This window comes from Ylistrum balloti, unplaced genomic scaffold (assembly GCF_031769215.1).
Source record: "Ylistrum balloti isolate Yb309-2 unplaced genomic scaffold, AGI_CSIRO_Ybal_v1 Utg369596, whole genome shotgun sequence".
Classification (NCBI taxonomy): Eukaryota; Metazoa; Mollusca; class Bivalvia; order Pectinida; family Pectinidae; genus Ylistrum; species Ylistrum balloti.
Genome location: NW_026781879.1, coordinates 259,677 through 331,765, shown reverse-complemented (window position 1 = coordinate 331,765; position 72,089 = coordinate 259,677). Strand labels below are relative to the sequence as shown.

The 72,089-nt window shown below is 37.1% G+C and overlaps 3 protein-coding genes across 5 annotated transcripts; 1 reads left to right on the top strand and 2 right to left on the bottom strand.

Annotated features, from left to right (window-relative positions):
* Positions 1-3,083: 3,083 nt before the first annotated feature.
* On the top strand, positions 3,084-9,489 carry LOC132545432 (chromatin modification-related protein MEAF6-like). Its single transcript, XM_060209121.1, has 7 exons — positions 3,084-3,170; positions 5,937-6,052; positions 6,478-6,565; positions 7,077-7,113; positions 7,595-7,781; positions 8,319-8,349; positions 8,545-9,489. Exons 1-7 carry the CDS (start codon positions 3,090-3,092, stop codon positions 8,557-8,559), a joined length of 555 nt encoding a protein of 184 aa, XP_060065104.1. The 5' UTR covers positions 3,084-3,089; the 3' UTR covers positions 8,560-9,489.
* A 2,841-nt stretch (positions 9,490-12,330) lies between these two features.
* LOC132545386 (localization factor PodJL-like) lies at positions 12,331-14,292 on the bottom strand. Its single transcript, XM_060209072.1, has 2 exons — positions 13,723-14,292; positions 12,331-12,336 (listed from the first exon to the last, which is right to left on the bottom strand). Exons 1-2 carry the CDS (start codon positions 14,290-14,292, stop codon positions 12,331-12,333), a joined length of 576 nt encoding a protein of 191 aa, XP_060065055.1.
* A 570-nt stretch (positions 14,293-14,862) lies between these two features.
* On the bottom strand, positions 14,863-47,359 carry LOC132545516 (glutamate receptor ionotropic, NMDA 1-like). Of its 3 annotated transcripts, none has more exons than XM_060209202.1 (18): positions 47,261-47,359; positions 42,997-43,444; positions 42,485-42,661; positions 41,100-41,200; positions 39,497-39,609; positions 39,217-39,403; positions 38,671-38,821; positions 35,424-35,525; positions 34,920-35,031; positions 32,089-32,213; positions 31,767-31,931; positions 30,030-30,264; positions 29,093-29,241; positions 28,338-28,495; positions 27,449-27,621; positions 27,043-27,153; positions 24,781-24,926; positions 14,863-15,150 (listed from the first exon to the last, which is right to left on the bottom strand). In XM_060209202.1, the coding sequence occupies exons 2-18, from the start codon at positions 43,390-43,392 to the stop codon at positions 14,878-14,880; spliced, it is 2,874 nt and encodes a 957-aa protein (XP_060065185.1). In that variant the 5' UTR covers positions 43,393-43,444; positions 47,261-47,359; the 3' UTR covers positions 14,863-14,877. The 3 variants fall into 3 exon arrangements, with proteins under 3 accessions (XP_060065185.1, XP_060065192.1, XP_060065200.1); XM_060209209.1 differs by lacking the exon at positions 47,261-47,359 and adding an exon at positions 47,155-47,242; XM_060209217.1 differs by lacking the exon at positions 14,863-15,150 and adding an exon at positions 17,492-19,871.
* Between the last annotated feature and the right edge of the window lie 24,730 nt (positions 47,360-72,089).

Below are 72,089 nucleotides of genomic sequence, written 5' to 3'. Positions count from 1 at the left end.
ATTGCACGGATCGCCGGACTGAAAACACGACTGAAAACACGTCTTCAAGCACGGATCGCTGGACTGAAAACATGTCTTTAAGCACGGATCGCCGGACTGAAAACACGTCTTCAAGCACGGATCGCCGGACTGAAAACACGTCTTCAAGCACGTCCTTAGAGAAAAGCTGTTGTGAAACAGACATCACCGATCACATGGAAAGTAGTTCAGTCGATTATAGTGATTCATACTGGACCGGAGATGAAGAGTTCAGTTATGATACAGATGCGTCCATTTCAGGTTACCTCAATGATGATGAAGACTACGTCATGGTCAATATATCGGATACTTTTCACAGCATTAGTTGTACGTCAAACAGCTCGGAACAGTTCACCGACCCACATATAACCCAGTCAAGTCGCTGGGAGAACAGACGTGAATCAGGGTCCGCCTGCTCGTTGGAATACTCGCCACGTCAACAAGGTGACTGTACAAGTAAGAGTCCCCCGTTGTGCTGCAAAAGCGCCAAGTTTTATGGTCACAATCCTTCAGACACATATATAGATTCATTATTAAACAGGAGAACGTCGACTGATAAATCTTGTAATGGAAAACACTCACCAGGTGATAATGCATCAGATTTTGCTCTGTCGGATCATATTCTTGGTTCAGTAGACACACCACTGCGAATCAACGATAGAACTTCGGCGTCAGTTTTTGACACTAGAAACGAGTCTGCTTCTGGTGAAACTCGGGATGAGAGTCTATCGTGCGCACATAGTTCACCTGCAGAGATACAAGAACCTGGTTCACATAGTTCAAAGGATGATGAACGACCCGTCAAATTACGGTTCCAACAAGCACGGGGACTTTGTGATGTGGGTGACCACATAACGTCATTAGACGATGTCAGACGTCGTCGAGAATCGAGGCGCCAGAGGGGCATGCTTCAGTACCAATGGAATGGAATGCACACGCTTGCTTACATGTATGTGAACGCGGTAGGTCCGGTGAGGCGCCGTCAAACACAGCAGTTCCGGGCGTGGCTGGATCGGCGTCGGAGGAGATTACAAAGGAATAATTAAATTGTCAATGTTAATTCCCATATAATTTGTCTAAACCAGTGAATAAAAAAGGATAACAGTGTTTGCACTTAACTTATCATTATGTTGATAATGCGTGATTTTGCGCGATAAACTTGTACAAGCATAACCTGTCTTGTGGCGTTTAGTACACGATATATTTGCATGCTAAACTCTGTCATTTATAACAATCATAAATGTCATGACAATACAGTTCAAAGTTTGAATAAATAAAAAACATTTTATTTCATTTTTCACATCCGTGAACAATTGACATTTTCGACTTCTGAAAAGCATCAGAACCAATTTCGTTTATATGTTGTATAAATATTCCATGACCAGACGTGAATAAACACCAACTTGGCTTAAAAATGTCCTTCTGATGTTTTACCGAAATTATGAATGTCATGATTCCTGGGGTCTCACATTTCTCCCTGTCGGAGAGTAACGTTTCCTATAGTTTATACAGGCATGTTACATCTTTTAACATTAATTGTTTTATTTACTTTGAACATATTTCAAACTTGGTTAGAATCATAAGTTTAAGATGACATTTTGTTGGTGTGCACAAATACTGATTGGCCACAAGGGCTGATGGGCGGTCCAAAAGGAGCCAAACTGACTCTTATTTCCCTACGATGTTCACAAGTTACAGCTATTATCTTTGCTACACGTGTGCATTACAGTCGTCGTATAAAACTCGGGTGGCCGTTAAGACCGTCAGCCATCTTGTTTGTGGGGTTACGATAGTCTTTATGTATACAAGACTGACATCTTCACACCTACAGTACCGACGTGTGAATGATAAAACTGAATGTTACAGTGTATCCAAGTTAGTCGTTACTTACATAACCGACAGACAACGAGACACCAGGCTCTGATTTGGACGATTATTGGTAACATAAGTGTATAATTCAATAATCGGCCTGTATTGTTCTTCACGCGTCCAGTTATTGATGTACGTTTCCTTCCTACATCAGAACACTTTATCTGTTATCAGCAAGTGAAAGCTTATTCGATCATAGATTTCATGCAGAATGCTGTTCACTGGAATTTCTGCTGTGGTTACAATTTTATGATTTCATTGGGATTTTTTCTGTTGATTTAATATTTTACACGTGTGTTTCACTATGTTCGGGTTATAACAACGCAGACCTGTTATTACACAATCAGGGCCGCGCGTTTATAAATCGATCTAGCTAGATCAATATAGATTTATTGAGGTGTATGACTTCCGGGGACATGAGACCGTAAGTAGATGACTTTGTGCAGTTTTCTTCCAAATTATCCGATGAAATCCTAACTCGTGCGGAATACCACTTTGATTGATGTTATTGATATCATTAATTCCTGGAAGTAGTGATATTAACAAACACAAATTAATGATAAAAGTAGGTTATTGATATTAATTTGACATGTCTAATTTGCACTTATTTGAACTTTAATTCATCAATGCACACTGTGTAACACGGAATAGATTTATTATCGTGATCTATGCTATGTAAAGCGTTTGAGAGTATTGTGCTAATTAGATTGGGCCTCTAGTATACAGTTATCATTATCAAGAGGAAAGGGGTGTCTCGTGATGGACCATTATCATGAAATGAATCATTGATGTGATGTAATTTATCAAATAAAAAGTTGATAGCACAGCTGTAAATAAATTAAATGAAAAATAATTTATTTGAATTAATGATAATATCGCTCCAATTTAGGAATCGATTATTTACTCACTACATAATCTATAGAAAAACAATTCGCTTTAATATCCTTGATACACAATATCGTACATTTGCAATTGCTCTTATCATTGTGTGTTACATGTCTGATCACCTGTCGTTTAAAAATCAAATACAATAAAAATAAATAAATTAGACAATGTCATGACATCCGTGTTAGCGAGTGTAACTTCAGGAACGACAATTCTGTATGTGTAGATACCGTACCTTGAGTAGTCGTTCTTACTTTTATTATCGTAAACTTTTTGGCCAATCAAAGACGTCGTTGTATGGACTGTAATTGTTCGTCATGGCCAGCAGTAAAGCTGCTCAGTCGATCAATTCAAGAGAAGAACTGAACGAATTGGTCCGAAGAAGAACAGAAATAGCGGTACAGATAAGCACATTAGATCATTTGTTATTGCCTTAAATTGTTAGCATGCTGTACATTTTCATATTGGGTGAAAAATGTAAAATTTCTTCTTATTTATATCGATCAATGGAATCAAAGATGGCGGACAATTTACCAAAACATTGTGATGCCGACGACTCATAAGATAAAATTTCAGTTTTGCATTGTTTTAAGAGGGTGTCATCAAAGATTTAATGACGCTCAGGTTTTTAATTGTTGTTGGGATTAATATATGATACACGATTGTCATGCACTTCATTTATAATATATGAAATGTTGAAAAATATGTTGTCCTCGAATGGCGCCAAATACGAATCGGAAACAATTAAAATATAATTTAGAGAATTGTAACAGTTATTTGGAGGTTTTCGGTCCTAAAAACCTACTACATTTCTCTATCTGATTATATATATTGGTGCAACGTATTGTGTTGATCCTTTTTTGGATTCTTCCTTGCAATTGGGACTCCTTTATAGTGTACGTTTGACAGTGCACCTCGTCGGAATCACTTGTCAGACTTTATAAACTGTATTCTTCAAGTTAAGTCAGATGGACCATCTTCCTGTCTCAGTGCCTCGCAAAAAATATGATAACATGTTTTTCCATAATAAAACAATGCTAGCTAAGACACTTTCCTTTCCAGAAAAGCAACAATTCTGTTGTTACACTAGTTATATATCCAAGATTATCATGTTTTACAAGACACATTCTGTCAGCCGCTTTGGTTGACAGCCATGTCACATCATCAAGGCTTTCTACAACTTTAGTGGTTATAGCCTGTTTCAGTATTACCTAGTAGCCTGCCTTGTGTATCGCTGTGAAAATTAAAACCATTACAGATATTATTCATTGTTTCATTAAAATCTTTAAGTAATGTACATATTACAATCAAATTTTTAGCTCCTCTCAAGAGCATTTTGTATTCCTGCTCTTGATTATACCCTCTAAAGGTTTCTTATCACTAACAGTTATCTATTCAGCACACCTTCTGACTGTTCACACATTCAAAAGTTTTTGCAGTCAGACTGACTGTAACAAGTTCTCTACCCAGTTGGTACAGCCACACTGACTTAACAACAAAAGTGCCATAACTTTCAAAAGGTTTTGATGCAATCAGATGATGTGCTGAATAGATAAAGTGTTAGACATTATGGACAGCAGGTAGGTCCACCTGATTTATTTCCAGAATAGAGTCTATAGAGTCTGACCGGAGATTCTGACAAGGAACAATGTGAAATGTCCAATATTTAATAAAAGAGTCCCAGGGAGGAATCCCAAAAGGGATTACATGTTGTGGTACTCCACAAAAAGTACCATAATTTAAAGCTCAACAAGTTTTTCAGTTGCCAGTTTATGGTCAGCTGTGCATTGTTCTTTAAAACCTAGAGATTGTAGTCCAAATCTAGCTGCAGCCATTGTAAGAGTTTATTTGGGTGAAATGGGAAATATTAATACTGTTACTGTGTGCTCCTTTTCAATTGCATTTCAAGCTAGATACTAATCCAAATTTTTCTCTTAATTTGGTCATGCCAGTCACATGATTTTTTGGTTTTTTTTAGCTATATCTATCTGTTTTTATATGTCATAGATTCCCAGTTGGGCTACTACTCCTGTAGGAATGAATGGATATATCTCAAACTCAGTCTAAAATATTCTTGGGTGGAGCAGAGTCTGTTGTGTATAAACAGTGGATTCTGGTTAAATAGCACAGCATGTACACATCTATGTGTTTACAATTTTGTCATAAGAATGTCTGATTGACCATATTTTTTAAACAAAAACTGTCACTGACCAAAATTTTTTAGCCTGCAAATTAATATCAGCTTCAGCAGACTAAAATTATGTAAAATAAGCATAATCATTTTGAAAAAAATAATATCCCACCCCCTACTTTCAAATAATCAAGGAGTATTGATAAGTGTGATGAGAAAAATCCAGTAACGAGAGATTGAATGGAAAATTAGAAGGTCCTATATTATGTTTGGCTGTTTATTATACATTAAAACAATCAAATTGCAATCAGTCGCATGATGGTAGTAGCTCTGGATTTCTTACTCATTAATCACTTGGCTGATAATAACAGCAAACAGAAATTGAAAATGAAACTATCAAATAAGACTACATAAGTACAGTTGTTGCCAATGATGATGTTTGCTTGCTTGAGGTGATAGCTAGATTTACTTCCCTTTAGCCACAAAAGACTGATTGATCTTCAGACATTGTGTGGGATATCAAATGAAAAAAAAGTATCGTCTTTCACATAAAAGACTTTTGACTTAGAATATTGACCTATTGAAAGTTATTGCGTCTCAGTACTATTCATGGTATACAGTATTTACATTTCTTGTATCCTAAAATCAATCATAGAGAAACACCACTACCAAAAAATAAAAAGTTCTACAATAGTATGAATAAAAGATAATGAAACCCTACACTCTTGTTGTCAGGTTCTACTCAGAAACAGTAAAACCTGATATATATTAGATTGATCTGATATCTTCTACTTTTAGGGTGTAAAGTAGACCTGTGAGAGAATGCTACATTTGACTGCCAGAAATTAGTTTTGAATCTTGCGTTTGAAGGGGAAAATTGTGTCTTATTTTTTATATGTTTTGGTTTTTGCTTTTAGATGTGTCACAATAGACTTCTGACATGGGTATATGTCCAAGGGAGGCTGAGAGCCCTACACTCAATTGAAGTTCTGAAGTTTATCCAAAATGCAATACATATTTTCTCCTGTTGTAGGACACTCTTGCCAATTTGGAGAGGCAGATCTATGCTTTCGAGGGAAGTTATCTTGAAGACACGCAGTTATATGGAAATATAATTCGCGGATGGGATCGCTACCTAGCTAATACAAAGTAAAAAACTATAGATCAAAGCAGCACATGAATAAATTAGTCTGTCCTGAAGTTCATTATGTCACAAAGAAACAAGACCGTTTTGTAATTGTTTGTGCATGACAAAGGGATGACTATCACAAATGGATATATTTCATTGTCAACACTGCTGTTGTTTTCTTTCCTGGTATTGTTGAAAAATTTTATAAGCTTATGATATGTGGCTTTTATGTTTATACTGAAGTCAAAGAGAACATGATGCTGTAAATGAGAGTAAAACATAAAGTTTTATAATGTTGCTTCCAATATATTACACACTTCAATTTGTTCAATTTTTATATTTTTCTGAAGATAATGGGATTTCAAATTTTAATTAGGTTTGGACACCATTTACAAGTTATTTGAATTTAAAATTGCAATTGAAACACTATTTCTTTTTTTTACAGAAATACAAACAGTAAAGCTGATAAAAGAAACAGAAAATTTAAAGAAGCTGACCGATTATTCTCAAAGTCTTCTGTCACTTCTGCTGCAGTAAGTTGATTTCATTTATGTAGGGGATTTGAACTTTTTACATAAGAATTTCACAACTAATCAACTTTTGACAATCAGACAACAGGGTTGGATTTTATGTTTGATGTGAAGAAAATGGAACAGAAAGGCACACAGTTTTGTTCAAGGTGATGGGAACAGGCTAATGCTTCGTGGGAAAAGCAATGTTGGTTTGGTTAGGAGAATGCATTTATTCTGCTAAGATTCATCAACATTTATGCAATAGGAAGATGGAGTTTTAATTTGGGTGTGGTTCACCTATAAGCTGAAATTGTTTAATACCAATGTTAATTTGTTAATAAATGTCAAACTTCATAGAAATAACTCGGGCAATCATTGTTTGTTATTCCATATGTCCATCATGATCCTGTAAGAATAATGACATGTACTCATTATATTGTGCCCATATATTTAATTTAGACTACCTGACTGTTGTGTTGGTCTACATGATCACATCACACACGTCACAAGATATTTACTTTTTGTTGTGCAGGCTGTTAGTGGGTTAGCAGACAACAGTGATAAAAACAGTGAGTATCATTTTTGATGTTTTCAAATGATTAAAACTATTTTTATAAGGATAAGAATAGTTTCTTAATTTGAAAGTTTCTTCCTTGATTTGGAACAGGACCAATATGTTATCTCTATGCTGGATTTTACTGTAGTATATATCAGAGTATCCATCATTCCATCATGAGAAAATGTAATTAAAGAATAATTAATATTTAATAAATATAATTTATATTAATAGTGGGCTGTATTTAAATTTGTATGGTTTAATTCGAGTCCCCAAACAACTTTACAAAAGCAAATCTATATGATGTATCTGTTCATCTCCCTTTCTACTTTGGAGGGGGGAAATACATAGGAGATTTCCACACTTATTTGAATCTAGGTCTCATTTTTTACTTTATTTTGAGAGAAGAATTCTGATTTATCATTTCTTTGTTATGCTGAGAATTCTGGCTGATATTCAAATTTTTGGTACATGATACTTTTATCCTTTTGCAGGAGATAGAGAACCACCTTCCAGCCCGGACTCCCAGAACAATCAAAACAGTGCCAACACACCTCAGACCAATGGACAGGGACCTGGATCACCAGGAAGTCACAGTAATTCACAGAGTCACTCAGGCAAGATACACAAGGGAGGTGGTCCTATCCGACACAAAAAGGGCAAGAACAAGTCTCGGCACAGGTAGGAGGGCTTCTTTATTGAATACAGCTGTTTTTTTTTTTTTTTTTTTACAAAGGGTAATACTGCATTAAAAGAAGTTTAAATTACACAAATGTTTGATAAAGAATTTACTGAAAACTACTGAAAAAATCCAAGAATAATGAGTCATTTTCTCAGTATTTACTTAACACTTTAGTTGTTCACTCTTACCGCATGCTACAGAGAGCATGTATTTAGGAAAACTTATTCACAAGTTTTAGGCAAATTTTATTTTCATTTTTCAACATCTTTTTGAAACAAAATGAATTCCTATAAACTTGATGTACAACAGTTTATCTATCATCAGACATTGAAATGAGTATCATGTTATTTTATAAAAGCAGAAGTTTAACATCATCATGGACTGTGAAAGAGATAGCAGGTTACTCATGTTATTACTGAGTTAATGTTTCAAGTACTAAACATCATTTTCAGATTTCCTTTCATTGAAATTTTCTCCTTTGGAAAATTATCATAAATCAGAGCTTGAAATTAAAGTGTCATTTATTTTTATTTCAGGGTTGATGCTAAGCTGAAAAAAGGAAGAGATGTAAGTTTTTGTTAATGTAACAGTGTATGTGAGGATTTTTTTTGAGACAATTCATGTTTCATGGTATAGTTACACTTTGGTAATTCTTTACAAATTGATTGAGAAATAATGAAGGCATACAGAAGTATCTGCCAGGCATTACTTGGAAAAGAATTTGTTCATGAATTATAATACATGGTTGTTTTTTTTTTTCAGGCCATGGGAGATTAACTAAGGAAAGTGAAGTGACAGAATCATTTCAAGTCCCCTTCTTACTTAATGTTGGTTCAGTTTCCATGTGCATAAAGTATTATGTGAGGACCATCATTGTATACTTTTCAAATATCTATTACCGGAAACTTTCAGAGATGCTTTTAAGTGTTTGTAAACAGTTAAAGTAGTAGATTGAAAAGTTCTTACATCTGAGGAGGAAGACTCAACAGTAAAAGCAGTGAAGCAATGTTTTCAGGATACCAATTAGGACTCTGTGAGTCTGTAGTACTGGTATGAGCTTTGAGAGTGTGTCCACTAGACATTGGTTGCTGGCTTGACCACCTGCTGGACGGCGTGATTGACCAGTAACATACTGTGGTCAGTTGATCTGGAGCTGTTTTACTAGTTGTAGTTCCTGTTTTAATAGATACAGATTTACTCTCAATATTGTTGTACTCTGATTTTAATTGCTACAAGGAAGCGTAGCTCTGTTTTGCATCATCATCACAGCTTATCCTTGAATTATACACCAAAACCTGTTCAGTTGGACATGGTATGTAAATGATGTAAAGAGAAAGGATACATGCACTATAGTATATATACATCTCAAATTACTATTTGTTTTGAATCGGACAAAGCTGGAGTAAAAATTCAAAGCATTATTTTGATGTAGAATCTAAAAGTAAATGTGAAATAAAGTGCAATGCTTGAGCGATTCTGTGAGACATCAACATTATTTGGCCATTTATTTCCTGTTTAGGTAAGGAGTATGTTATGGTTTAAGTTAACCTGTACACGTAGAATGTCTTCAGTTGTGGATGTTGTATGAACCATGTGGTATTTAGAAATACTGAATGCCTTGGCATGTGTTTGTGATATTGTACTTTAAATGCTCCCTATGTTGATTTTAAGATTCAAAACTAAGAAATAAAAACATCCTTCTTGCAATTCAGATGTGTTGACAATTTTGTGCTGATATCAAATATGGATAACATGCCAATGACCTTAACGACTTACTCTGATTAAACAAAACACAGAGTCTTTTGATATATGCCTTAAAGGTTTCAAGGATGAAGCCTTGCAAAGTTCGTAAGAAATTATTATCATATGAGCCTGCAATGATATGTGGTGTACAAGTTCCAGGTATGAATTCCATAAGTTTGTGAAAAGAAATGAACTTGACCCCACTAGTCAAAATCACAATAGGAGTCAAATTTGTTAAGACACTCAGAAGACTTGACCAGTGTGTCAGTGTTACTAGGTTGTATACCAGTGTGTCGGTGTTACTAGTCTGTATACCAGCGTGTCAGTGTTACTAGTCTGTATACCAGCGTGTCGGTGTTACTAGTCTGTATACCAGTGTGTCGGTGTTACTAGTCTGTATTACCAGTGTGTCGGTGTTACTAGTCTGTATACCAGCGTGTCGGTGTTACTAGTCTGTATACCAGCGTGTCAGTGTTACTAGTCTGTATTACCAGTGTGTCAGTGTTACTAGTCTTTATACCAGTGTGTCAGTGTAAGTAGTACATATGATAAAATTAGTTCAGTAAAGATAAGAAAAAGTTCTCCAAATGTAAGTTTTTTAATAAGAAATTAACAAAAGCATACAATTATTATCAGTAGACAGTCGTACCATACCATATAAAGTATAGAGACAGCCATACAATACAGTATCATAGGGACACAGTCATACAATACAGTACCATAGGGACACAGCCATACAATACAGTACCATAGGGAAACAGCCATGCAATACAGTACCATAGGGAGGGACACAGCCATACAATACAGTATCATAGGGACACAGCCATACAATACAGTATCATAGGGACACAGCCATACAATACAGTATCATAGGGACACAGCCATACAATACAGTATCATAGGGAGGGACACAGCCATACAATACAGTATCATAGGGACACAGCCATACAATACAGTATCATAGGGAAACAGCCATACAATACAGTACCATAGGGACACAGCCATACAATACAGTATCATAGGGACACAGCCATACAATACAGTATCATAGGGACACAGCCATACAATACAGTATCATAGGGACACAGCCATACAATACAGTATCATAGGGACACAGCCATACAATACAGTATCATAGGGAAACAGCCATACAATACAGTACCATAGGGACACAGCCATACAATACAGTATCATAGGGACACAGCCATACAATACAGTACCATAGGGACACAGCCATACAATACAGTACCATAGGGACACAGCCATACAATACAGTACCATAGGGACACAGCCATACAATACAGTATCATAGGGACACAGCCATACAATACAGTATCATAGGGACACAGCCATACAATACAGTATCATAGGGAGGGACACAGCCATACAATACAGTATCATAGGGACACAGCCATACAATACAGTATCATAGGGACACAGCCATACAATACAGTATCATAGGGACACAGCCATACAATACAGTACCATAGGGACACAGCCATACAATACAGTATCATAGGGACACAGCCATACAATACAGTATCATAGGGACACAGCCATACAATACAGTATCATAGGGACACAGCCATACAATACAGTACCATAGGGACACAGCCATACAATACAGTACCATAGGGACACAGCCATACAATACAGTACCATAGGGACACAGCCATACAATACAGTACCATAGGGACACAGCCATACAATACAGTACCATAGGGACACAGCCATACAATACAGTACCATAGGGACACAGCCATACAATACAGTATCATAGGGACACAGCCATACAATACAGTATCATAGGGACACAGCCATACAATACAGTATCATAGGGACACAGCCATACAATACAGTATCATAGGGACACAGCCATACAATACAGTACCATAGGGACACAGCCATACAATACAGTATCATAGGGACACAGCCATACAATACAGTATCATAGGGACACAGCCATACAATACAGTACCATAGGGACACAGCCATACAATACAGTATCATAGGGACACAGCCATACAATACAGTATCATAGGGACACAGCCATACAATACAGTATCATAGGGACACAGCCATACAATACAGTATCATAGGGACACAGCCATACAATACAGTATCATAGGGACACAGCCATACAATACAGTATCATAGGGACACAGCCATACAATACAGTATCATAGGGACACAGCCATACAATACAGTATCATAGGGACACAGCCATACAATACAGTATCATAGGGACACAGCCATACAATACAGTATCATAGGGACACAGCCATACAATACAGTATCATAGGGACACAGCCATACAATACAGTATCATAGGGACACAGCCATACAATACAGTATCATAGGGAGGGACACAGCCATACAATACAGTATCATAGGGACACAGCCATACAATACAGTATCATAGGGACACAGCCATACAATACAGTATCATAGGGACACAGCCATACAATACAGTATCATAGGGACACAGCCATACAATACAGTATCATAGGGACACAGCCATACAATACAGTATCATAGGGACACAGCCATACAATACAGTACCATAGGGACACAGCCATACAATACAGTACCATAGGGACACAGCCATACAATACAGTATCATAGGGACACAGCCATACAATACAGTATCATAGGGACACAGCCATACAATACAGTATCATAGGGACACAGCCATACAATACAGTACCATAGGGACACAGCCATACAATACAGTACCATAGGGACACAGCCATACAATACAGATTAATCAGTAAAGGAACAGAATGAAATAATAGGGTTTTAGTATCATAGCTGTAAAGAGATCACAACATTGTAAAATGAAATATTTCTATGATAGGAAGTCAACATCTGTTTAATAAATGAGTAAATTACTGATATAATTCGTTAAATCTAAAAGTTATAATTCATATATACAACGTAAAAAAACATTTTACATATACATTGTGAGGTTAATAATTGTTCTGTGTAATGAGTACCATGTAGGAGTACAACAGTACATACTGTACTTACAACTCAGTCCTAATCAATTTGGACATATGTACCACATAGGAGTTCACCAGTACAACAGTACATACTGTACTTACAACTCGGTCCTAATCAATTTGGACATAAGTACCAGGTAGGAGTTCTAATCAATTTGGAGATATGTACCATGTAGGAGTACACCTGTACATACTGTTCTTACAACTCAGTCCTAACCTATTAGGACATATGTACCACATGTATGGCTTTAATTGCAATGAAACAGTAAGATATTAAATTTTTCACCTTAATGACTTGATCCCTTATTTAGGAATAGTTCAGCTAATCTGAAATCCCAGGAGTATCCAATATAATTATCACACCCAGAGTAAAAATCACAACCAAAGGAAAAAACAGAATTGTAACAGGATTATTCTACAACACACTGATAATGTAGAACCTCATGGCCAGTAATAAAACCCTGGGACAATGTATGAAAACAATTTAATTATCATTTATATAAAGTAGGTATGGAAAAACAGCAAGCATCTTCAACTGATATCAACAATACCTACTTCAATCAATGATTCTAAGTTATATATTGATTTGGTTATGTGACATTGTAACACAGCAGTTTTAGTGATATATATATATCAACAAGTTTATTCTAATTGATCCCAAAGTATGAAAATCAATTTTCCAAATTTGAATACATTTTTCTATCTAAAATAAATGGTTAGTAGATGTTACAGTTCCACACACTGTTGATGTGTCACCCTAAATACATTGTGTTTGGTCCCAGTATCAAGAAAAATATACACCTTTATCATTGTAGAAAATGTTACTAAGCATCCCCATCATATTTACCACACCTGATTCTTATTAAGGTTATATATCAATCTCGATAGCTGTGAGAGTAAAATGAGTGCAGACATAACAATGGATATCTAATGGTAAAGTCTATATACCGGTAGACTACAGACATGGTATAAAGAATTCTTCTGAATTTGTTCTGCTGTTAATGTAGTCATGGTATATAGAGTTCTTTTTTATTTTGAATTTTTGTCTATATAAGGGTGGTAATTTTTTAAGACTTGGTCCACCGATAACTTGATAAAAATTCATGTTGTCAATATCCTCATATAAACAGATTATACCACATTTTATAACAAGAAAAAAACACTGTTTACTAAATATGAATAACAAATAATTTACACTGTCAGTCAACGTGGCCTCATCTCTCTCCAATCTGTCAGTCAACGTGGCGTCATCTCTCTCCAATCTGTCAGTCAACGTGGCCTCATCTCTCTCCAATCTGTCCACCAACATGGCCTCAGCTCTCTCCAATCTGTCAGTCAACGTGGCCTCAGCTCTCTCCAATCTGTCAGTCAATGTGGCCACAGCTCTCTCCAATCTGTCTGTCAACGTGGCCTCAGCTCTCTCCAATCTGTCCACAAACACAGCCTCATCTCTCTCCAATCTGTCAGTCAACGTGGCCTCAGCTCTCTCCAATCTGTCAGTCAATGTGGCCTCATCTCTCTCCAATCTGTCAGTCAACGTGGCCTCATCTCTCTCCAATCTGTCAGTCAACGTGGCCTCATCTCTCTCCAATCTGTCAGTCAATGTGGCCTCAGCTCTCTCCAATCTGTCCACCAATGTGGCCTCATCTCTCTCCAATCTGTCTGTAAACGTGGCCTCATCTCTCTCCAATCTGTCTGTCAGCGTGGCCACTGCTCTCTCCAATCTGTCCACCAACTTGGCCACAGCTCGCTCCAATCTGTCCATCAAGATAGCCTCAGCTCTCTCCAATCTGTCAGTCAACGTGGCCTCAGCTCTCTCCAATCTGTCAGTCAACGTGGCCTCATCTCTCTCCAATCTGTCGGTCAACGTGGCCTCAGCTCCTCTAATCTGTCCATCAAGATGGCGCCCTCACCCTCCAATCTGTCCATCAAGATTGCCACAGCACTCTCCAATAGTAATTTCACATAAAACATCACTATACATGGTAAAATAATATTTCTTTGATTAAACTTTAAAATGCCTCAGAGACACATAATATCAGCTAACAATGTATGAAAGACCTATCCTTATATCAACGTCCTACACACAGGTGAACAATTCTCCCAGAAACTGCTGAGTAAGTCATTGTCACCTCCACAGTCAGCATTTCTGATAGAGACATAATGCTTTTGACACAAATCTGACGTTCACCTGCTAACGTCCAACAAAATGGAGGTCCACCGGTATAGACACCACTTGTTTATCCTTAATAAATTCAACATTGTAAATATGGAAGACCATCAGTAGTCTCCCTTGACTACTGACAAACTATCGATCTTATTTTCTATATAGCTATCATTGTGGTGACCTTCATACAAGATTATCATCATGGTGTTCAGAGGAGTAGGCAGGGTTGTTGATAGTGACAGACCTGGTGTTGGAGTGAGCCATTGCCCCAGGGGGTGGGGCATACAGTCTACTTCCTGTGGCCTCTGTATAGGACAGGCGGTGACCTTGGTGATGCCCCTCACCCAGTGTGGTGCCATTTCCCTCCGGTGCTGCCAGGAACTTAGCACCTAGTGCATTAGAAGCCAACTGTTCATCTCTCTGCCTCTGGAGAGTTTGTCTCAGTGTACGACGTTTCTGTAGATATACAACAGGACATGCTTAATATCATTATCAAATGTCAGAGTTACTAGGACTTTTTGTTACTTACTATGATAACAATCTCGATAAATAACATGATGCATAAAATACATAAGAACCAGTTTTCCTTGGAAATAGTTAAACTAAAAGAACTTAAATTGTTCCCAAACATGATATTCTTACTGCATATACGTAGTAATGATTCTGAAAATGTTTCAAGTGTCTTGTTATTACCAAGGTTTCTCAAATCCATAAAAGCATACAACTATTCAGTGTCAGGATTACTAAGTTAGATGCCTCAGATTTTATTGCTATTCTACCTCCAAACACTGTAAGATATATACATCCATATTAACATACCTACTTTGTATCTCTCACCGACAAACCTAAATCACACACAGCTTCTCAGTACAGAACAAATACATTCAAATTTATAAATACTTTGGCTCTCTTGGGGCTGCGTCTGTAGGAAAAGGTGCTTGAGATATAACTTCAGATTCTTGTATATCTCTAGATCATCTCGACACAACAGACAGAACTAGTTTCCAGTAACTAGCACCATAAAATTACCTAGACAAGAGACTGGAAGTCCTCTAGTCTATACTGGAACTGGAGGTTCCAAGGAGACTGGAGGTTCCAGAGCTTAAGTGAGGACTGGAAATCCAAGAGTCTTAAGAGGGAACCACAGGTCCCACAGCCTAAGTGAGGACCAGAAGTCCAAGAGTCTTAGGTGGGAACCACATGTCCCAGAGCCTAAGTGAGGATCGGATGTCCAGGAGTCTTAGGTGGAAACCACACGACTCAGAGCTTAAGTATGGACTGGAAGTCCAAGGGTCTTAAGTGGAAACCACATGTCCCACAGCCTAAGTGAGGACCAGAAATCCAAGGGTCTTAAGTGGGAACCAAATGTCCCACAGCCTAAGTGAGGACCAGAAATCCAAGGGTCTTAAGTGGGAACCACAGGTCCCACAGCCTAAGTAGTAACCACAGGTCCCAAAACCTTTGCAGGGACTGAAAGTTGTAGAAGTATGACATGAAAATTCAGCTGGAGAAGATCCATTAGCAAGATCAAGATGTAATAATCTGATTAGGAATTAAATGCCATGCCTAACTACAGAAACAACCCAGGTGACAAGAATTGCTAACACAATAGAGAACTATTAAAAATGAAAGTAAATGATACCTTTCCACTTCATGACTATATACATCTAAAATATTCAAGAACTACCTAAAACAAACCAAATGACGGAAAGACTGGGGAATGGAGGTGAGCTAGCTCACAAATGAATGAAGTCTGGTGAAGACAATGATTGATCTGACCATCTTAAAAGATTCACACCAACTGATGCTGAAAATCTAAGACAGACTGACATCGTGCAATGCATTCATTGGTTCCTTTATGTTTCCTTATTACACTGTTATTGGTTTGTCCTCTAAGACCTGTAGGTTCTGAAGAAAAATACAAATGACCTCTTCCAAAGTTCAAATGGACATACTTAATGACAGCAAACGTCTGAACATACAGGTAGGAGAATTCGTCAGCAGACTTCTGAACATACAGGTAGGAGAATTCGTCAGCAGACTTCTGAACATACAGGTAGGAGAATTCGTCAGCAGACTTCTGAATATACAGGTTGGAAAATTTGTCAGCAGACTTCTGAACATACAGGTAGGTGAATTCGTCAGCAGACTTCTGAACATACAGGTAGGAAAATTTGTCAGCAGACTTCTGAACATACAGGTAGGAAAATTTGTCAGCAGACTTCTGAACATACAGGTAGGAGAATTCGTCAGCAGACTTCTGAACATACAGGTAGGAAAATTTGTCAGCAGACTTCTGAACATACAGGTAGGAAAATTTGTCAGCAGACTTCTGAACATACAGGTAGGAGAATTTGTCAGCAGACGTCTGAACAAACAGGTAGGAAAATTCGTCAGCAGACTTCTGAATATACAGGTTGGAAAATTTGTCAGCAGACTTCTGAACATACAGGTAGGTGAATTCGTCAGCAGACTTCTGAACATACAGGTAGGAAAATTCATCTTGCAATTTTTTTCTTGAATCCCATTCTTTCTTGCTTCAGTGTCACAGTTTGAAACAAATATCAAATCTCTCCTGCTGGCCATCAATATTCTATATTTTTCTAGACACAACAAAAACTGTCATTTTCAAAGCCTCATCCAATGGTAGAAGACTACACACTAGTAGTAATGATGTAAAATACATATCAGTTTATTGTCTATACTTGTACCATTATGTCAATCAATCATATGTGGCTACGTAGAGCCCACTACTTTTACATTGATAACTTTGAAAAAAAAAATAACAAAGTTTGTATAATTTCATAAGAAATTTTATTAGTGTGAATATCCAACTGTGTCAAATTAATTAAAACCAATACACAACATAGATTCTGAATAAATCTTTCTCTAGCCAGGAATAAAATCAGGGACCTATTCACTTCAATATTCTCTGATCAGTGTTGAAATCAGCGACTTATTTATCCATGGTGTGAGATGTTTGAACTTAGTCTAAGATAGACACATGGTGTGAGATGTTTGAACTTAGTCCAAGATAGACATATGGTGTGAGACTCTAGACTTAGTCTAAGATAGACACATGATGTCAGATCTTCAGACTTAGTCTAAGACAGACGCATGGTGTGAGATCTCTAGACTTAGTCTACGACAGACACATGGTGTGAGACTCTAGACTTAGTCTACGACAGACACAAGGTGTGAGATCTCTAGACTTAGTCTACGACAGACATATGGTGTGAGATCTCTAGACTTAGTCTATGACAGACACATGGTGTGAGATCTCTAGACTTAGTCTATGACAGACACAAGGTGTGAGATCTCTAGACTTAGTCTATGACAGACACATGGTGTGAGATCTCTAGACTTAGTCTACGACAGACACTTGGTGTGAGATCTCTAGACTTAGTCTACGACAGACACATGGTGTGAGATCTCTAGACTTAGTCTAAGATAGACACATGATGTCAGATCTCTAAACTTAGTCTACGACAGACACATGGTGTGAGATCTCTAGACTTAGTCTAAGATAGACACATGGTGTGAGTTCTCTAGACTCATTTCACACAATCATTTTGCAGTATTTGCCTAAAATGAGTGTTTGTATTATCAAATGCACATTTTGGCTCTATGTGGGAATTCTAACCATACACACGTCACACAGTCATACCATATATGGTCAATTAATTAACACTTAAAAATTAGTGATTTAAATTATTACATCACCTGTCATACTACACATAAACATAAAATTAAGTGGTTCATGATCTTTGTGAATAATTCCTCACATCAAAAATACAAAATTTTAAATAATAAAAATAAATAAACCACACTCACAATAAATAAAAACAATCATAAATGGTATTACACTTTGTTAGAAAACCAGGACTATTTATGGACAAGAAATCCCACAGGGATCTTGGCACCCACCATTGTTTGATCTTTATTTGCTCTTTAACAATTAGAACTTTTCCCATCTTTTTCCTCTCTCTTCTCTGATTTTGCTCTTAATGATGAAAAATTTTAACATTCCTTTGCAGGAATAGTGATGATAATCTTTACCTGCCAAATCCATTATCAAACGAGCACAAGTAGAGACAAAAGGGAACACACATATGAAATTTGAGAGAGATCCATCAAATATTTCTTAAGAAATAGTGATAACAATCTTGCATATCAAAATCCAAGATGGCCACCTGTCAGCCATTTTGTTTTTCTGATCAATTTCAAAATCAAGGGTAAACATACATATGAAATTTAAGAAAGATCCATTCAGTGATTCTCGGTGATAACAAAATTAGTTTACAGACGGACGGATGGACTACCGATGTAGGGCGATGTGAATAGCTCACCATCTGATGATGGTGGGCTAATAAAGGGGTAACAGGGAATGGATATGTCTTTCAAGTGAAACACAACATCAAAGGGCACTGTCAAACATGTCAAACAATTATCACAAAGGGCACTGTCAAACAATTATCACAAAGGGCACTGTCAAACATGTCAAACAATTATCACAAAGGGCACTGTCAAACATGTCAAACAATTATCACATTGGGCACTGTCAAACATGTCAAACAATGACCACAAAGGACACTGTCAAACATGTTAAACAATGACCACAAATGGCACTGTCAAACATGTCAAACAATGACCACAAAGGGCACTGTCAAACATGTCAAACAATGACCACAAAGAGCACTGTCAAACATGTCAAACAATGACCACAAAGGACACTGTCAAACATGTCAAACAATAGTCATAAAGGGCACTGTCAAATATGTCGAACAATTATCACAAAGTTCCCTGTCAAATGTGTTACATATAATCACAAAGGGCACTGTCAAATGTATATATATATAAATATATAATTTCAATATCTGTTATACTTTGATTAGAAGACTACACTTTATATCTACTATATAATTAGACAATATTAACACCATGTTATGATTATAGATTAACCTGGTGTATACATCCTCGTCTTATATAATTAACGTTTGTCTAGAAACAATCATATTAGTAATTCAATTATAAGACACATGTACATGAATAATACAATATAACACTACAAATCAAAGATCTTTTGCTTCTTTTCCATATTTCTGACTTGATTCAGCCTGATTTTCATCCTTCAGAGCTCGGAGAAAGTTCCAGGATTCACGCAGTTGCTTCTTTTTCTGTAAGCATATACAGTACGTATATGTAATGTGATATTGGTAGTAGTTCAGTTACCATTTGTGTTAGTTCTAAAAAATGTCAAAAAGCAGGACATTGTCACATTATCTGCATCATATTTCTTTCTTTATGTTCATAATCTTTATTTCCAAAGGACATCCATCACTAATAGCAGTTACTTCTGTATCAACAGGTAACATTCTTGTAGGTTAGATGTAGTAACTGGTAACATTCCTGTAGGTTATTTATAGTAACTGGTAACATTCCTGTAGGTTAGTAGTAGTAACTGGTAACATTCCTGTAGGTTAGTTATAGTAACTGGTAACATTCCTGTAGGTTAGTAGTAGTAACTGGTAACATTCCTGTAGGTTAGTAGTAGTAACTGGTAACATTCCTGTAGGTTAGTAGTAGTAACTGGTAACATTCCTGTAGGTTAGTTATAGTAACTGGTAACATTCCTGTAGGTTAGTTATAGTAACTGGTAACATTCCTGTAGGTTAGTTGTAGTAACTGGTAACATTCCTGTAGGTTAGTTATAGTAAATGGTAACATTCCTGTAGGTTAGTAGTAGTAACTGGTAACATTCCTGTAGGTTAGATGTGGTAACTGGTAACATTCCTGTAGGTTAGTTATAGTAACTGGTAACATTCCTGTAGGTTAGTAGTAGTAACTGGTAACATTCCTGTAGGTTAGATGTGGTAACTGGTAACATTCCTGTAGGTTAGTTGTGGTAACATGTAACCTTCCTGTAGGTTAGTTAAAGTAACTGGTAACATTCTTGTAGCTTGGTTGTAGTAACTGGTAACATTCCTGTAGTAGGTTAGTAATAGTAACATGTAACATTCCTGTAGGTTATTTTTAGTAATATGCAATATCCCTGTAGGTTAATTGTAGTAACAGGTAACATTCCTGTAGGTTAGTTGTAGTAACAGGTAACATTCCTGTAGGTTAGTTGTAGTAACTGGTAACATTCCTGTAGGTTAGTTATAGTAACTGGTAACATTCCTGAAGGTTAGTTGTAGTAACTGGTAACATTCCTGTAGGTTAGTTGTGGTAACATGTAGTAACTGGTAACATTTCTGTAAGTTAGTTGTAGTAACTGGTAACATTCCTGTAGGTTGGTTGTAGTAACTGGTAACATTTCTGTAAGTTAGTTGTAGTGACTGGTAACATGCCTGTAGGTTAGTTGTGGTAACTGGTAACATTCCTGTAAGTTAGTTGTGGCAACATTTAACATTCCTGTAGGTTAGTTGTAGTAACAAGTAACATTTCTGAAGGTTAGTTGTGGTAACATGTAACATTCCTGTAGGTTAGTTGTAGTAACTGGTAACATTCCTGTAAGTTAGTTGTAGTAACATGTTACATTCCTGTAGGTTAGTTGTGGTAACATGTAGTAACTGGTAACATTCCTGTATGTTAGTTATAGTAACTGGTAACATTCCTGTAGGTTATTTTTAGTAACATGTAACATTCCTGTAGGTCAGTTATAGTAACTGATAACATTCCTGTAGGTTAGTTGTGGTAACATGTAACCTTCCTGCAGGTTAGTTGTAGTAACATGTAACATTCCTGTAGGTTAGTTGTGGTAACATGTAGTAACTGGTAACATTTCTGTAAGTTAGTTGTAGTAACTGGTAACATTCCTGTAGGTTGGTTGTAGTAACTGGTAACATTTCTGAAAGTTAGTTGTAGTGACTGGTAACATGCCTGTAGGTTAGTTGTGGTAACTGGTAACATTCCTGTAAGTTAGTTGTGGCAACATTTAACACTCCTGTAGGTTAGTTGTAGTAACAAGTAACATTTCTGAAGGTTAGTTGTGGTAACATGTAACATTCCTGTAGGTTAGTTGTAGTAACTGGTAACATTCCTGTAAGTTAGTTGTAGTAACATGTTACATTCCTGTAGATTAGTTGTGGTAACATGTAGTAACTGGTAACATTCCTGTATGTTAGTTATAGTAACTGGTAACATTCCTGTAGGTTATTTTTAGTAACATGTAACATTCCTGTAGGTCAGTTATAGTAACTGATAACATTCCTGTAGGTTAGTTGTGGTAACATGTAACCTTCCTGCAGGTTAGTTGTAGTAACATGTAACATTCCTGTAGGTTAGTTGTGGTAACATGTAGTAACTGGTAACATTCCTGTAGGTTAGTTATAGTAACTGGTAACATTCCTGTAGGTTAGTCATAGTAACTGGTAACATTCTTGTAGGTTAGATGTGGTAACTGGTAACATTCCTATAGGTTAGTTATAGTAACTGGTAACATTCCTGTAGGTAAGTTGTAGTAACATGTAACCTTCCTGTAGGTTAGTCATAGTAACTGGTAACATTCTTGTAGGTTAGATGTGGTAACTGGTAACATTCCTGTAGGTTAGTTGTGGTAACATGTAACCTTCCTGTAGGTTAGTTATAGTAACTGGTAACATTCTTGTAGCTTGGTTGTAGTAACTGGTAACATTCCTGTAGGTTAGTTATAGTAACTGGTAACATTCCTGTAGGTTAATTGTAGTAACATGTAACATTCCTGTAGGTTAGCTGTAGTAACAGGTAACATTCCTGTAGGTTAGTTGTAGTAACTGGTAACATTCCTATAGGTTAGTTATAGTAACTGGTAACATTCCTATAGGTTAGCTGCAGTGACTGGTAACATTCCTGTAGGTTAGTTGTAGTAACTGGTAACATTCCTGTAGGTTAGTTGTAGTAACTGGTAACATTCCTGTAGGTTAGTTGTAGTAACTGGTAACATTCCTGTAGGTTAGTTGTAGTAACTGGTAACATTCCTGTAGGTTAGTTGTGGTAACTGGTAACATTCCTGTAAGTTAGTTGTGGCAACATTTAACACTCCTGTAGGTTAGTTGTAGTAACAAGTAACATTTCTGAAGGTTAGTTGTGGTAACATGTAACATTCCTGTAGGTTAGTTGTAGTAACTGGTAACATTCCTGTAAGTTAGTTGTAGTAACATGTTACATTCCTGTAGATTAGTTGTGGTAACATGTAGTAACTGGTAACATTCCTGTATGTTAGTTATAGTAACTGGTAACATTCCTGTAGGTTATTTTTAGTAACATGTAACATTCCTGTAGGTCAGTTATAGTAACTGATAACATTCCTGTAGGTTAGTTGTGGTAACATGTAACCTTCCTGCAGGTTAGTTGTAGTAACATGTAACATTCCTGTAGGTTAGTTGTGGTAACATGTAGTAACTGGTAACATTCCTGTAGGTTAGTTATAGTAACTGGTAACATTCCTGTAGGTTAGTCATAGTAACTGGTAACATTCTTGTAGGTTAGATGTGGTAACTGGTAACATTCCTATAGGTTAGTTATAGTAACTGGTAACATTCCTGTAGGTAAGTTGTAGTAACATGTAACCTTCCTGTAGGTTAGTCATAGTAACTGGTAACATTCTTGTAGGTTAGATGTGGTAACTGGTAACATTCCTGTAGGTTAGTTGTGGTAACATGTAACCTTCCTGTAGGTTAGTTATAGTAACTGGTAACATTCTTGTAGCTTGGTTGTAGTAACTGGTAACATTCCTGTAGGTTATTTTTAGTAACATGTAACATTCCTGTAGGTTAGTTGTAGTAACTGGTAACATTCCTGTAGGTTATTTTTAGTAACTGGTAACATTCCTATAGGTTAGTTATAGTAACTGGTAACATTCCTATAGGTTAGCTGCAGTGACTGGTAACAACCCTGTCAGTAAGTTGAAGTGATAAAATTCATATAAATTTGTCCTGCCAACCCTACTTACCTCTATATTACCCCTCCACCTGTCATCATTACTTACCTCTATATTACCCCTCCACCTGTCATCATTACTTACCTCTATATTACCCCTCCACCTGTCATCATTACTTACCTCTATATTACCCCTCCACCTGTCATCATTACACCTCTATATTACCCCTCCACCTGTCATCATTACTTACCTCTATATTACCCCTCCACCTGTCATCATTACTTACCTCTATATTACCCCTCCACCTGTCATCATTACTTACCTCTATATTACCCCTCCACCTGTCATCATTACTTACCTCTATATTACCCCTCCACCTGTCATCAACACTTACCTCTATATTACCCCTCCACCTGTCATCAACACTTACCTCTATATTACCCCTCCACCTGTCATCAACACTTACCTCTATATTACCCCTCCACCTGTCATCAACACTTACCTCTATATTACCCCTCCACCCACACACTCGTCATCATTACTTACCTCTATATTACCCCTCCACCTGTCATCAACACTTACCTCTATATTACCCCTCCACCTGTCATCAACACTTACCTCTATATTACCCCTCCACCTGTCATCAACACTTACCTCTATATTACCCCTCCACCTGTCATCAACACTTACCTCTATATTACCCCTCCACCTGTCATCAACACTTACCTCTATATTACCCCTCCACCTGTCATCAACACTTACCTCTATATTACCCCTCCACCCACACACTCGTCATCATTACTTACCTCTATATTACCCCTCCACCCACACACTTGTCATCATTACTTACCTCTATATTACCCCTCCACCTGTCATCATTACTTACCTCTATATTACCCCTCCACCTGTCATCAACACTTACCTCTATATTACCCCTCCACCTGTCATCATTACTTACCTCTATATTACCCCTCCACCTGTCATCATTACTTACCTCTATATTACCCCTCCACCTGTCATCATTACTTACCTCTATATTAACCCTCCACCTGTCATCAACACTTACCTCTATATTACCCCTCCACCTGTCATCATTACTTACCTCTATATTACCCCTCCACCCACACACTCGTCATCATTACTTACCTCTATATTACCCCTCCACCCACACACTCGTCATCATTACTTACCTCTATATTACCCCTCCACCTGTCATCATTACTTACCTCTATATTACCCCTCCACCTGTCTGCAGCATTTCGTGCCAGTTCTAACTCCTTTTCCTTTAATCCTCGATGCCGTTTGTATGCTATTTCCACGAAAATGAGGATGACACCCGCAACTATTCCTCCGGCCACCATCATAAACACCCCTGAATACAACATTGATTAAGTTATCAACAAATGTATTGAAGAATTTACTGCTATGTTAAGATTATATCTTGGAAAAAAAACTCAAGCAAGTTTGATATCAATGAATGTACCTGTTATTCACTGTATGTATACATTATACTGTATGTATATACTATACTGTATGTATACACTATACTGCTGTATGTATACACTATACTGTATGTATACACTATACTGTATGTATACACTACTCTGTATGTATACACTATACTGTATGTATACACTATACTGTATGTATACACTACACTGTATGTATACACTACACTGTATGTATACACTATACTGTATGTATACACTACTCTGTATGTATACACTATACTGTATGTATACATTATACTGTATATATACATTATACTGTATGTATACACTACACTGTATGTATACATTATACTGTATGTATACACTATACTGTATGTATACACTATACTGTATGTATACACTACTCTGTATGTATACACTATACTGTATGTATACACTATACTGTATGTATACACTACTCTGTATGTATACACTATACTGTATGTATACACTATACTGTATGTATACACTATACTGTATGTATACACTATACTGTATGTATACTGTACACTATACTGTATGTATATACTATACTGTATGTATACATTATACTGTATGTATACTATACTGTATGTATACATTATACTGTATGTATACACTACACTGTATGTATACATTATACTGTATGTATACACTACTCTGTATGTATACACTATACTGTATGTATACACTATACTGTATGTATACACTACACTGTATGTATACACTATACTGTATGTATACTGTACACTATACTGTATGTATATACTATACTGTACGTATACACTATACTGTATGTATACACTATACTGTATGTATATACTATACTTTATGTATACTATACTGTATGAATACACTATACTGTATGTATACAATACACTGTATGTATACACTATACTGTATGTATACACTACACTGTATGTATACACTATACTGTATGTATACACTATACTGTATGTATACTGTACACTATACTGTATGTATACACTACACTGTATGTATACACTATACTGTATGTATACACTGCACTGTATGTATACACTATACTGTATGTATATACTATACTGCATGTATATACTATACTTTATGTATATACTATACTGTATGTATACACTATACTGTATGTATATACTATACTGTATGTATACACTATACTGTATGTATACACTATATTGTATGTATATACTATACTGTATGTATATACTACACTGTATGTATATACTATACTGTATGTATATACTATACTGTATACACTACACTGTATGTATATACTATACTGTATGTATACACTATACTGTATGTATACACTACACTGTATGTATACACTATACTGTATGTATACATTATACTGTATGTATATACTATACTGCTATATGTATATACTATATGGTACATATACACTATACTGTATGTATACACTATACTGTATGTATACTGTACACTATACTGTATGTATATACTGTATGTATATACTGTACGTATACACTATACTGTATGTATACACTACACTGTATGTATACACTATACTGTATGTATACATTATACTGTATGTATATACTATACTGCTGTATGTATATACTATATGGTACATATACACTATACTGTATGTATACACTACACTGTATGTATACACTATGTATGTATACACTATACTGTACGTATACACTATACTGTATGTATACACTACACTGTATACTGTATGTATATACTATACTGTATGTATACACTATACTGTATGTATACATTATACTGTATGTATACACTATACTGTATGTATATACTATACTGTATGTATACACTATACTGTATGTATACACTATACTGTATGTATATACTATACTGTATGTATACACTATACTGTATGTATATACTATACTGTATGTATATACTACTATGTGTAACTATACACTACAATTTCTACATATACAGGTATACATTGTATATACATACTTGACAATATGTAAAGCAGTGGTGGATACCTATATCTACACTTTAATCAAAACACTGTCAGATACTTACCAGCCATGTTTGTTAGACCTAGTGTGGCAGGAGCCGAATCTCTTTCACTCTCGGAGCAGTCAGTACTTTCATTGAGAATCCATTTATTATCCAGTTCCTCCATTCGGCCTCCTGTCAAAAGTACATAAGACGCCAGCAATGTCTAAAAGTTCTTCTAAATGAAGGAATCTCACACAACTTTACATAACATGACAAAATAAGGGAGACAACTACAGATTTTAGGTTACACCCTATTCAATATAACCAATTTTCTTGTGATCTATTTTGGTTTGGGCTAAATGTTATGGAGAGATGAAAAGGCCTGGGAAAGTGATGGACATAAAGTGTTGAGAACTTAAAATGATGTGACATTTTACAAGTCACCAAGGATGGATCTAAACCAGTCTAACATAGGACCAGAACTTACGTTCATGGAGTTTGAGAATTGCCATCGAGATGTCATGCGTCCAAGGACTTTTCTTTCGGAGGCCAATACCTAGACCTGACCGGCCAAACAATTCCCCAGCTGTGATTAGCTCACAGTCCTTGGCAGCTTCATACTCCAGACGCGATGAATCCCAGATAAAGGCTTGTAGCTCACTACCAGAACAAAACACAAGTATCAACAATTGTCATGATGTGTCAAATTCTTACAAGTTGTGTTACAGGTGTCAACAACTATCACATTGGTGTCAACATGTGTTACAGGTGTCAATAACTATCATATTGATGTCAACATGTGTTACAGGTGTCAAAAACTTTTATATTGATGTCAATATGTAGAGCAGGTGTCAACTAAAATCACAAATGTCAACATGTGTTACAGGTGTCAACAGCTATCACATTGATGTCAACATGTATTACAGTTGTCAAAAATATCTTACAAGAATCAACATGTGTTACAGGTGTCAATAACTATCATATTGATGTCAACATGTGTTACAGGCGTCAACAGCTATCACATTGATGTCAACATGTATTACAGGTGTCAAAAATATCTTACAAGAATCAACATGTGTTACAGGTGTCAACAACTATCATATTGATGTCAACATGTGTTACAGGTGTCAACAACTATCATATTGATGTCAACATGTGTTACAGGTGTCAACAACTATCACACTGATGTCAACATGTGTTACAGGTGTCAGCAAATATCATATTGATGTCAACATGTGTTACAGGTGTCAGCAAATATCACAATATGATTAGCACACCAAGTGTATGACATAAGCTCACATTGGCGCTTCAAGTTAGTTAAACCATCTATCAATTGTACAACTGTCGTGATTTAGATGAGTAGTTGTGAAACATACCCTTTCTTCACCTCATTAATGGCATCCTCAGCTGTACGATAGTTTCTTGTTTCCATCTGGCGATACATTGTAGATAACTCCACTTGTCTCTTGAAGTACATCTCTACAGCACTGTTCTTCACAGTAGCATACTTAAAGTTTTCATTAGGGTTACGCAGCTGTAACACACAAAAATATCAAACTTAATATCACCTAAAGACTGACAATAGAGTGTCCTGATACAGAATTACTAGATAAAAGTAAACTGGTTGTGTTACCCTGATATAGCTAATGAATGATTTATATATCAACCCAGCTGATACCTACCTCTTGTACCATCAATATCTTTGAATGAGGTCTCTGGACAGTCCAGCTGATACCTACCCTAGCATCATCAATCCCCGTGATTAAGGCCTCTGGACAGTCCAGCTGATACCTACCCTAGCATCATCAATCCCCGTGATTGAGGCCTCTGGACGGTCCAGCTGATACCTACCCTAGCATCATCAATCCCCGTGATTAAGGCCTCTGGACATTCCAGCTGATACCTACCCTAGCATCATCAATCCCAATGATTGAGGCCTCTGGACAGTCCAGCTGATACCTACCCTAGAATCATCAATCCCCGTGATTGAGGCCTCGAGACAGTCCAACTGATACCTACCCTAGCATCATCAATCCCTGTGATGAAGGCCTCTGGACAGTCCAGCTGATACCTACCCTAGCATCATCAATACCCGTGATTAAGGCCTCTGGACAGTCCAGCTGATACCTACCCTAGCATCATCAATCCCTGTGATTGAGGCCTCTGGACGGTCCAGCACTAAGAAGGCTGCCAGGTTAGCAGTGTATGATGCCACAATGATCATTGCAAAGCCGGCCCAGACCATTCCTAGTACACGGGCACTGAAGCTGCGAGGAGTTCCTGCAGCCATAAAAAAACTGTATCAGTATAGACATTGTAGTAGAATAATCATACTTATATTTACAAAGTCTATCTGATGATTTCCAAATTTCTTCCTGTACTGATAAACAAGGCTTCAGCATCTCCTCAACATATCAAAATACCTGATTCCCATGAATTTACCCTCCAATCTCAATACCATCCCATGCCAATACTGCCCTGTCTGTGATACCATTGACTCAAACACTGCCCTGTGTGTGATACCATCGACTCTAACAATGCCCTGTCTGTGATACCATTGACTCAAACACTGCCCTGTCTATGATACCATTGACTCTAACACTGCCCTGTCTGTGATACCATTGACTCTAACACTGCCGTGTCTGTGATACCATTGACTCTATCATTGCCCTGTGTGTGATAACATTGACTCTAACACTGCCCTGTCTGTGATACCATTGACTCAAACACTGCCCTGTCTGTGATACCATTGACTCTAACACTTCCCTGTCTGTGATACCATTGGCTCTATCATTGCCCTGTGTGTGATAACATTGACTCTAACACTGCCCTGTGTGTGATACCATTGACTCTATTATTGCCCTGTGTGTGATAACATTGACTCTAACACTGCCGTGTCTGTGATACCATTGACTCTGACACTGCCCTGTCTGTGATACCATTGACTCTAACACTGCCCTGTCTGTGATACCATTGACTCTAACACTGCCCTGTTTGTAATACCATTGACTCTAACACTGCACTCACAGTAATTCACCTTAACACTACAATAGGAGTGACCATCTTACCTTCACCTATGCCACTGTTGAGCAGCACCCCCCAAGCAAACCACATTGCACTAGACAAGTTGAGGGCATCCTCTTCTGTATCGTCACTCTTGGCCAGCTTGAAGCGACCAAAGGGAGAGAATCTGTCGAGAAGATACAGGACTAATGCCACTACATGGACAGAGAGGCCCACCAGAATCCACAGTGTGTCCTGGAATGGTTGCAGGAAGGATGCTAGACTGGAATCCTTCTGAGTCTGAAACAAACGAAATGCTTTCAATGGTATCTGTTAAAAATACTCAGTGCCCTTTAATAGCCTTGTTGGAAAATCATTGTTTAATGAATGTTCCTTCCTGGTATGCCTGAAGATTTGACATTTGATTTTGAATCTTCGCCCTTCAAGGTACGTCTGAAGATTGACAGCGAATCATCGTCCTTCAAGGTACGTCTGAAGATTGACAGCGAATCATCGTCCTTCAAGGTACGTCTGAAGATTGACAGCGAATCATCGCCCTTCAAGGTACGTCTGAAGATTGACAGCGAATCATCGCCCTTCAAGGTACATCTGAAGATTGACAGCGAATCATCGCCCTTCAAGGTACATCTGAAGATTGACAGCGAATCATCGCCCTTCAAGGTACATCTGAAGATTGACAGCGAATCATCGTCCTTCAAGGTACATCTGAAGATTGACAGCGAATCATCGCCCTTCAAGGTACATCTGAAGATTGACAGCGAATCATCGCCCTTCAAGGTACATCTGAAGATTGACAGCGAATCATCGTCCTTCAAGGTACATCTGAAGATTGACAGCGAATCATCGCCCTTCAAGGTACATCTGAAGATTGACAGCGAATCATCGTCCTTCAAGGTACATCTGAAGATTGACAGCGAATCATCGCCCTTCAAGGTACATCTGAAGATTGACAGCGAATCATCGCCCTTCAAGGTACATCTGAAGATTGACAGCGAATCATCGTCCTTCAAGGTACATCTGAAGATTGACAGCGAATCATCGCCCTTCAAGGTACATCTGAAGATTGACAGCGAATCATCGTCCTTCAAGGTACATCTGAAGATTGACAGCGAATCATCGCCCTTCAAGGTACATCTGAAGATTGACAGCGAATCATCGCCCTTCAAGGTACATCTGAAGATTGACAGCGAATCATCGTCCTTCAAGGTACATCTGAAGATTGACAGCGAATCATCGCCCTTCAAGGTACATCTGAAGATTGACAGCGAATCATCGTCCTTCAAGGTACATCTGAAGATTGACAGCGAATCATCGTCCTTCAAGGTACATCTGAAGATTGACAGCGAATCATCGTCCTTCAAGGTACATCTGAAGATTGACAGCGAATCATCGTCCTTCAAGGTACATCTGCAGAATGACAGTGAATCATCCCTCTTCAAGGTATGTCTGAAGACTGACAGTAAACCTGAATACCTTGACCTGTAACCTTTTCCTGAATACCCTGACCTGTAACCTTTTCCAGAATAACTTGACCTGTAACCTTTTCCTGAATACCTTGACCTGTAACCTTTTCCTGAATACCTTGACCTGTAACCTTTTACAGATTTATTTTTAGTAATAGCCTTTCCTCTACATTAATTACTTGATCTGTGATTCCTTGACCTTTAACCTTTCCTGAATACTTCTCTTTGACCTGTAACTTTTCTTGTACATTCATTATTAGATCTGTTATTGCTATCTGTGACTTTTACAGATTAAGCACTTTGACATGTGATTCTGACCTTTTTGACCAATATGATGAGACCCTGGTACTTGAATGGTTTGGAGAAGTCAATGTGTTCGGCCCGTTCTGGGTTGATGGTGAGTGGTGCTACTATCAGGTCTGACTGTTCGCTGACCAGTTCTCCAATCATTCCATTCCATGTCTTCATCTTACTGTTGTTACTCTGTAATCAAAATTCACACATCATCAGAGACACCTACTTGTTTAAGATTTTACTGGTAAGATTTCTATACTGGACTGATGTCACCTGTGAGAGACTTTTTAATAGAATGTTGGTAAAATATCAATATTTCACTCACAGAGTTTGACAAAATACTTACCCGTGTTAGAGTGCCAAAGGAGTTATCTGTACTCAGGTGTAGTTCAAAAGTAAAGTTCACTTTCATAGAGATGTCTATCAACATATCAATGCAGTAACCATAGCAACAGTAGTCAACTTTCTCCCCTGTAAAAAGAACAGGTAACTTTGTAATGTAGAGAAATGTTACATACTGGGCCTAAGGGCCATATCATCACCTCAGCTTGTGGTGACATTTACAGAAATAACAGAGTAACAGAGTAAGATGACTTAAATTACAATGTACAAATGAAGCAATTGAAAAAGTGTTTTTCCAATAGAATTAGATTTGAGAAGGGCCACAATTATAGTTTTCTTCATCTGCAATCGGTCAAACAAAGAGTGTGTCTATTTAAGATTGCCTCACCTGTTGTAGAATTAAGTCTGTCTCAGCTGTTGTATCAGCTGCTGTAGAATTATTAAATCTGTCTCACCTGTTGTAGAATTAAATCTGTCTCACCTGTTGTAGAGTTAAATATGCCTCAACTGTTGTAGAATTAAATATGTCTCACCTGTTGTAGAGTTAAATATGTCTCACCTGTTGTAGAATTAAATCTGTCTCACCTGTTGTAGAATTAAATCTGCCTCACCTGTTGTAGAATTAAATATGTCTCACCTGTTGTAGAGTTAAATATGTCTCACCTGTTGTAGAATTAAATCTGTCTCACCTGTTGTAGAGTTAAATATGCCTCACCTGTTGTAGAATTAAATATCTCTCAGCTGTTGTAGAGTTAAATATCTCTCAGCTGTTGTATCAGCTGCTGTAGAATTATTAAATCTGTCTCACCTGTTGTAGAGTTAAATATGCCTCAACTGTTGTAGAATTAAATATGTCTCACCTGTTGTAGAGTTAAATATGTCTCACCTGTTGTAGAATTAAATCTGTCTCACCTGTTGTAGAATTAAATCTGCCTCACCTGTTGTAGAGTTAAATATGTCTCACCTGTTGTAGAGTTAAATATGCCTCACCTGTTGTAGAATTAAATATCTCTCAGCTGTTGTAGAGTTAAATATCTCTCAGCTGTTGTATCAGCTGCTGTAGAATTATTAAATCTGTCTCACCTGTTGTAGAGTTAAATATGCCTCAACTGTTGTAGAATTAAATATGTCTCACCTGTTGTAGAGTTAACTATGTCTCACCTGTTGTAGAATTAAATCTGTCTCACCTGTTGTAGAATTAAATCTGCCTCACCTGTTGTAGAGTTAAATATGCCTCACCTGTTGTAGAATTAAATATCTCTCAGCTGTTGTAGAGTTAAATATCTCTCAGCTGTTGTATCAGCTGCTGTAGAATTATTAAATCTGTCTCACCTGTTGTAGAGTTAAATATGCCTCAACTGTTGTAGAATTAAATCTGTCTCACCTGTTGTAGAGTTAAATATGCCTCAACTGTTGTAGAATTAAATATGTCTCACCTGTTGTAGAGTTAAATATGTCTCACCTGTTGTAGAATTAAATCTGTCTCACCTGTTGTAGAATTAAATCTGCCTCACCTGTTGTAGAGTTAAATATGCCTCACCTGTTGTAGAATTAAATATCTCTCAGCTGTTGTAGAGTTAAATATCTCTCAGCTGTTGTATCAGCTGCTGTAGAATTATTAAATCTGTCTCACCTGTTGTAGAGTTAAATATGCCTCAACTGTTGTAGAATTAAATATGTCTCACCTGTTGTAGAGTTAACTATGTCTCACCTGTTGTAGAATTAAATCTGTCTCACCTGTTGTAGAATTAAATCTGCCTCACCTGTTGTAGAGTTAAATATGCCTCACCTGTTGTAGAATTAAATATCTCTCAGCTGTTGTAGAGTTAAATATCTCTCAGCTGTTGTATCAGCTGCTGTAGAATTATTAAATCTGTCTCACCTGTTGTAGAGTTAAATATGCCTCAACTGTTGTAGAATTAAATATGTCTCACCTGTTGTAGAGTTAACTATGTCTCACCTGTTGTAGAATTAAATCTGTCTCACCTGTTGTAGAATTAAATCTGCCTCACCTGTTGTAGAATTAAATATGTCTCACCTGTTGTAGAATTAAATCTGTCTCACCTGTTGTAGAATTAAATCTGCCTCACCTGTTTTAGAGTTAAATTTGTCTCACCTGTTGACTGATTCAATATGTCTCACCTGTTGTACATTTTAATCTGTCCCACCTGTTGTAGAGTTTAGTCTGTCTCTCCTATAGTAGATTGAAGTTTATCTCACCTGTTCTCAAGCTAAATTTGTCTCAACTGTTACCAAGCTAAATTTGTCTCAACTGTTACCAAGCTAAATCTGTCTCACCTGTTCTCAAGCTAAATCCATGTTATCTGTTGTCACAGTTAACCTGTTGTCTTACTTAGACTCTCTCACCTGTTGTAGAATTAAATCTGCCTCACCTGTTGGAGAGTTAAATATGTCCCACCTGTTGTAGAGTTAACTATGTCTCACCTGTTGTAGAATTAAATCTGCCTCACCTGTTGTAGAGTTAAATATGTCTCACCTGTTGTAGAGTTAAATATGTCTCATCTGTTGTAGAGTTAAATATGCCTCACCTGTTGTAGAGTTAAATATGTCTCATCTGTTGTAGAATTAAATCTGCCTCACCTGTTGTAGAGTTAAATATGCCTCACCTGTTGTAGAGTTAAATATGTCTCACCTGTTGTAGAGTTAAATATGTCTCACCTGTTGTAGAGTTAAATATGTCTCACCTGTTGTAGAATTAAATCTGCCTCACCTGTTGTAGAGTTAAATATGCCTCACCTGTTGTAGAGTTAAATATGTCTCACCTGTTGTAGAGTTAAATATGTCTCATCTGTTGTAGAGTTAACTATGTCTCACCTGTTGTAGAGTTGACTTTCCAACATACGCGTTCATTCTTGCTTTCCTCACAGGTGCCTTTTTCTGACATAAGTTCTGTGTGTACAAATGGGGTGGCTTTCAAAGTTACCACCTACAAAACAATGTGCACAACCCAGTCATCATAAATTCTACTATCCCTAAACATACAATGTGGAAATGTATATTAACACAAGCATACTTTATATAAACAGCTACATACAGACTCTGTACTCATCATGTACATATTCACAAAGTTTTACGAACAGAAAGAGCGAGTCAGTTCAGCTAACATTTTTACACACAACCTTCTGATCATCCTGAGCTGAATGACCACTGTAAAATTGTACCAATGCTGTGCTTACTTTTTACATACAACCTTCTACTCATCCTGAGCTGAATGACCACTGTAAAATTGTACCAATGCTGTGCTTACTTTTTACACACAACCTTCCACTCATCCTGAGCTGAATGACCACTGTAAAATTGTACCAATGCTGTGCTTACTTTGAGATGAGTGGATATCTTGACACCTTTAGGTTTCACCATCAGGTTTCCTGGCCACACAATCTTATTCTCACTCTTGATCTGAAGAGCAGGTTCTGTAGCCTGAAACATAGAGTGGTTTTCACTTTTTCTAAAAGTCTGGCTTTTTTTTTCAACATGATTTTCTTTTTTTCTGTATAATTACAAACAATTATAAATGCAGCGCACTTGTGTCTGTATTTCCTTGTCCCTATATCACAGTCTCTTATTTTATTGAAAGATGATGGGCGTCCTGTTTTCTAATCGGTGGTGAAATATATTCCTCCTTTCTGTATTTACATTTTTTCAAAGCGTAATATTGCCTTCATTGTTGGTTAGATGTTATGCCCAATTTGCATTTAAATCCATTTTCCCTTTTGCGGTGAAAATGGGCAAACAAGAATTGTCCTTATCTGTAGTATTTTGTTTATGTATCAAGGTATTTTCCTTTTGTATAGAGACAGACATGTTCCCTTTTTTGTGTAGGCAGACGTATTCTCTTTTGTGTATGCATAAAATCTGCCCTTTTTCAGATAAGCAGACATATTCTCTTTTGTGTATGCATAAAATCTTCCCTTTTTCAGATAAGCAGACATATTCCCTTTTGTGTATGCATAAAATCTTCCCTTTTTCAGATAAGCAGACATATTCCCTTTTGTGTATGCATAAAATCTTCCCTTTTTCAGATAAGCAGACATATTCCCTTTTGTGTATGCATAAAATCTTCCCTTTTTCAGATAAGCAGACATATTCCGTTTTGAGGATAGGCAGACGTGTTCCCTTGTCTAGAGAGAGATAGGGTTAATTTCATGTACTGACAGACATGTTCCCTTGTCTAGAGAGAGATAGGGTTAATTCCATGTACTGACAGACGTGTTCATTTGTCTAGAGAGAGATAGGGTTAATTCCATGTACTGACAGACGTGTTCCCTTGTCTAGAGAGAAATAGGGTTAATTCCACGTACTGACAGATGTGTTCCCTTGTCTAGAGAGAGATAGGGTTCATTCCATGTACTGACATGTTCCCTTGTCTAGAGAGAGATAGGGTCCATTCCATGTACTGACAGACGTGTTCCCTTGTCTAGAGAGAGATAGGGTCCATTCCATGTACTGACAGATGTGTTCCCTTGTCTAGAGAGAGATAGGGTCCATTCCATGTACTGACAGACATGTTCCCTTGTCTAGAGAGAGATAGGGTCCATTCCATGTACTGACAGACGTGTTCCCTTGTCTAGAGAGAGATAGGGTTCATTCCATGTACTGACATGTTCCCTTGTCTAGAGAGAGATAGGGTCCATTCCATGTACTGACAGACGTGTTCCCTTGTCTAGAGAGAGATAGGGTTAATTCCACATACTGACAGATGTGTTCCCTTGTCTAGAGAGAGATAGGGTTCATTCCATGTACTGACATGTTCCCTTGTCTAGAGAGAGATAGGGTCCATTCCATGTACTGACAGACATGTTCCCTTGTCTAGAGAGAGATAGGGTCCATTCCATGTACTGACAGACGTGTTCCCTTGTCTAGAGAGAGACAGGATTCATTCCATGTACAGACATGTTCCCTTGTCTAGAGAGAGATAGGGTCCATTCCATGTACTGACAGACATGTTCCCTTGTCTAGAGAGAGATAGGATTCATTCCATGTACAGACATGTTCCCTTGTCTAGAGAGATAGGATTCATTCCATGTACTGACAGACATGTTCCCTTGTCTAGAGAGAGATAGGGTCCATTCCATGTACTGACAGACGTGTTCCCTTGTCTAGAGAGATAGGATTCATTCCATGTACAGACATGTTCCCTTGTCTAGAGAGATAGGATTCATTCCATGTACTGACAGACGTGTTCCCTTGTCTAGAGAGAGATAGGGTTACTAACAGACATGTTCCCTTGTCTAGAGAGAGATAGGGTTACTAACAGACGTGTTCCCTTGTCTAGAGAGAGATAGGGTTACTGACAGACATGTTCCCTTTTCTAGAGAGAGATAGGGTCCATTTCATGTACTGACAGACGTGTTCCCTTGTCTAGAGAGAGACAGGATTCATTCCATGTACAGACATGTTCCCTTGTCTAGAGAGAGATAGGGTCCATTCCATGTACTGACAGACATGTTCCCTTGTCTAGAGAGAGATAGGATTCATTCCATGTAGAGACATGTTCCCTTGTCTAGAGAGATAGGATTCATTCCATGTACTGACAGACGTGTTCCCTTGTCTAGAGAGAGATAGGGTTACTAACAGACATGTTCCCTTGTCTAGAGAGAGATAGGGTTACTAACAGACGTGTTCCCTTGTCTAGAGAGAGATAGGGTTACTGACAGACATGTTCCCTTGTCTAGAGAGAGATAGGGTCCATTTCATGTACTGACAGACGTGTTCCCTTGTCTAGAGAGAGATAGGGTTCATTCCATGTACTGACAGACGTGTTCCCTTGTCTAGAGAGAGATAGGGTTACTAACAGACATGTTCCCTTGTCTAGAGAGAGATAGGGTTACTAACAGACGTGTTCCCTTGTCTAGAGAGAGATAGGGTTACTGACAGACATGTTCCCTTTTCTAGAGAGAGATAGGGTCCATTTCATGTACTGACAGACGTGTTCCCTTGTCTAGAGAGAGACAGGATTCATTCCATGTACAGACATGTTCCCTTGTCTAGAGAGAGATAGGGTCCATTCCATGTACTGACAGACATGTTCCCTTGTCTAGAGAGAGATAGGATTCATTCCATGTACAGACATGTTCCCTTGTCTAGAGAAATAGGATTCATTCCATGTACTGACAGACGTGTTCCCTTGTCTAGAGAGAGATAGGGTTACTAACAGACATGTTCCCTTGTTTAGAGAGAGATAGGGTTACTAACAGACGTGTTCCCTTGTCTAGAGAGAGATAGGGTTACTGACAGACATGTTCCCTTGTCTAGAGAGAGATAGGGTCCATTTCATGTACTGACAGACATGTTCCCTTGTCTAGAGAGAGATAGGGTTCATTCCATGTACTGACAGACATGTTCCCTTGTCTAGAGAGAGATAGGGTTACTGACAGAGGTGTTCCCTTGTCTAGAGAGAGATAGGGTTACTGACAGACGTGTTCCCTTATTTACAAAGGCAGTAATACTCCTCTATGATGTGTTATTGCCTTTTTTATCACAAGATTTCTTCCTTTTATGTGTGTTCTGTATTTTCAATATAATAAATTCAAGAAAAAAACCTTCTTTTGATTAATTGACTTACCTGCTTGTTGCCATAGTAGCCAACCATTTTGTCGTCTTCCTGAGGGTGTTGGGTGTTTCTGATAGAGTAAACTGCGTTCACCCTGTCCCCATCCTCATTAAAACTCACTTGTCCAGTAAGACCCATCTCCAGCTTCTCTGCCTTCAGTGATCTAACACACAAATAATAAATCATAACTAACTCTTGGAGAATAAGATCTGCTTGTGGTGTTTTTAGACCTCAAGGAAATCGTACTCACATTGAGGTTCCTGAAAAAGGATGATTTTTCCCTATCACTCATAACCTTACCTGAACACAACACAATGTATTCTCTGTGTTATCTTATAAGCAACTATAGAGGCTTACAAAACAAACTTCCTTTTCCATGTAAGCACAAATATATATCTATTGCATTCTTGTTTTTGAATGGTGGGGACTAGAGGATGCCCGATTTAACTGTAAGGGATTTTAGGGTTTCTGGTTTTATGAACTGAAGTCTAGATTGCGTGCTATATTACATCCTAAGGAAGGACAGGACTTTGACCTGTGAAATAGCCACACACTTACTCCAGTATCTGGGTTCCAATCTTCCAGTTATTGTTTGCACTCCGACAGTTTGTGGGTGTGTCAGTGATATTCTGTAGGTCACTGTTGGCGAGGAAGAACTTCTGCATGGCCTGACCAATGACACGGACACTGTCTTGAATGTGGGAGTCTTCATTCGTACTGTTAGACAACCTCAGACCAAGCATACCTGTAAAAGAGTGAAGTGACCTACATACTTCTAGGCAATCATCAGGCTACCATATTGTCAACCAATCATACATTTTCTATCAGCAGTACATACCAACAGGAATGGAAGGAGCATTCAGGGCCTGTTCACTCACTATCCACGCATATCCTGCTGTTGTAAGATTCAGATTCTTTGCATCTCTAAAAAGGTGTTCAGCATCTGTTTCTCTGTAACAAAAATACAGAATGTTGGTGTGTTTGTGTATATACATCCTCCCTGAAGGATACCTAGTACATACTTACAATGATGACAGAAGTATGACTTACGATGATGACAGAAGTATGACTTACGATGACGACAGAAGTATGACTTACCATGACGACAGAAGTATGACTTACCATGACGACAGAAGTATGACTTACGATGACGACAGAAGTATGACTTACGATGACGACAGAAGTATGACTTACAATGACGACAGAAGTATGACTTACAATGATGACAGAAGTATGATGATGACAGAAGTATGACTTACGATGATGATAGAAGTATGACTTACGATGATGACAGAAGTATGACTTACGATGACGACAGAAGTACGATGATGACAGAAGTATGACTTACGATGGTGACAGAAGTACGATGATGACAGAAGTATGACTTACGATGGTGACAGAAGTATGACTTACGATGATGACAGAAGTATGACTTACGATGATGACAGAAGTATGACTTACGATGATGACAGAAGTATGACTTACGATGATGACAGAAGTATGACTTACGATGATGACAGAAGTATGACTTACAATGATGACAGAAGTATGACTTACGATGGTGACAGAAGTACGATGATGACAGAAGTATGACTTACGATGGTGACAGAAGTACGATGATGACAGAAGTATGACTTACGATGATGACAGAAGTATGACTTACGATGATGACAGAAGTATGACTTACGATGGTGACAGAAGTATGACTTACGATGACAGAAGTACGATGATGACAGAAGTATGACTTACGATGGTGACAGAAGTACGATGATGACAGAAGTATGACTTACGATGATGACAGAAGTATGACTTACGATGATGACAGAAGTACGATGATGACAGAAGTATGACTTACGATGATGACAGAAGTATGACTTACGATGATGACAGAAGTACGATGATGACAGAAGTATGACTTACGATGATGACAGAAGTATGACTTACGATGATGACAGAAGTACGATGATGACAGAAGTATGACTTACGATGATGACAGAAGTATGACTTACGATGGTGACAGAAGTACGATGATGACAGAAGTATGACTTACGATGGTGACAGAAGTACGATGATGACAGAAGTATGACTTACGATGATGACAGAAGTATGACTTACGATGATGACAGAAGTATGACTTACGATGATGACAGAAGTATGACTTACGATGACAGAAGTACGATGATGACAGAAGTATGACTTACGATGGTGACAGAAGTACGATGATGACAGAAGTATGACTTACGATGATGACAGAAGTATGACTTACGATGATGACAGAAGTACGATGATGACAGAAGTATGACTTACGATGACAGAAGTATGACTTACGATGACGACAGAAGTATGACTTACGATGACGACAGAAGTATGATAATGACAGAAGTATGACTTACGATGATGACAGAAGTATGACTTACGATGGTGACAGAAGTATGACTTACGATGATGACAGAAGTATGACTCTGGACTGTAAGGAAGGTATAGACTTCAATGTAGCCGTAAACTTCTTAATGCCTGATGGGTACTTGTACACCTTTTCTATCTACAAAAACAAAATAAACAGATAGAAAAACTCTGACATTGTGTTATTGTAAAAGAAATCTTGTATAACAGGTATATCAAACAAGAGATGCAGTGACCTTAATAATTCCACTGATCTTTTCTTTAAACAGTCGAACTGATGGTTGATATTGTGACTGAAAGCCAAAGTGTCATCTAATAAGCCAAATCCATAGTTACTGTTTGAAAAAGGTTTGCATATCAATATTTGCCAATAAAAAGATATATGACCTGAACATTTGTGCCTGTGACCCTAACTTTCTGTCAAATTTATCCATTTTAAATAATTTGTATTGTTTAGAGAAAATCTCCCCATTAACAGAAAAATTAACAAATTTACTGTTATCTTTAACCTGATATCTCCCACGAAATTTAAATCTACCTTGACCTCTGAACAGCAGTGACCTTGACCTGTAGTCAGACTAGTCAGACACCTACTTTGATTTTTATCAATTTTACTTTGAAACAAATGTACGACAGAATTAGGACCTTGACCTTGAACTTGATGACTATAACCTTTGATCAGTCTCTTGCTTGATTTGATCTGATCAACTTTGCTCTATGACCATGACTTCTGACTTGGTGACCTTGATCACTGACAGAAAGACATTGACTTTAAATAAAAGTTCTTGATTCTAAACAACTTTACTTCATAATGATTTATCAAATGTTTATAAAAAAACGTAAAATTAAATAATATACAATAAACAATGCCTAATGCTGATACTTGTTTGTATTCCAACTTTCCAGATTTATGTAACTTTTGATAAAAAATACTATTGACCTTGTTGTACTGAAGCCTTTTACACTTAAGTGATGTATTTACTAAAGTTCTTAAAGAACAGACACAGATGTTACTGTACTTGAACATCTTACACTCGTTTCCTTTGACTATAATGAAGTTAATTAATGTAATTTTGACAATAGATTTATTAAGATATTATCATTTGTTAGAAAAGTGTTTATTAATCTAGATCATATACCTTGTTTCCAAATCAGTTGTAGAAGATTCTCATTATTGAGAAGGTTTTATAATTAAGATAGAAGAGGACTCTAATCTATTCAGGGATAATTACATTGTTATTACGCTACCATTGTTTAAACCTTGTCTGATCTTACATGGACTTCCAGCAATCTTCATTAATCAAGTATACTACATATATCTACATTAATATCTGTGTGTTTCCAATCAAAAAGTAGATACAAACAATGTAGTTTCTAAATTCAACTCCTCACAAAATAAGAAAGTATCTGCCATGAGACCTACCAAGATGTCCTCCTTTTCAGCCAGCCACTTGAATCGACTCAGAATCATGCGACCCTCTTCGTCCATACTGTGAATGAAGATTACTTGCTTCCAACCAAAATTTGTCAGCATCTTAAGCCAAGCATCGGCCTGGTGAAAATAAGGTGGCACCGTCCTCAGGAATGTGGGGTGTACATTCTAAAGGCCAAACACACAATAATATAATACAGACAATTAGCAAATAAAATCCAACATACAACAGATGATTTTAAAGGAGTCAGTTTTCACTATAACTGTATCTAGGAGGGAGTGATCAGAGTAAACAGGGAGATTATAGAGTCAATACTGGTATAGTGATGTCTCTACATCAAAATACAATAATCAGGTCAATCCACCAGTTACTAACTTATAACTGTAAATCTCACAATTATCAAATCTTAATATAAGACTTTTTATCTTGTAACTGATTTTGTCTTGTCATCATCATAAAACTGATTATTTTTGTGGATCTGAAGTGATACATCATTAAACACCTTGTCTGAGAATGAGCTATCCCTGGTGGAGATTCCAATGACAGGAATATTGTAGAAACCGCAGGTATACGACACGGAGATAGGTGCCTGGTCATTATCCTGAGGTGGTGGGTGGCTCACGATTACTATGTGTACAGCTTTCTTTACTAACTCATCACACAGCTTCAGAGCTGAGCGGATCCGGTTAGGGTCCATTATAATGGAGGTATACTCAAACCGAATGTTTAACGGAGCTTGGGAATTGTTATTGAGTTTGCGTACTGCCTCCTCAAACTCCAGCTGGTTTTGTGCGGAGCTTAGAATAGCGCCAATCCTGACAATACGAGAGTCGGCAAAAGACTGGAGCATCAACAGTGACAGGAGGAAAACCTTGTAGGTATTCTGATGGGTCTCCATGGTGACACTTAGTACACGTTTCACAAATATAGGCCGATTCAGTGGGATTCAGCTAGAATAAAGAAATATTAACATCATTATTTCACACTTGTGACACGAGTAATTTATCTGTAAAGATTAATACAACACATCCGTGTTATAATTAATACAACACACCAATGTTATAATTAATACAACACATTGATGTTATAATTAATACAACACACATATGTTATAATTAATACAACACATCAATGTTATAATTAATACAACTCACAAATTTGATAATTAATACAACACACATATGTTATAATTAATACAACACACCAACATTATAATTAATACAACACACATATGTTATAATTAATACAACACACCAACATTATAATTAATACAACACACATATGTTATAATTAATACAACACACCAACATTATAATTAATACAACACACATATGTTATAATTAATACAACACACCAACATTATAATTAATACAACACACATATGTTATAATTGATACAACACATTAATGTTATAATTAATACAACACATCAATGTTATAATTAATACAACACACCAACATTATAATTAATACAACACACATATGTTATAATTAATACAACACACCAATGTTATAATTAATACAACACACAACACACCATGTTATAATTAATACAACACACCAACATCATAATTAATTAATACAACACACATAGTGTTATAATTAATACAACACACCAATGTTATAATTAATACAACACACAATGTTATAATTAATACAACACACCAATGTTATAATTAATACAACACACCAATGTTATAATTAATACAACACACATATGTTATAATTAATACAGCACATCAATGTTATAATTAATACAACTCACCAATGTTATAATTAATACAACACATTAACAACACACAACACACAATGTTATAATTAATACAACACACCAACATGTTATAATTAATACAACACACAACATTATAATTAATACAACACACATATGTTATAATTAATACAACAACACACACAACACACCAATGTTATAATTAATACAACACACATATGTTATAATTAATACAACACACCAATGTTATAATTAATACAACACACAATGATATAATTAATACAACACACTGAAGTTATAATTAATACAACACACAAATAATTAATACAACACACAATGTTATAATTAATACAACACACCAATGTTATAATTAATACAACACACAACACATGTTTATAATTAATACAACACACCAATGTTATAATTAATACAACACACACACAACACACCATGTTATAATTAATACAACACACAATGTTATAATTAATACAACACACACAGTTATAATTAATACAACACACCAATTATAATTAATACAACACACATGTTATAATTAATACAACACACCAACATTATAATTAATACAACACACAAATGTTATAATTAATACAACACACCAATGTTATAATTAATACAACACATTGATGTTATAATTAATACAACACACCAACATTATAATTAATACAACACACATAATTAATACAACACATAATTAATACAACACACATTGTTATAATTAATAAACACACCAACATTAATACAACACACAATGTTATAATTAATACAACACACCAATGTTATAATTAATACAACACACAATGTTATAATTAATACAACACACACAGATGTTATAATTACAACACACCAATGTTATAATTAATACAACACACACATGTTATAATTAATACAACACACAGTGTTATAATTAATACAACACACACATTATAATTAATAACACACACACACACATGTTATAATTAATACAACACACCAATGTTATAATTAATACAACACACCAATGTTATAATTAATACAACACACACACATTGATGTTATAATTAATACAACACACCAATGTTATAATTAATACAACACACCAACATTATAATTAATACAACACACATGTTATAATTAATACAACACACCAACATTATAATTAATACAACACACATATGTTATAATTAATATAATTAATACAACACACCATGTTATAATTAATACAACACACAATGTTATAATTAATACAACACACCAACATGTTATAATTAATACAACACACAATGTTAATACAACACACAAATTAAATACAACACACACATTGATGTTATAATTAATACAACACACCAATGTTATAATTAATACAACACACCAGTGTTATAATTAATACAACACATCAATGTTATAATTAATACAACACATCAATGTTATAATTAATACAACACACCAATGTTATAATTAATACAACACACCAACATTATAATTAATACAACACACAATGTTATAATTAATACAACACACAATGTTATAATTAATACAACACACCAATTGATATAATTAATACAACACACAGTGTTAAATTAATACAACACACCAATGTTATAATTAATACAACACACCAACATGTTATAATTAATACAACACACAATGTTATAATTAATACAACACACCAATGTTATAATTAATACAACACACCATGTGTTATAATTAATACAACACACCAATGTTATAATTAATACAACACATACAACACACCAACATCATAATTAATACAACACACATATGTTATAATTAATACAACACACCAATGTTATAATTAATACAACACACCAACATTATAATTAATACAACACACATGTTATAATTAATACAACACACCATGTTATAATTAATACAACACACCAATGTTATAATTAATACAACACACAATACAACACACAATGTTAATAATTAAACACACACATTATAATTAATACAACACACACAGGGATGTTATAATTAATACAACACATTATAATTAATACAACACACACAAGTTAATTAATACAACACACCAATGTTATAATTAATACAACACACTAATGTTTAATTAATACAACACACCAACATTATAATTAATACAACACAACAATGATATAATTAATACAACACATTGATGTTATAATTAATACAACACACCAACTTTATAATTAATACAGCACATTGATGTTATAATGAATACAACACATTGATGTTATAATTAATACAACACACCAACATTATAATTAATACAACACACCAATGTTATAATTAATACAACACACTGATGTTATAATTAATACAACACACCAATGTTATAATTAATACAACACATCAATGTTATAATTAATACAACACACCAATGTTATAATTAATACAACACACCAGTGTTATAATTAATACAACACACCAATGTTATAATTAATACAACATACCAATGTTATAATTAATACAACACACCAGTGTTATAATTAATACAACACATTGATGTTATAATTGATACAACACATTAATGTTTTAATTAATACAACACACATATGTTATAATTAATACAACACATCGATAATTTTTTATACTATTAACTATTCCCGAAAAAAAAAATCAAAAACACATCCAAGAAATCACCACCGTTCGACCCGTGCATACTGTTGAAAGTGCAACCAAGTACTTAAAAGGTACTGAACCATAAAATACTGAACGAACAGCTGCGGTGAAGGAACGTACGGTGTACAGTGCTTAGTGTACTAATTGGCAGTAATTACTACATCCGCTCCAGAACTACTGTCTGTACAAATAGTTGGACCGAACAATCCCCCATTATGCTACCGTTACGTTAAAAGCATGCTTTGAAATGATATATATAGATACAAATTACTTACAACTAAGACTTATATTATCAGTATTTAAATCATCGTACCGTAAGGTTATCCCCTGTATCTCGACTAGTGCATCATCTTCAGCAATGGCGGAGAACACAACAGGGGCTTACGGCTATCTGTATAAAACTCACAGTAGCTACCTACCAGGCTAGGTACTGATGCTAGAGGTTGGGCTTTATCACGTTCCCTCACGACACCCCGGAATTACTCCAGATATCTTTACATTACTTCGCGTATGATCGATGTAAAGACGACACGATATTTAGTAAAATACACACGAGTCACGTGACAATTATTATTGTGTTGCTGCTGCTGCTGCTGCTGCTGGAGATGGGAGCTAACTCTGTATGATTTATGGAAAATCAATGTCAGACGTTGTGTTCCGACGACGGTGTAGAGTGGAAGCGTCAACAGAACCTGTCGTTACTCACAGCCGAATAAGACGAGAAATGTGCGCTGCATGTTCTATGACACCTCAAAGTATCAATTCTGTTCGTCAACACTTGTCCTCAATACATTTTGATGAAGTCCGTTTCAATTAGGAAATTTGTTCAAAAGAATTTTACATGTATTTTTCCCATACCTTAACTCCGCTAAACCTTAGATGTGTTTTAATGATAAAGAGCTATTTCGATAAGACCTAAAATATCGGGAGACATGCAAAGCGTTTTGAAATGTGTGTAAAACAAACCCATAAACTTCATCATTCTGTAAAGTCTAAGTGATTTTCTTGTAAATCTTTAATTAGCAAGTAATTAATCTAACTAGACGATGTTTGAAGGCTATATCCGAAGGAACTCGTATACTGGTAGTCTCCTAACGGTGGTGTTATAGATACAATTAGGAAATGTTATATCAGAGAGGGTTCGCCGTAGTACGTACAGTTAATCATTATCATTAAGCTTACCTGTGTCCAGGTAAGAGGTACTAATTGTTATACACCCCAGGGCAGTTAACTTTCACACCTCGGCAGCAGGCCTTTAATCCTCCGCTCCCCATCCGTCTTATCAGAAATTACATGAATTATCCATTTCCAAATTTTCTTATTTCTACATTATTTTCATTATGAGACATTTAGGCCTCAGATTCTCAGAAAGCTTGAGGCTTATGGTCTGAGCTCTGGCTCAGTAGACCTGGTCTCTAGCTATTTGAGTGACAGAATTCAGCAGGTTAGGCTGGGTTCCAAATGCGGTGACTGGATGAAAGTGCTGAAAGGTGTCTCTCAATGCCCAATCATGGGCCCTTTACTTTTCAATATTTTCATTAATGATATGTTTTTATATGTCAAGTCATCCAACTTATATAACTACGCTGATAATAACAACATCAGTAACTCTAGCAAAGATCCCCTCACTCTAAAACAAGCTGTTGAAACAGACTGTTCAAACTTGGTTAAATGGTTTTACAAGAACCAAATGAGCGGGCAAATCCTGAAAAATTTCAGGCTCTATGTGTAGGTAAAAAATCAATGGAGGTATTTTCAGATTTCAAAATAGATAATGTAACCATTTTACCTGAGAAAACTGTAAAATTGCTTGGAGTTTATTTTGATTCACTTTTAAATTTTGACTTTCATGTCTCGGAGCTATGTATAAAGGCCTCCAGACAATTGAATGTTCTGAAAAGAATTGGAACTTACTTAAATAAACAGGGCAGAAAAGTTATATATAATTCTTTTATACTTTCAAATTTCTAATTCTGCCCATTAGTCTGGCATTTTACAAGTATGAAAAGTGTGCGAAAGATGGAAAAGATCCATAAGCGTGCTCTAAGATTTGTTGAAAGTGATTATGAGTCGTCTTTTATTCAGCTTTTAACAAACAGTAAAAATACTCTTTTACACATCAAGAGACTTAAAGACATGGGCTGTGAAGTTTACAAAATTTTATACAAATTGTCCCCTGAATACATTCAAGATCTGGTGAAATTTAAAGAGTCTATTTATAATTTTAGGAAGGACTACACAGTCACTGTGCCAAATGTAAAGTCTACCAAGTATGGACAGAAATCGTTTAGTTTAAGAGGCAGCACAGCCTTCCGAATGAATTACGGAAGTGTGAATACTACCCAGAATTCAGGAGGCTGATCCACACCTGGGATGGCCCGATATGTTCCTGTTCTATCTGTGCCAAAATGAAACCTTGATCTGCTTTCTGTGTGTGTTTGTCATTTGGTCTATGTTGCCAATGTTTATTTCTTACTGTTTGTTTCTATATATTTTTATGGACTCTGGTTTGTGGGGACTATACTGGCCCAACTTACCAGACCTCTGGGCCATTTTAATTTATAACCAATAGTGCTTTCATAACTTAAATATGCTGTGTCTTTATGTACATTTTAATCAATGGAAATCCCGTAATTAACATCTCGAATTACTAATCTGTGCATGTTTTATGTCCATACACGTATGTTTCACATTTTTTTCTTTTATATTGATATGTTTTGTCGTAATAATAGCTCCCCTGAGCTAATGTTGACTTTGTTTATCATATACGACACAAAATAAAGCTTATTGTATTGTATTGTATTGTAAAATTATGAAGACATTTTGCCCAGGCACACATTACATCAGTGAAAGGGGAATCTCATACAAAGATAATTCTAAGAAATCAAAATGACGAATAATAAAAAAATTATTGGTCAGACGGAAAATCATTGGTCAGACGGAAAATTATTGAGACTTTTAGTACCACGGATTTACAAATTACTTTCTTCAATAAAGGGTGATATTTCAGTTGTGAATAGCTCAAACATTTTTAAAAAACGGGGCAAAGTCACAACTGGCCGGGTTGCGGGATGAGTGCAATGTTATATGGTATTTATAAGACAGTTAGATGTGATTCATTTGTTGAGTATGAAGAAAAAACATCCGGAATGAATCCATAATACAAGGGCCACATCTTCAACTTATATATCAACATCCTACAAAGTTTCAAGCTTCTACGTCAATAACTCTAGGAGGAGTTGATTCTACAAAACTGGTACCCCTTTTCCCTGCCAATCTGCGGAAAATGACTAAGTTACAAAGCGCGGAAAATCCAGAAAAATGTCTGGAATGAATCCATAATTTGAGGTGCACATCTTTAACATATATATAAACATCCTACAACGTTTCAAGCTTCTACGTCAAAAACTCTATTCAATTCAATTTAATTTTATTCTCTTTCACAAAATAAAGTGTACAGAGAAACATATTTACAATAATATTTACAAACAGATTAGTGTTCCAAGTCAAGATCTAATATTTTTTTAATAATGCTGTTAATATGACACAAGTGATGTCTATTGTCTAGTAAAGTAGGCTAGTACATTAGGGAGGAAAAATAGTGGTATTAATCATTCTTATAAAAGTACACAGTTTCTTTAATGTTTTAACATTAGTAATATTCATTAATTTATTAAACTTGATAGCGTTAGGCCTGAACCAGAAGTATTTATCAATATATAAAACTCTGTTATTAAAGAAAAAAGGACATTTGAGTAGGTAATAAAATTCATCACCAATATCCCCTAGATCGCAATATTTCCTTTCTTCATACTCAATACCGTGCCATCTCCCGGTTACAACAATATACTTATGGTTAGTAGTACGAAATTTACAAAGAGTAATTCTCTCACTGTTCCATTTTTGTAAATATTGGTCAACAAGTCTTTATTTCACAGTGTTTTTTAACCACTTAGGATTAAATGTTAATGGATATTGAGAGTTCTATATAAAGGTAAAACCACATCCATTCAAAATACGCTCAACAAAACTTATATGTTCAACACGTTTGTTTTCAATAGTGTAATTATAGTATCCAAGTTTATACACAATAAAACCCAGTTTTGTTTCTTTACATTTGAATAACTGTGATCAGTATGATATTATTCTAGTTTTTACTGATAATTCTAGGGGATATGTACCTAATTCCCCGTATGCCATGTAATTAGGAGTACTATTTTTCACACCAAGCAATAGTTTACAAAATTTTTAGCGAACACGTTCAATTATATTAAGGTTTGTAAATCCCCGTACTTCACAACCGTACAACAATATCGGTTTCACAATTTTTGAAAATCAATCATATACATAACTCACGGATAGATTATATAATCTTCCTTTCTTGATAACATCATAAATTGCGATTGTAGATTTTTTGCGCTGTATTTTTTTGCTTCATTGAAAGTACCAGAACGATTAAATATCGTACCCAAATAGCCAAAGCTGTTTACCATCTCTAACTCTTCATTATTACAATAAAACTTGTTTCTTTTACTCTTCCGTCCATTATTGAAAACCATGGACTTCGTTTTACTAATATTTACTTTTAATTTCCAGTTTACAATATTCATTAAAAACATTTAATTGTAACTGCAAATCATCTGGACAACTAGAGAAAAGTAAAGTATCATCGGCATATAGTAAGATAAACAATTTTATATAAATTTGTCACTCAATTTCCAGTTTGTCACTAAGACAAGTTACCCCAGTTTGTCACTAAGACAAGTTAACCCCTGTATATTATTTTGAGCCACGTGTTCTAAATCGTTCAGATAAAGACTAAATAAAAATGGAGATAGATTTTCACCGTGTCTCAAACCATTTTCACAAGGGAGATAACTTGAAAATTCACCATTAAAAGAAATATTAGACTTAGTGCCTTGGTACATATTATAAATAATTTTAAAACATTTTCCTTGTAATTCCATTAATTAACATTTTATTCCATAATCCAGTACGCCAAATTTTATCGAAAGCTTTTTCGAAATAGATAAACACACAGTATAATTCACTTTTCAACAGCTTCGTTAAATTTATCGAAGAGGTAAGTATGAAAATGTTATGAAGAGTTCAATCATTTTTACGGAATCCAGCCTGATTTTCTTTGATCAAACTAATGTCTTCAGAATCTATTATTCATTATACTAGTGAATAATTTTCCAAAACAACTAACAATTGTAATAGGCCTATAGTTTCTAGCTTCCAATTGTGAACCTTTATTTTTATAACTTGGAACAATAGATCCAGTAAGCCAGTTGGAGGGAAACTTTCCACTATTAAATATAATATTAAAAATTTTAACATATAGATTGGCCATTTTTGTTGGTGATTGCTAAATATATTCATTAAGAATTTTATCAGGTGAACATGCCTTGTTATTTTTCAACGAATAACAGCTTTTAAAACTTCATCCTTTGAAATTTCATAATTTAAAACATCATTTATAGGGTAAACATTATCAGGGGGTACAATAATAGCATTACAATAATTGCCAGTAGCATTTAAATCTTTATAAAATTCTAAAAGTGATTGCATTGGTATTTTTACTGTAGATTTGTTACCTCCACAACACTTCAGTAACTTCCAATAATTCCTTGGATTTTTACTTTTCATTTCCTTTAATTTTTTCTTCAAATTGCACCTATATAATCTAATTCTTTTATTCATTGTATTTTAATAAGTCTTTTCAGATTCTTTGTATCTATTATAAAAATACTCGTTTCGGTGACGTCCATACTGCGCTTTACACCTGCGATACATTTTACTGTCTTGTCGACAGTTTGCATCAAACCAGGGTTTCATGGAAGCTACTGAATTACAACGAATACCCTTAGTATACGACGTACATGTGGTACCGACCGTTTTTGTTGGCAACATTTAATAATACATTACTGCAGGTATCAACAGGTTCATCAACATTCAATTCATTTGGATCACTACAATTGGCAATCACATCAGAAACGTTTTGTATAAAATCTGAGGAAGTATTCTTTCTGTGAACGGGTAGTTAACTACTGGAATTCACTTCCTAATGCCGTTGTAACGTCACCAACAATAAAAACTTTCGAATCCCGATTGGAGAATCATCGGAGGCAAACTGAATGTGTTTATAATCATGAACTAGACACTAACACACTGATCCATATCCGGGATACTAATTCTTTTTAATTCTGATCTAGATATATAGGCTTAATAAGCCTGTGTCCAGTATATATTATTATTATTATTATTATTATTATACTATAAATTATCATCAATATTACATATATAATCATAAGATTAATCTGTTTTCCACTTATTACTTCTCTCTTCAGGTAGCGACATATCTGTTGTATACAAACTTTCAATTCGTTGAAATTGTAAAGTTAGTGATATTGGATAATGCACATCGGATAGTAGCGAATTAAAATCTGAAATAATTGTAAAGTTAGTGATATTGGATAATGCACATCGGATAGTAGCGAATTAAAATCTGAAATAATTGTAAAGTTAGTGATATTGGATAATGCACATCGGATAGTAGCGAATTAAAATCTGAAATATCAAATCCTTTTAGACATTTAATTAGACTAGCAGGACACATGACATAATCAGCCACATTGGAGTTCTTACATGTAAGCTTCCCAATGTTTTATCAGACCCCACTCGTCCATTACATATAAAAATATCATTATAGTTGCAAACATCTATAAGCCGATTTCCGCAGTTATGTTTAATTCTGTCACAATTTTTCTACTTTTTGGGAAAGATGAATCATCAAAAACAATTGTACTTTGTGTGTCATTTAAAATTTCATCATTTTCATTAAATTCAAATCCATCTATAAATCAGCTGCATTTGAGGTTCCTGGATTAAAATCGCCTGATAAACATACATATGTACAATTGGCTACAAAATGTAGGTATTCATTTTCTAACTCAAAATATGGGTCACCTGTAAAATATTTCGAGTTTTCAGGAGGAATATATACTATACCAAACAGAAAATCTTCGCTACAATTACATGTATTTCCGCTGATCTTAAACCAGCTTACATATTTACTGTCACTATCGATTATATGTACACTATTTTCTAACACACATATGGTAGTGTTATTCCACCAGATTTAACTCTCTTAATATGAAAACGGTTTTTTATTTTAGTAATAAAACCAGGTAGTTCGATAACATCTAAATCATCTGTCTTTGTCTCACAAAAACATAATATATCAAAACTATTTACAAACTCCAAAAAATCAGGATATTGCATGTAGGAGGGGTTGATTCTACTAAACTGGTACCCCTTTTCCCCACCCGCCTGCTCAGCCGTCCCGCCCGACATTCACTTTACTATAATCCGGATTTGCACTATGTGAAACCCGGCCAAAAATCTAAAATTGACTGAGAGATCAATTCGAAAATTGACATTTGCACTATACGACTTGTTTTACAAAATTTAGCTAGGAACTTATGAAGAAAAGTGTTGTATAAACACATCAACGCTAAACAAGTCTAATTGATACAGTATTTCAATTCAATACTTTCCATAATACAATCATCGTACAGAAAATATCATTTATACGTCATAATTACCACGTTTCGTGACAATCATAATAATCAGATATCAAAATAGATACAAACATGCATTTTCTAGCATCTGAAACAACCAGGGAAAGTAGAAAAACAGTCTCACATCCCTCTGACGTAGTATCGCATCTAGCACATTGTATATCATCACATTGGACTTGCCAAAAACAAGTCACGGACTTGTTACTTGAAAATAAAATCATTGATTGATGTTTCAGCAACCAAGCAAATGGATTACATAATATAATTAACTTATTGATTGTTATTTATAAATGTGAGTCATAAATCTTAATGAGGAAAAAATGTACGAGTTCAATTCATTCAAGATTTGCACTATACTATGTATTTGCATGGGACAGAAGCATTGTCGCAGTAGAGAACAAATGTCTTTTTAAAAATGCTGTGGTTAATCAATTTCTAATCATTGTCATTCTTTTCCTTAGTGTAATGTGTTACTTTAAGACAGTGTTAACGGTAGATGTTGTAGATCCCTTCCGATCCGAATCCTTGGCCAAGAGTTTTCAGTTGTTAATCTTTAAATTCTAATTGCTACAGTAATAATCAATTGTACTGTTCAAATGTATCTTCAAATTTTGGATCTGCGCGCAGTTCTCATTGTTTTAAGCCAAATCCAGGGAGTGTTTTTCTCATACGCCCTGATCAAATTAGTTGATTTCTTCGTATATTGACTATAGCTATGTGACATCATATAGGACATAGGGTTGAACGATGAGAAATTAGAGCATGAAAGAGATGGATATAGTTTACACCTGTCCAGGTAAACCACAATGGTTCTCAGTTAGGGGTTTTACTGGCTAGTCCCTCGAAATAACTGACCATATACACTCTTATAATGAAATATATTTACATTCAACAGATACTGTTAAACTGAATTGTAACACTCTGATTTTTATAATAATCATTGAAGTTTTTTTTTTTTTTTTTTTGAATTTGAAAATGGATATTTATGTTATCACGATTCAAATTCGAAATAAGTCGGATAAGTACTGTAATATTACGGACTAGTAGATGTGTCGCATCAATGTAGGCTACAATAGATTTTTCAATTCCTTTAATCCAAATGCGAATATCATATAGGATTACAAAAAGATCATATATAATTTTTTTCCTTACAGCAAGATGGCGGAGGGCATTACAACATCGTCAACATACGTGTACCAATGGAAACATACAGTGATTGTCAGTAGCATTAAGATAGAAAATATACCATGTGATTAAATGTTAAAAAGAGATTTTCTTTTAGAAGTAGTTTGAATCAAATATTTACTAAGATTTCTCAAAATATTCACATTTTTGCAGGACAATAGTTGTATTAATTTGAAGACAGACAGACGACGGAAGTAATAGGGTTTGATGTATTTGATTCTGAGCTCTGAATAAACTGGACATAATAATGTGAAATGAGTTTCATCCTCGATGTCATTACTATTACAAAGAAGACAATACCTTTGGGCTCTGGAGATACCGTTATATCTCCCCGTTTCTATACTTATGTATGGGACTGTACAGAGACCTATATAACCATGGCTGTACGGGTCTTCAAGTAAAACGGTACCTATGTAGTCCGTATTAGTAATTTGATGAATCATCTATGACTGGTCCCATTCTACCTGTGGGCTCTCGTGCCTACGACTCGAGAAGCGCTAAGGGGACATAACCCACGGTATCCCGTAGAAATAGCTGCATTATTATGAGACTATGCGAGGCGAAACGTCACGAGACTATTTGGGGCGCATTCTCATTAATAATTTTGGGCGCAGAACGAGCATTCAGAGTCTATATGGGACGCACTGACAGGTGCCTGAAAGCTGTAGCGTTCACAGAAACATAGCAACATCTCATTGATTGCTTTACCTGGAAAATTGTCTCGAAAATAAACGATCACAACGACAGTTAAATTTCAACATTTCTATGTTGAGGAATATCACTGTAGCAATGTTTGTTTTGTTGTAAAAACGAGTCTTTTGTTTTAAATAGCAAACATGAAAAGCTATAATTCAAACAACGAGGAGAGGTGGAGGTCTGTATTTTAAAACATTGTGAAACATTACCGGAAAAACCCCGCACTCGGTTGCCAGCTCACATGTAAGTTATACAGAATACTGATTAATGTTTCTGAAATTTTAGGACATTTCAGTAATACTGTCATAATTTTGTAACATATCAAATGGATGTTTTGTTTCGTTTATATACAATTGTTGTCACAAGTTAACCGGTAATATGAATTTATATACAATTTATTACTGTATATAAAATATCGCACTTCCTGCCTTTATTGAAAATTTAAAATTGAAATACTTTCCCCCTGTTAGCCAATGTTTGTATTGCTTTTCTTGTAATTAATTGGATGGAAATCTGTTCACAATCATCATGATATCTCTCTCTTACCATTCCGATTTCCATGTCCAGGTAAATCAACCCCAAAGACTGACGTTTCAGAACTGAGGTCACCATGTAAGTCAATCCCAAAGACTGACGTTTCAAAACTGAGGTCACCATGTAAATCAATCCCAAAGACTGACGTTTCAGAACTGAGGTCACCATGTAAGTCAATCCCAAAGACTGACGTTTCAGAACTGAGGTCACCATGTAAATCAATCCCAAAGACTGACGTTTCAGAACTGAGGTCACCAGTCTACTTACAATATGTATCTACCTACCAAGAAGCACCTTACAACACACGTAAATGATGTGAATATCCATTTGAAGCGATATGTTCTGGTGATTTTGATTTTCAACTTCACGCTCAGTAATTTAATAATATTCAATAAACATCAAAACGTTTACTTAGTCTTTGATAAAGGAAGGTGTATTTTGACGAGCAACGTCTCCATGTGGTCACATCATCTCACTTGGTAAGGATATACCTACACCAGTTGTTGTCTAATCGCCAAGGTGTCAAACATGAACAAATCTAATTATTATGTAAATACTTTTGAAATTATCACTATATAAATAAACTCAGTTCGGTTGCATTCGAATGCATTTCTCGTGTCCTGGAGCAACATTAGCTATGAAAATGCTGTCGCTAATAGACTATACTTAATCGTGGTTACTGCCCCTTGACCAACGAGGATGGCATCAAGTCTTCAAACCAGAGGCCAGACAACGCGTTAATGTGGAATAACAACACGAGGATTTAAGGTCATAGACCTAGGACATGGATGTAAGTTCATAGGTCAATAAGTGACGACATCCCGGGTACGGGGTAAAATTACAGGCAGGTAGTCATATAACTGGGAACTCCTCGGGTGTTTTCCTTCATGTCATTGTGTGGTAACAACACAGGGGTGTACAGCCATGTCATTGTGTGGTAACAACACAGGGGTTAACGGTCATGTCATTGTGTGGTAACAACACAGGGGTGTACAGCCATGTCATTGTGTGGTAACAACATAGAGGCGTGGTCATGTCATTGTGTGGTAACAACACATGGGTGAACGGTCATGTCATGGTGTGATAACAACACAGGGGTGTACGGTCATGTTATTGTGTGGTAACAACAAAGAGGTGTACGACCATGTCATTATATGGTAACAACAAAGGGGCGTGGTCATGTCATGGTGTGGTAACAACACAGGGGTGTACGGTCATGTTATTGTGTGGTAACAACACAGGAGAGTACGGTCATGTCATTGTGTGGTAACAACACAGGTGTGTACAGCCATGTCATTGTGTGATAACAACACAGTGATGTACGGTCATGTCATTGTGTGGTAACAACACAGGGGTGTACAGCCATGTCATTGTGTGGTAACAACACAGGGGTGTACGGTCATGTTATTGTGTGGTAACAACACAGGAGTTAACGGTCATGTCATTGTGTGGTAACAACACAGGGGTGTACAGCCATGTCATTGTGTGGTAACAACACAGGGATGTACGGTCATGTCATTGTGTGGTAACAACACAGGGGTGTACGGTCATGTCATTGTGTGGTAACAACACAGGGGTGTACAGCCATGTCATTGTGTGGTAACAACACAGGGATGTACGGTCATGTCGTTGTTTGGTAACAACACAGGGGTGTACGGTCATGTCATTGTGTGGTAACAACACAGGGGTGTACAGCCATGTCATTGTGTGGTAACAACACAGGGGTGTACGGTCATGTTATTGTGTGGTAACAACACAGGAGTTAACGGTCATGTCATTGTGTGGTAACAACACAGGGGTGTACAGCCATGTCATTGTGTGGTAACAACACAGGGATGTACGTACGGTGTACGGTCATGTAATTGTGTGGTAACAACACAGGGGTGTACAGCCATGTCATTGTGTGGTAACAACACAGGGATGTACGGTCATGTCTTTGTTTGGTAACAACACAGGGGTGTACGGTCATGTCATTGTGTGGTAACAACACAGGGGTGTACAGCCATGTCATTGTGTGGTAACAACACAGGGGTGTACGGTCATGTTATTGTGTGGTAACAACACAGGAGTTAACGGTCATGTCATTGTGTGGTAACAACACAGGGGTGTACAGCCATGTCATTGTGTGGTAACAACACAGGGATGTACGGTCATGTCATTGTGTGGTAACAACACAGGGGTGTACGGTCATGTTATTGTGTGGTAACAACACAGGTGTGTACGGTCATGTTATTGTGTGGTAACAACACAGGGGTGTACGGTCATGTTATTGTGTGGTAACAACACAGGGGTGTACAGCCATGTCATTGTGTGGTAACAACATAGGGATGTACGGTCATGTCATTGTGTGGTAACAACACAGGGGAGTACGGTCATGTCATTGTGTGGTAAGAACATAGAGGCGTGGTCATGTCATTGTGTGGTAACAACACATGGGTGAACGGTCATGTCATGGTGTGGTAACAACACAGGGGTGTACGGTCATGTCATTGTGTGGTAACAACAAAGAGGTGTACGACCATGTCATTATGTGGTAACAACAAAGGGGCGTGGTCATGTCATTGTGTGGTAACAACACAGGGGTGTACGGTCATGTTATTGTGTGGTAACAACACAGGAGAGTACGGTCATGTCATTGTGTGGTAACAACTCAGGGGCGTGGTCATGTCATTGTGTGGTAACAACACATGGGTGAACGGTCATGTCATTGTGTGGTAACAACACAGGGGTGTACGGTCATGTCATTGTGTGGTAACAACACAGGAGTGCACGGTCATGTCATTGTGTGGTAACAACACAGGGGCGTGGTCATGTCATTGTGTGGTAACAACACAGGGGTGTACGGTCATGTCATTGTGTGGTAACAACACAGGAGTGTACGGTCATGTCATTGTGTGGTAACAACACAGGGGTGTACGGTCTTGTCATTGTGTGGTAACAGCACAGGAGAGTACGGTCATGTCATTGTGTGGTAACAACACAGGGGCGTGGTCATGTCATTGTGTGGTAACAACACAGGGGTGTACGGTCATGTCATTGTGTGGTAACAACACAGGGGCGTGGTCATGTCATTGTGTGGTAACAACACAGGGGTGTACGACCATGTCATTGTGTGGTAACAACACAGGGGCGTGGTCATGTCATTGTGTGGTAACAACACAGGGGTGTACGGCCATGTCATTGTGTGGTAACAACACAGGGGTGTACGGTCATGTCATTGTGTGGTAACAACACCGGGATGAAAAACCTAGGGTGAAGTAAGTTTGCCAAAGAAGGTCATATGAAAATAAGAATAAAAATGACGATTTATCATCCATGTATTTAGGGATTTTGTCTTCTACATACTTGTATGCCGTTTGTCATGTATCTGTAGAATGTTGCTATTTATCTTAGAGTACAGCGGAGTGGTAAAGTTTAATACAACTATCTATCGTTCGTTGACAATATATGGATATTACTAGGAGGAGGTTTCGGTGTGCTGACGGAGTCATATATCACTCCACACTCTATATACTGTTTGTTTTGCACAGAGATCACACAAACTACGCTAGGACTGACGACCAGAATCGATAGCTGAGAGTTCCGTCCTACGGAAGCCTTGTTACTCCTACTGTCTTCACATTAAATATGGATATTAAAATTACAATCATTTAGCACGAGTGAAATATTTGGGACTTGTTTAAGAAACTGTCCATTATAGTGTTTCGACAGCATCAAATATAATGCAGTGAGATTGAAAGTAAACGTGATTCTTTCTATCTCTGTAGATTACCTAAAGCCAATTAATACGAGATATCGTGAGACAGTGCGGTGTTTTTCTTACCGTCATGTTGACCTGAGATTGACGACTGATGACGTCAGATTTGAAGTGTTTGGTGGTGAAGGGTTAAGGGGTGAGGTGTCTGCCCTCAGTCTACCTGACTCGTACATTGTATCAGGGACTGCTTTGTCTGAGGAGGCAGTAGAAATAGCAAATGAAATAAATAAGGAGTGGCTGTGACCACCAAGAAAAAATAATTACATTTAATAAACACAGATTTCCATAAATCTTTTTAAAATAATTTACGTTATACGTATCTTCAGGGCAGCAGCAAACTCAGTTGAGTTGCTATATCATACTGGATGCGGTAGCTAGTGGCGCCTTTAGGGCGTCATTGGAGACGCAACGATAACAAAATAGTTTCAAGAGCAAATGACCAAATCGATACTTTCCAAATATCACATCATTGCATCAATATATTTTACATGCTCTTCACATTTTAACCAGGTTCATTTAAAATTTAGATGTAAAAATCAAGCATCGCTTATAAGTAATGACAATGCCTATCATCTTGCGCATGCGTAATTACCGTGCTTACGTATCGCTAAATATGTTAATACTTTATAACGTAAGTTTAGTTAAGTATTAAATACGATTGATTTTCAAGATTATGACATGGTGAATCAAACTCTAAATAATCATTACAGAATGCCTTTCCTTGTGTTATATTTTGTCGGTCTTGAGTTAACGTGGGGTTGTAATTTGTAGGAATAGTGGCCGTGAGTTAATATGGGGGTTGTTTTTTGAAGGGCAGCGGTCTTGAGTTAATGTGGGAATGTATTTTGTAGGAACAGTGGCGGTGAGTTAATGTTGGATTGTTTTTTGTATGAACAGAGGTCTTGATTTAACGTGGGGTTGTAATTTGTAGGAATAGTGGCCGTGAGTTAATATGGGGGTTGTTTTTTGAAGGGCAGCGGTCTTAAGTTAATGAGGGCTTTTATTTTGTAGGAACAGCAGTGGTGAGTTAACGTTGAGTTACATTTAGTATGGACAGCGGCCGTGTGTTAACGTGGAATTGTATTTTGTGGAAACAGCTGCTGGCCGTGAGTTAACGTGTGATTGAATTTTGTATGAACAGCGGCAGTGATTTAATGTGGGATTGTATTTTGTAGGGACAGCGGCCGTGAGTTAACATGAGATTGTATTTTGTAAAACAACAGCCGTGAGTTAACGTGGGGTTACATTTTGTATGAACAGCGGCCGTGAGGTAACGTGGGAGCACATTTTGTATGAACAGCGGCTGGCCGTGAGTTCACGTGTGATTGAATTTTGTATGAACAGCGGCAGTGATTTAACATGAGATTGTATTTTGTAAGAACAGCAGCCGTGAGTTAACGTGGGGTTACATTTTGTAGGAACAGAGCCTGGCCGTAAGGTAATATTGGATTTTGTAGGAATAGTGGCAGTGAGTTAACGTGGACGTACATTTTGTAGGAACAGAGCCTGGCCGTAAGGTAATGTTGGATTTTGTAGGAATTGTGGCAGTGACTTAACGTGGGGTTACATTTTGTAGGAACAGAGCCTGGCCGTAAGGTAATGTTGGATTTTGTAGGAATAGTGGCAGTGACTTAACGTTGGGTTACATTTTGTATGAACAGCGGCCGTGAGTTAACGTGGGGTCACATTTTATATGAATAGCGGCCGTGATTTAATGTGGGATTGTATTTTGTAAGAACAGCAGCCGTGAGTAAACATGGGAATGTATTTTTTAGGAACAGTGGCAGTGTGTTTACGTGGGGTTACATTCTGTACGAACAGCGGTCTTGAATTAACGTTGGATTACATTTTGTATGGACAGCGGCCGTGAGTTAACGTGGGGTTACATTTTGTAGGAACAGAGCCTGGCCGTAAGGTAATATTGGATTTTGTAGGAATAGTGGCAGTGAATTAACGTGGAGGTACATTTTGTATGAACAGAGCCTGGCCGTAAGGTAATGTTGGATTTTGTAGGAATTGTGGCAGTGACTTAACGTGGGGTTACATTTTGTAGGAACAGAGCCTGGCCGTAAGGTAATGTTGGATTTTGTAGGAATAGTGGCAGTGACTTAACGTTGGGTTACATTTTGTATGAACAGCGGCCGAGTTAACGTGGGGTCACATTTTATATGAATAGCGGCCGTGATTTAATGTGGGATTGTATTTTGTAAGAACAGCAGCCGTGAGTAAACATGGGAATGTATTTTTTAGGAACAGTGGCAGTGTGTTTACGTGGGGTTACATTCTGTACGAACAGCGGTCTTGAGTTAACGTTGGATTACATTTTGTATGAACAGCGGCCGTGAGTTAACGTGGGGTTACATTATGTACGAACAGCGGCCGTGAGTTAACGTTGGGTTACATTTTGTATGAACAGTGGCCGTGAGTTAACGTGGGGGCACATTTTGTATGAACAGCGGCTGGCCGTGAGTTAACGTGTGATTGAATTTTGTATGAACAGCGGCAGTGATTTAATGTGGGATTGTATTTTGTAGGAACAGCGGCAGTGTGTTTACGTGGGGTTACATTTTGTAGGAACAGCGGCCATGAGTTAACGTGGGGTTACATTATGTAAGAACAGCGGCCGTGAGTTAACGTGGGGTTACATTTTGTAGGAACAGCGGCCGTGTGTTTACGTGGGGTTACACTTTGTAGGAACAGCGGCCATGAGTTAACGTGGGGTTACATTATGTAAGAACAGCGGCCGTGAGTTAACGTGGGGTTACATTTTGTAGGAACAGCGGCAGTGTGTTTACGTGGGGTTACATTTTGTAGGAACAGCGGCCATGAGTTAACGTGGGGTTACATTATGTAAGAACAGCGGCCGTGAGTTAACGTGGGATTGTATTTTGTAGGAACAGCGGCAGTGATTTAATGTGGGATTGTATTTTGTAAGAACAGCAGCCGTGAGTAAACATGGGAATGTATTTTTTAGGAACAGCGGCCGTGTGTTTACGTGGGGTTACATTCTGTAAGAACAGCGGCCGTGAGGCAACGTGGGGTGACATTTTCTATGAACAGAGGCCGCGAGTTAACGTGGGGTTACATTTTCTATGAACAGCGCCTGGCCGTAAGGTAACGTTGGATTCTGTAGGAACAGCGGCCGTGAGTTAACTTGGGATTGTATACTGTAGGAAAAGCTGCCGTGAGTTAACGTGGGATTGTATTTTGAAGGACAGCGGCCATGATTTATGTAAGATTGTACTTTGCAGGGACAGCGGTTGTGAGTAAACGGGAGGTTACATTTTGTGGGAACAGCGGCCGTAAGCTAACGTTGGATTTTGTAGGAATAGTGGCATTGACTTAACGTGGAGTTATATTTTGTATGAACAGTGGCCTTAAGTAAACGTGGGATTGTATTTTTTAGGAACAGCGGCCGTGTGTTTACGTGGGGCTACATTTTGTATGAACAGCGGCCGTGTGTTTACGTGGGGTTACATTTTGTAGGAACAGCGGCCGTGATTTTACGTGGAGCTACATTTTGTAGGAACAGCGGCTGGGCGTAATTTTACGTGGAGCTACATTTTGTAGGAACAGCGGCTGGCCGTGATTTTACGTGGAGCTACATTTTGTAGGAACAGCGGCTGGGCGTGATTTTACGTGGAGCTACATTTTGTAGGAACAGCGGCTGGCCGTGATTTTACGTGAGGCTACATTTTGTAGGAACAGCGGCTGGCCGTGATTTTACGTGGGGCTACATTTTGTATGAATAACGGTGTTGGTTTAATGTAGGACTTTATCACAAAGAAACACGATTCAGAATCAAATCAAAGTATTCAGTTGCTTATTTTGAGATCACCGCCCGTACAAAATCAGTCAGATACATATATTTGTTAACACAGAAATCTATCACAATCTGGGCTGTTCAGGCCTCCGTAACTGTGTCAATGACGCTGTGATATTAATTCGATTGGGTGAAGATATACACGAAATCAATTTGCGTCCTAACTAGATTACTTAGGAAATATCCATAACACAGAATGTTATGATCAACCGTTATATTATAACTACCACTGGCATTAAAACGATTGGAAGTCGTCTATAGCTGTGGGTATCTTTATAGTTTGTAGTATGTATATAGCAGTGGGTATCACCACAGTTTGTGATGTGTCTCAGCTGTGGGTATCACCACAATTTGTGATGTGTCTCAGCTGTGGGTATCACCACAATTTGTGATGTGTCTCAGCTGTGGGTATCACCACAATTTGTGATGTGTCTCAGCTGTTGGTATCACCACAATTTGTGATGTGTCTCAGCTGTGGGTATCACCACAATTTGTGATGTGTCTCAGCTGTGGGTATCACCACAGTTTGTGATGTGTATCAGCTGTGGGTATCACCACAGTTTGTGATGTGTCTCAGCTGTGGGTATCACCACAGTTTGTGATGTGTCTCAGCTGTGGGTATCACCACAGTTTGTGATGTGTCTCAGCTGTGGGTATCACCACAATTTGTGATGTGTCTCAGCTGTGGGTATCACCACAATTTGTGATGTGTCTCAGCTGTGGGTATCACCACAAATTGTGATGTGTCTCAGCTGTGGGTATCACCACAATTTGTGATGTGTCTCAGCTGTGGGTATCACCACAATTTGTGATGTGTCTCAGCTGTGGGTATCACCACAATTTGTGATGTGTCTCAGCTGTGGGTATCACCACAATTTGTGATGTGTCTCAGCTGTGGGTATCACCACAAATTGTGATGTGTCTCAGCTGTGGGTATCACCACAATTTGTGATGTGTCTCAGCTGTGGGTATCACCACAATTTGTGATGTGTCTCAGCTGTGGGTATCACCACAATTTGTGATGTGTCTCAGCTGTGGGTATCACCACAGTTTGTGATGTGTCTCAGCTGTGGGTATTACCACAATTTGTGATGTGTCTCAGCTGTGGGTATCACCACATTTTGTGATGTGTCTTAGCTGTTGGTATCACCACAATTTGTGATGTGTCTCAGCTGTAGGTATCACCACATTTTGTATAGTGTCTCTGGCTGTAGGTATCATTACAATTTGTGAACATTACAATGGAGTTTTGTGAAATTGTTTTTGAGATGACCATCATAATAAGTTTAACTGTGGTCATCACTGGTTAGATCGCGAGGTTCATGGGCAACTACAGAAAAAACAAATTTCAGTAAAATTGAATACTACTATCGTCGCATAACCTTTGACAACGGACAACTTCAAATTCAAAATTTGTTCGCAAACTTTTCACTTTAAGGTGGCTAATTTGTGCCAGTTTGTTATTTCGTCTTTCCGCCCCGAAAAGACGAGAATTAGCCAACCTTAATTCTCGCCGTTTCGTTTTTTTCAGGAGAAAAGACTCTAATTAACCTTTACTCTCGTTTTTTCGCACGAACAGAAGAAAATTAGGAAACCTTGTTACGCGTCGTTTCTGAATGAAAAGACGTAAAGACGAGGTTTTTGAACTCGAAAATATGGAAATTAAGGTAGTTCACTAGCGTGGAGATAATTTCGTCTTTTCGACAGCAGCCACCGTAGGAATGGTATTTGTGGGTTTTCATTACGTTGAATCCGTTTGAATTTAGCTCTCTAAGATAAAATAAAAACTTCCTACCTTTCATTAATCTCGTAAGAAACCTATATAAAATCCTAATTGCTTACGTCAGACTAACTCAGTGATCTCGCTGGTTACTTTCTATGTTTTTCGGTAGGAATAAATGATGCCATGTCCCGATAGTAGACTCCTGATAGCTAAACACAGTCAAGTACTACACCGTCTTTGTACTTATGTTTGTTTATAGCATATGGGGGCTACCACATTATACCGCCCTGAGCAACAAGGTTAAAGTGTTTTCCACACACAACCACGTCAGCACAGAAAGGTCCGTTTTTCATGTTCTTGATATATACAAACCGCCACAGGAAGGGTAGGGAGCGTCGAAATGCTTTACTGTCTATCGCGGTCACAAAGGTCCCGAGAGTGAAACACATCTTCTATTCAATAGTTTAAATATGGAATATTTATTTCATATTGAAAGAAGCACAATTGATGATGAAGACAGATGGTGTGTGTAGGTATGGCCCCGAACTTAGTTCGAGCCCCGAAATATTCATCAGTTTATCATATTTCCTACCGTTTCTGGACATATCGATTCCAGTTACGTCGATAACACTTTGTCCATCTACAAAGTCCGTCCGACATTAGACCCACTCAGGAGGTTTACTGACCTGTACAGGTATCCTTAACGGGTCCCTGGGCACTTGATGTCAAACCCACCAAGCCAAGCCTGCGTTTTGTTTCTCATCTCCATAGTTACAGCTGCTGTTTCCGTTCTTCAACAAGCTGTCTCTTATTCATTCTCTCTATCAAATATGATTAATTTGTCAATTATATATTTTCGTCAGTTCTTTCCTACATCATGCTGTCACCACTTTATGGACTGATGGTGTAAGATTTAGAGACAAGGTGGTCATGGAGCCACGCATGCTCAGTCAGTAAAAATGTGGTTCCATGCTCCCTACCTGTGGCGTTTGTATTTCTCATGAAGCTAAGAAATTGGTCTGTCTGTGCTGTTATGTCCTAGGGTAAAACATTTTACCCTGATCGTTCTGGTGACATACGCCGGTCCTTCCATATTTTGTTCAGTAAGGTAGCCGGCAGCTCCTTTATGCAAACTCTGCCTGAAAATGACCCTAGCTGTTCACTGAACAACAAACCCAACAAACAAACACACAAATAAACAAACAAATGGTCAAGATGATATGGAATAGTAACAGTTTTTGAAATCTGAAGAGAGATTCCCAGTGACAGTAAAACTCTATGACTCTCTTTCCCCATCTCTGTTACAGTATCGCCATTTTGAATTTCTGCTTCATCGGAAATTCTATTAGTTCGTTTGAAACAAGTCCTCGTATATAGGACTCGACTAACCACTCATCTTTGGATCGATTGGCCCTTACATTGCTATTCATAACTCTGTCTAGCCATTTTACGGGATATAATACCTTATGTTTATGTATATCTCCTTGTGATATACGACTCTCCATCACCGACCTTTACGTTTTTTACTGTGATATCGAGTAGAACGGAAATGATTTAAAGAAAAAAAATTAAGTTTAGGGTTTCTATAATTTGTTTTTTTCCGTTCTTTTTTTCAGCAGATTAGTAACCTAATACCATGCTTCAGTAGGGATATAAATGAATGTGATTATATTAGTGATCATGTGTCAGTGACCAGTTGACAATATTACGCCTAGAACACCACAGCCAATTGATTCATAGACAATATAGAGTGTAACATTGCTCTGGGGACCCAAACACCATCTCATACACATCAATTCATCTGTTTACTGGGGGAGGGGTGAATGGATACATGGTGGCCCGGCGGAACAGTTCTAAATCAAGATGAAGAGGACACAGACTCTCGCAAAGGTTTGAAAAAAGAAGTAGCCGAATCGATTTGTCAGTGATATTGGCATTTAGGATATTTTTAATACGTTAATGTCCGTACATGTATACTTTATAATAAACCTTTGTATCTCGTGCCAATTTGTAGCGCACATGTCGTGAACATGGCAGTCATAAAAGTGCAATGCTTTTATAGAGTTAGCTTCAGTGTACTATAGCAATGTTAAATCCAGTAAACTATAGGAGTATTAACTCAAGTACACTATAGTGGTGTTAACTTAAGTACACTATAGCAGTGTTAACTCCAATGCACTATAGCAGTGTTAACTCTAGTTCACTATAGCAATGTTAACTCCAGTACACTATAGCAGTGTTGACTCCATTACACTATAGCAGTGTTGACTTAAGTACACTATAGCAGTGTTAACTCCAGTACACTTTAGCAGTGTTAACTCCAATACACTTTAGCAGTGTAAACTCCAGTACACTATAGCAGTGTTAACTCTAGCACACTATAGCAGTGTTAACTCCAGTTCACTTTAGTAGTGTTAAATCCAGTACACTATAGCAATGTTAACTCCAGTGCACTATAGCAGTGTTAATTCCAGCAAACTATAGTAGTGTTAACTCCAGTACATTATAGCAGTGTTAACTCCAGTACACTAAAGCAGTGTTAACTCCAGTACACTATAGCAGTGTTTACTCCAGTACACTATAGCAATGTTAAATCCAGTACACTATAGAAGTGTTAAATCCAGTACATTTTAGTAGTGTTAAATCCAGTTCACTATAGCAGTGTTAAATCCAGTACACTATAGCAATGTTAACTCCAGTACACCACAGCATCGTAAACTCCAGTACACTTTAGCAATGTTAACTCCAGTACATTATAGTAGTGTTAACTCCAGTAAACTATAGTAGTGTTAACTCCAGTACACTATAGTAGTGTTAACTCCAATGTACTGTAGTAGTGTTAACTCCAGTACACTATAGCAGTGTTAACTTCAGTACACTATAGTAGTGTTAACTCTAGTACACTATAGCAGTGTTATCTCCAAATTACTATAGTAATGTTAACTCCAGTAAACTATAGTAGAGTTAACTCTAGTTCACTATAGCAGTGTTAACTCCAGTATACTATAGCAATGTTAACTTCAGTACACTATAGTAGTGTTAACTCCAGTACATTATAGCAGTGTTAACTCCAGTGAACTATAGCAGTGTTAACTCCAGTACACTATAGTAGTGTTAACTTCAGTACACTATAGTAGTGTTAACTCCAGTACATTATAGCAGTGTTAACTCCAGTATACTATAGCAGTGTTAACTCCAGTATACTATGGCAGTGTTAACTCCAGTATACTATAGCAGTGTTAACTCCAGTATACTATAGCAGTGTTAACTCCAGTAGACTATAGCAGTGTTAACTCCAGTACACTATAGCAGTGTTAACTCCAGTATACTATAGCAATGTTAACTCCCGTACACTATAGCAGTGTTAACTCCAGTAAACTATAGCAGTGTTAACTCCAGTACACTATAGTAGTGTTAACTCCAGTACACTATAGCAGTGTTAACTCCAGTATACTATAGCAGTGTTAACTCCAGTACACTATAGCAGTGTTAACTCCAGTATACTATAGCAGTGTTAACTCCAGTACACTATAGCAGTGTTAACTCCAGTATACTATAGCAGTGTTAACTCCAGTACACTATAGCAGTGTTAACTCCAGTACACTATAGCAGTGTTAACTCCAGTACACTATAGCAGTGTTAACTCCAGTACACTATAGTAGTGTTAACTTAAGTACACTATGGCAGTGTTAACTCCAGTACACTTTAGCAGTGTTAACTCCCGTACACTATAGCAGTGTTAACTCCAATGTACTATAGCAGTGTTAACTTCAGTAAACTATAGCAATGCTAACTCCAGTTCACTATAGCGGTGTTAAATCCAGTTCACTATAGCAGTGTTAAATCCAGTACACTATAGCAATGTTAACTCCAGTACACCACAGCATCGTAAACTCCAGTACACTTTAGCAATGTTAACTCCAGTACACTATTTGTTAACTCCAGTGCAGCAGTGTTAACTCCAGTACACTATAGCAGTGTTAACTCCAGTACACTATAGCAGTGTTAACTCCAGTACACTATAGCAGTGTTAACTCCAGTACACTATAGCAGTGTTAACTCCAGTACACTATAGCAGTGTTAACTCCAGTAAACTATAGCAGTGTTAACTCCAGTACACTATGATGTAAAATTCGGTGCACTACAATATGAAACACCATTGAGACTTTTACTTTTGTGTGATCCATTTATAGGAATTATCAAGTACCTGAATTAATGACTGATTATCAACGGTCTCTTTAGGTACAAGACATTGATGGATTGATAGATTCATGTGTTCTTTGTATTATTTATTTAATGGGCGCTTTATTACCATTATAACGATAGTTCTGATGTTGTAGATAGTGGGAGAAGGGGATGGGACAGAGATGGAGTCGACTGTTCTGGTGTTGTAGATAGTGAGAGATGAGGATGGAGATGGAATCGACTGTTCTGGTGTTGTAGATAGTGAGAGAAGGGGATGGGATAGCGATGGAGTCGACTGTTCTTGTGTTGTAGATAGTGAGAGAAGGGGGTGGGATAGAGAGGGAGTCGACTGTTGTGGTTTGTAAATGGTGGGAGAAGGGGATGGGATAGAGATGGAGTCGACTGTTCTGATGGTGAAGATAGTGAGAGATGAGGATGGGATAGAGATGGAATCGACTGTTTTTGTGTTGTTGATAGTGAGAGAAGGGTATGGGATAGTGGTGGAGTCGACTGTTCTGTAGTTGTAGATAGTGAGAGAAGGGGATAGGATAGTGGCGGAGTCGACTGTTCTGGTGTTGTAGATAGTGAGAGAAGGGGAGGGATAGAGATGGAGTCGACTGTTCTTGTGTTGTAGATAGTGAGAGAAGGGTATGGGATGGAGATGGAATCGACTGTTCTGGTGCCGTAGATAGTGAGAGAAGGGGATGGGATAGAGATGGAGTCGGCTGTTCTGGTGTTGTAGATAGTGAGAGAAGGGGGTGGGATAGAGATGGAGTACTGGTGTCCATATGACCTTATACTGGTGTTAATGTTCATACCAAATTGGGAACCAGCTGGGACTAGGTGACATATCCGCACGAGAGGAAGGCCGTGGTGCTTTATCTAGCCTGTGGTTATTCTATATAGTATGTATTTTCGAAGTCTGACTTGAAAAATATTTGTTTGAATCGGTATTAATCAAATTCGGATTCTTTCAATTCCGCGGGTCATAAGTTACAAATATGTATAAAAAAATCTATATCGGTGGCGAGTGGTTATTACGTCTGATCGTCTTTATCACTTGCCCTCCACCTCTGGGCCTTGATTGATTGATTGATTGATTGAAAGGTTTTCAGTCTCCGTGACTTCTCCCGTGTCCGGGTATCGTCTCACCGACGAACGTCAGTGTTCTGCCGACGTGAGGGGGCGACCTGTGTCCCCCTCAGTGGGATGGAACCGTCTGTAGTGGCAATCGTTTGATTATACTAGTTTTTTTGTAGACGGTTCCAGGGCCTTATAGTGCATTAACCTAACTCCAGCAGTTGAAACGTGTCCAGAAGCTGAAAGTTGGGGGCCTATCTAGATTTGGTTTGTGTAAAGGTAATTTTGAAGACCTTCTAGTGCCTTAAAAATAATTGTATAGTCTAACACTATCCCTAGTCGCCTGGACAGGCGTTATCACGCCTACTCGTTTTCGAGAACCACAGAGTGATCTTTAGCGTGTGAGATTGGATAATCCTGACACGGGCCACCATTTAAAGTCCCATCCGCCGGTCTATGGTTAGTGGTTGATGGTCAGATCGGTGCAGTGCATGTATAATTATAGTTAACCCTTGTTTTTACGTTGTCGTGTCTTAAAACCTTTCCACACATATTAACTAAGCTGCTTAATCACTTTACAATTGTCTGTTGCTTTCTGTGATTCCACTCCATTCCCTCTGCATACTTCTGTTCACTATACCGACTTTTTAAGTAACATATGTGATTTGTGTGAATGTGC

Bases quoted from the DNA above. Each gene is read 5' to 3' on its own strand.
- LOC132545432 (XM_060209121.1), top strand. From the start codon at position 3,090: ATGGCCAGCAGTAAAGCTGCTCAGTCGATCAATTCAAGAGAAGAACTG. The intron at 6,053-6,477 runs GTAAAAAACTAT...TTTTTTTTACAG, and splicing joins CGCTACCTAGCTAATACAAA to AAATACAAACAGTAAAGCTG. The intron at 7,114-7,594 runs GTGAGTATCATT...ATCCTTTTGCAG, and splicing joins AGACAACAGTGATAAAAACA to GAGATAGAGAACCACCTTCC.
- LOC132545386 (XM_060209072.1), bottom strand. From the start codon at position 14,292: ATGGACAGATTGGAGCGAGCTGTGGCCAAGTTGGTGGACAGATTGGAG.
- LOC132545516 (XM_060209202.1), bottom strand. From the start codon at position 43,392: ATGGAGACCCATCAGAATACCTACAAGGTTTTCCTCCTGTCACTGTTG. The intron at 42,662-42,996 runs GTGTTTAATGAT...TTTGGCCTTTAG, and splicing joins ATAGCTCATTCTCAGACAAG to AATGTACACCCCACATTCCT. The intron at 35,032-35,423 runs GTAAGCACAGCA...ATTGTTTTGTAG, and splicing joins AGATATCCACTCATCTCAAA to GTGGTAACTTTGAAAGCCAC.